The following is a 72,089-nucleotide window of genomic DNA, read 5'->3' on the forward strand; positions in this document are numbered from 1 at the left end:
AAAATAGCCATTTTACTCCCTGATGTTTTGGTTTTTTTTGCCAGTTTGCTCCCCGCCTCTAACTCCATCCAAATTGTTTGTTTTTCCATTTTGCTCCCCGTAGGGAGCAAACTGGCAACAAAACCAAAACATCAGGGAGTAAAATGACTATTTTTAAAGGTCTGGGGCAAAACCGTTAAAGTGACCAAATGTCACGGCCCCCGACCCGGTTTGACCCGTTTCAGGAGCCGCGGGACAGAAATCCCGTGATATTTATTTATGTGATTTTAGCAGCGGAATTTTATCATCAGAATCGTTTTAAAGCTAAAAACTCTTCCCGATTATTTTATTTCACAATTCGGGATAAAACCCCGATAATTTACAATAACAAGATTTTACTGAGAAATCTTTATTTTTAGAAAACATATTTCTCTATTTTATAATGAGCCACTTTCTTAAGCTTGAAATGCTCCCCAGCACTTTTCCTGAATTACAATAGATCACCTGAAACATGTTTGAAAAAGGTTTTGTCAGCGGGAAATACTGAGTGAATCATTCAGTTTACTGAAATGACTCGTTTATTATAATTTACAGTATTAAGAGTTTTTACATATGTTTCTGATATCTACCAACTACCCACAGTATTTGTCACTCGACCGGATCTGTGACTGTGGTCATATCACCATTGGCTGCCCCAATGAATGACGTATATCACTTAATTTTAGGTTCGCCCACCTAATGTGATTAAAACAGTAGTAATGTGCACAATACCCCACATACCGGCTGTAATTTGGTGATTACATAAACTTAATCACTGTAATTATAATTCTGAAAATAACTTGGAGTATTGTAAAACAGTTGATAAAAAGAGAATGACTCACATTGTAGATTTAACACGAACAGAATATGGTTTAGCCTTGTTAACCTAATTTAAATAACAATGCACACAAAACCGGGTTAGTGATCAATACAACATTTACGATAACTCACGAGATCAAATTCTCACAACGAACGACAAAGTGCGATACTTAAACATCCATCGAATTAACGACGAACAGCAAAGTATAACCCTAATGTGGGCGGCACTTAAACATCCATTGGATATATTTATCAGTCGGAAAATGAATCGTAATAGCGATCGAGTTATTACCCTGTTTTGTGGCAGCAATTCGGGATTCGTGTGTGTGTTTATAGTATTTCGACTATATCTCAGCGAACATTTAGAATTTTAACGTCGTTTCAGTGTCAGAATTCAAGTCCCAAGGCCCTCTATTTATACCCAAAATTTGCATCTCCCGCGTGTCGCGGAAGAATTCGTGGCACCTCCCGCGTATCGCCTGGGGTGTCAAAGTAGACTAGGCATGCTTCGTTACCTATCTAGCCCTGATGAGTCGACGTTGCATGCAATTTCATGTGTGACAACGGATAATAAGGATAATCGTCCATTAGGATTTAACCCCCCTCGGGTTTTAGGGGCCCTGATCCTGATTCTGGTTGTTATGAAAATTTTAGGGTTAGTGTAGAATTACTTGGGTGTCTCAATTAGGGTTTCCTTATTGAGTAATTATCATTCTAATTACGGATTTTAATGAGAGTTATTACATCCTCCCCACCTTAAGAAAAATCTCGTCCTCGAGATTCACTGAAATAGATGAGGGTATTTCCGCTTCATTTCTGACTCCAGTTCCCAAGTATATTCTGGTCCCCTCTTTGAATCCCATTTGACTTTGACTAGCACTAGTCGCTTGTGTTTGAGAAACTTGACCTTCCGGTCTTCTATTTGTAAAGGTTTCTCTATGAATTTTAGCTTTTCATTTACCTCCACATCTTGAAGAGGTACTACCAGGGATTCGTCTGATAGACATTTCTTGAGATTGGATACATGAAATACATCAGGTACTCCAGCTAGTTCTTATGGTAGTTGTAAGCGATAAGCTACTGGTCCTATTCGTTGGATCACTGGGAATGGTCCAACATATCTTGGACTCAGTTTTCCTTTCTTACTGAATCGTACTACTCCTTTCCAAGGAGAGACTTTCAATAGTACTTTGTCTCCTATCTGGAATTCTAATGGCTTGCGGCGATTGTCTGCATAGCTTTTCTGACGATCTCTAGCTGTCTTCAATCTTTCCTTGATTTGGGTTATCTTGTCTGTGGTTTCTTGTACGATTTCTGGACCTGATAATTGACTTTCTCCTATTTCTGCCCAACATACGGGAGTTCTGCACTTGCGTCCATACAGTGCTTCGAATGGAGCGGCTTCGATGCTTGAGTGATAACTATTGTTATAGGAGAATTCGATTAATGGTAAATGGTTATCCCAATTACCACCAAAGTCAATTACACATGCTCGGAGCATGTCTTCTAGAGTTTGGATCGTTCTTTCACTTTGCCCGTCTGTTTGTGGATGATATGCAGTACTTAAATTGAGTCGGGTTCCCATTGCTTCTTGGAAGCTTGTCCAGAAACGGGAAGTGAAACGACTATCTCTATCCGATACAATGGAGAGTGGGACTCCATGTAAGGATACTACTTCATCCACATACAACTTGGCTAACCTTTCCATGCTAAAGGTTTCCTTCATAGGTAGAAAATGAGCAGATTTGGTTAATCGGTCCACAATTACCCAAATCGCATCATTACCTTTTCTGGTTTTGGGTAACTTAGTAACAAAGTCCATTGTTATGAGTTCCCATTTCCATACAGGCATTTCTAACTATTGTAGTAGACCTGAAGGTTTCTGATGTTCTGCCTTAACTTGTGAACAAGTTAGACACTTAGATACGTATTCGGCTATATCCTTTTTCATTCCTATCCACCAGAAATTCTTTCTTAAATCTTGGTACATTTTATTGTTTCCTGGATGTACAGTATACCTAGATTTATGAGCTTCCTCTAAAATCTTCGATCGTAAATTTCCCTGTTTAGGTACCCAAATTCTGCTTTTGTGGAATTTCCAAATTCCATCATTTCCTTGTTCCAATTCTTTTAGGTAACCTTTCATTCCTTCGGCATCGTCCTTGATTGCCGTTTCCTGAATTTCCTTTAATTGTTCCATTAAATCTACTTGTAGATTTATTCTAAGAGCACGGACTCGCCTTTGCTTCTCATGATCCTTACGACTTAAGGCATCTACGACTACGTTTGCCTTTCCTTCGTGATATTGAATATCACAGTCGTAATCACTCAGGATTTCCATCCATCTTCTTTGCCTCATATTTAACTCTTTTTGCCCAAATATATACCTTAAACTTTTATGATCTGTATAAACAGTAAACTTCCTTCCATACAGATAATGTCTCCATATCTTAAGGGCAAAAACTATAGCTCCTAATTCTAAATCATGAGTCGTATAGTTTTCCTCGTTCTTCTTCAATTGTCTGGAAGCATACGCAATTACCTTCTTGCGTTGCATTAACACACATCCAAATCCTAATTTTGAAGGATCACAATATACTTCAAAATCTTCTGTTCCTTCTGGTAAGGCTAAAATTGGAGCATTGGTTAATTTCTGCTTCAAAATTCTAAAGGCTTCTTCTTGTTTAGGTCCCCATTCAAACTTAATGGCTTTACAGGTTAGCTTAGTTAATGGTACAGCTATCTTGGAAAAATCCTTAATAAACCGTCTATAATATCCGGCTAAACCTATAAAACTTCTAATTTCCATTGCGGTTTGTGGAACCTTCCAATTGGTAATTGCTTCTATCTTAGCAGGATCTACGTGAATACATTCATGATTCACCATGTGTCCTAAGAATTGCACTTCTTGTAGCCAAAATTCACACTTCGAAAATTTGGCATACAATTTTTCTTTTCTTAACAAAGTTAAGAGTGCATGCAAGTGTTGACAATGTTCGTCCTGACTTTTTAAATAAATAAGTATATCGTCTATGAAAACAATTACAAATTTATCCAAATATGGTTTACAGATTCTGTTCATCATGTCCATGAATGCTGCAGGTGCATTAGTTAACCCAAAGGGCATGACTGTAAACTCATAATGTCTATACCTAGTTCTAAAAGCAGTTTTAGGTATCTCTTCTCCTTGAACTTTTAATTGATGATATCCGGAGCGCAAGTCTATCTTAGAAAAGTACCTAGCGCCTTGTAATTGATCGAAAAGATCATCAATCCTAGGTAATGGGTATCGATTCTTAATTGTAACCTTATTTAGCTCTCTATAATCGATACACATTCTCATTGATCCATCTTTCTTTTTCACAAACAACACTGGTGCACCCCAAGGGGATGAACTAGGTTGTATAAATCCTTTGCTTAGTAATTCATCTAATTGCTTCTTCAATTCTAGCATTTCGGTAGGAGCTAATCGATAGGGTGCTTTGGCTATCGGTGTAGTTCTTGGAATTAGATGAATCCTAAATTCTACATCCCTATCTGGTGGTAATCCAGGTAAATCTTCCGGGAATATATCTGGGTATTCTGAGACTACAGGAATTTCCTTAAGTTCTTTACCTTTAGTATTAATGATTACTGAAATCATATATACTATTCTTTGTTTTCGTTCATAATTAGCAACTTTCATTACTGATATGAACTTCAGTGGCTTTCGAGGTTTATCTCCTGTAATCATGATTACTTCTCCAGTAGGTGATTAAATTTCTATAGAGTTTTTATCACAAATGATTTGAGCATGGTTGGCTATTAACCAATCCATTCCTAACACGACATCAAATTCAGCTAATTTCATAGGTAATAGGTTTGCAGCGAATTTATGACCTTAAAGTTCTATTTCTACTTTTTGCAAAAGCTGATTGATTTTTACTGAATTCCCATCTGCAGTTTCGACTGTAAAAATCTGCCTAATGGTAGTTAAGGGTAACTTAAGAGCTTGGCAGAATGAAGTATTTATAAAACTTTGGTTTGCACCAGAGTCAAACAATACTTTTGCATAAACGTCGTGAACTAAAAACGTACCGGCTATCACATCCGGGATGAGCTCTGCTTCTTGAGTGGTTAACTGGAATGCTCTGGCATTCTTCTTGGTAGCTCCTTCGGTCGCCTTGGGTTTGTTGTCTACTGGTTTGACTAACTTAGGACATTCTGTTTTAAAATGTCCGACTTCTCCACAATTGTAACAAATTATGGATTTCTTTCTGCAGTTTTCTTCACGATGTCCTATCGTTTTGCAAAAATTGCAAATTTTATTACATTTTCCAAAATGTTTCTTTTTGCAAATTTTGCAGAATGGCAAAGTTGAAGATTGCCCTGTTCCTCTTTTCTTGAAACTACTATTACCCACCCTAAATCCTTGGGTAATTTTCTGAGCTAGTTCCTTCTTCCTGTCTTCATCTCTTGTGCGTATCAGTTCATCAGTTAGGGTGTTAGCTAATTCTACTGCATCGTCAATAGTGCGAGGTCTCACAGCCTTAACGATATTTCGAATTTCGCTAATTAATCCCCAAATATAGCGAGAAATGAGTACCGGTTCTGGCGAAGCCAGTGTTGGTACCACTCTAGCATATTCAAAGAATGTCGAAGTATAACCACGACAATCCACACCTAACATCCGATGATTTAGGAACTTATTTACCATTTGCTCCTTTTCATACTCAGGACAGAATTTTCTTTCTACAAGATTCTTAAATTCTTCCCAAGTCATAGCATAAGCCCTATTTCTTCCTTTAGCTTGTAACACAGTGTTCCACCATTCGAGTGCTCCTTCTTTAAACAGATTTGATGCGTACATGACCTGATCATCTTTGGCACATTTACTGATTGCAATTACTGCTTCGGTTTTCTCTAACCAACGTAGTGATGCAGTTGCCCCTTCATTGCCTGCAAATTCAGTGGGTTTACAAGCAAGGAATTCTTTGAAAGTGCAACCAGGTGTTGCAGCTTTCAGTTTCTTAGGGAGTGGCGTGTGCTGGGATTCATTATCATGATTAACATGATTATTGCCCCCATTTATACTGTTACTGAAGTTATCTTCAGAAGTACGTTTACTAGGAATGATATGTTGCGGTTCGATTGGACTTTTTACAGCAACAACGAATGCTGGAATAGCATTGGCTATCCCTTGAGCAACAATATTTTCAATATCTTGTCTAGTCATATATTGATCTCCTGGATGTTGCTCCGACTGATTAACCTCATTTACCGGTTCATTACCAATATTTGCCATCTGATAATATATATAATTTTTTTATTAGTATCTGATAAATAGCAATTATACACAAACAATCAAACAATTTACAATACACGTATAGTCAAAACTATCCATTTCTCGATTCCATTTTATATCTGTTATAGTATGCATCAATACACACCAATATTTTACAAAGTTTTATTCGTAGTTATGTTACAGACTGATTTTACTATTTACTTTTACTATTACACAAATATAGTTTTACCACCCTCCTATCTCTCGCCACTTGTCGTTCTAAAAACGAAGTTCCCTTTCATCATACTTCCAGGCAATTTGTCCCCCTACCTCCCTGATTCTATTTCCTGCATCCATCAATTCTTCACCATAATGGCGAAGTTCAGCCATATTTTCGTTACTCATTGGTGGATTAGGTAGGGGTTCTGGATCGAATTGTGGAAGAAAAGAATAAGGGTCGTTGACAATATTTTGAAATTGCCAATCATTCGTCCACCATTCGTCCATTTCTACAGGTTGGGAGTGAACTATTGGTTCTGGGATTGCTGGTTCAAGATTCATAGGGAGTGGATTTTCACTAGGATAGGTAAAAACATTAGTATTGACAGGTTGAATAGTCTCACAACTTTCCAATAGAAAATCTATTTCCTCTTGAAAAGTTATTCCCTGGTTTTGGTTTTGGTTGGAGCTCTCTCCAATTTCTATCTGAGTTGGTCTAGAACCTTGTCCTACTTCCATTTCTATATCTTTAGAATATTCCTCAAACTGTTTTCCCATTTGCCTAGAGTCTTTCTTGACTTCAGTTTCCATCTCTTGCTGTTTAGTACTTTCTTTGATTACAATTTCTTTTCCCTTTCCTTTTCCTTTTTCTAAAGGGTTGTTTATTTTAGGAAGTTTTGTGGCTGGCTTTTTCCTACGGATACGACTACCCCATACATAATTCTTTCTTTTCTTTCGTTTTGGCTTTGTCAAAGGTGGAGCATTGAATTCTACAGGTTGTTCCACATCAGCAAAGTATCCAGTGAAATCTTTGGAGACTTCTACATTCACCGGGTAAAGATCAAGGTTCTGAAAGGCTTCAGATATCTCATTCATGCTGTGTAGCATATATGCAAAATGCACAAATTACTAAGTTAAAACTTTGGAACAAAGTTTAACAAATAAACATTGAAGTTTTATTGCACACTAGTTGTACAAAATAACAGGAAAGAACACACTCAGATTTATTTATTTATTTACTGGGAAGTACTATTACTAGACTTAGGGTTTTTAAAGATCTGCATGTTCTGCTACTGTGGCTAGCATATACAAATTTGCCCATTTCTCATCTAGCTTGTCTTCCCAAGGTGATTTATTGATTAATTCTTGGGTTTCCTTTTTAATCCTCTTTTCTCGGATTTGCTCTTTACTTTTCTTAATAATCATACTCCTTTTTCTAGGAGAAAGCGGTTTCTCATATTGTGCTTTTCGCACAAATATTCCTTCTTCAGGAATTGTAGGGAGTTTTGAAGATTTGTTTTGGGATGAACTTCCCTCTTCATAGACTGACCTATCTAATCTAAGATAGATATCTTGCAGCTTTTGCTTACCCATACTGTATCTAACAAATAATCAGTTTAATAAAACACATAATCACATAATAGTAATCAGGAAAAATTAAGTATCTCTAAATACTTAATTAGCTTAACTCAGTGGCTCTGATACCACCTCATTTCTGTCACGGCCCCCGACCCGGTTTGACCCGTTTCAGGAGCCGCGGGACAGAAATCCCGTGATATTTATTTATGTGATTTTAGCAGCGGAATTTTATCATCAGGATCGTTTTAAAGCTAAAAACTCTTCCCGATTATTTTATTTCACAATCCGGGATAAAACCCCGATAATTTACAATAACAAGATTTTACTGAGAAATCTTTATTTTTAGAAAACATATTTCTCTATTTTATAATGAGCCACTTTCTTAAGCTTGAAATGCTCCCCAGCACTTTTCCTGAATTACAATAGATCACCTGAAACATGTTTGAAAAAGGTTTTGTCAGCGGGAAATACTGAGTGAATCATTCAGTTTACTGAAATGACTCGTTTATTATAATTTACAGTATTAAGAGTTTTTACATATGTTTCTGATATCTACCAACTACCCACAGTATTTGTCACTCGACCGGATCTGTGACTGTGGTCATATCACCATTGGCTGCCCCAATGAATGACATATATCACTTAATTTTAGGTTCGCCCACCTAATGTGATTAAAACAGTAGTAATGTGCACAATACCCCACATACCGGCTGTAATTTGGTGATTACATAAACTTAATCACTGTAATTATAATTCTGAAAATAATTTGGAGTATTGTAAAACAGTTGATAAAAAGAGAATGCCTCACATTGCAGATTTAACACGGACAGAATATGGTTTAGCCTTGTTAACCTAATTTAAATAACAATGCACACAAAACCGGGTTAGTGATCAATACAGCATTTACGATAACTCACGAGATCAAATTCTCACAACGAACGACAAAGTGCGATACTTAAACATCCATCGAATTAACGACGAACGACAAAGTATAACCCTAATGTGGGCGGCACTTAAACATCCATTGGATATATTGATCAGTCGGAAAATGAATCGTAATAGCGATCGAGTTATTACCCTGTTTTGTGGCAGCAATTCGGGATTCGTGTGTGTGTTTATTGTATTTCGACTATATCTCAGCGAACATTTAGAATTTTAACGTCGTTTCAGTGTCAGAATTCAAGTCCCAAGGCCCTCTATTTATACCCAAAATTTGCATCTCCCGCGTGTCGCGGAAGAATTCGTGGCACCTCCCGCGTATCGCCTGGGGTGTCAAAGTAGACTAGGCATGCTTCGTTACCTATCTAGCCCTGATGAGTCGACGTTGCATGCAATTTCATTTGTGACAACGAATAATAAGGATAATTGTCCATTAGGGTTTAACCCCCCTCGGGTTTTAGGGGCCCTGATCCTGATTCTGGTTGTTATGAAAATTTTAGGGTTAGTGTAGAATTACTTGGGTGTCTCAATTAGGGTTTCCTTATTGAGTAATTATCATTCTAATTACGGATTTTAATGAGAGTTATTACACCAAACCACAGGGAGCAAAATGGAAGTTTACCCTATATAATAAAAATAAAATTTTGTTTGGGCTCGTTTAGGCTCGCGAGCCTAAACAAGCTTTGTATTTCAGGCTCGAGCTCGGGCTCGACAACAAAACGAGCTCTATTTCAGGCTCGAGCTCGTTAAAGCTCGGCTCGTTCGAGCTTTTAACCGAGCTGATAACGAGTAGCTCTCGAGCCTCTGGGCTTGTTTACATCCCTATCTGGAACCACTGGTCCATTAAGTTACTATCGAATTGCTTCCCATTCTAGTTAAAAATGCATTACGTGTCATATTTATCTACTATTATTTTGTAACATTTGTATGCATATATAGTTGTAAATTGTTCTTAAGTTGTTATATCTTAATCAAATAATGGTTTCATTATCTAATTTATTTATATACTATTATTTTGTAACATTTTTGTAAATTGTGCTTAAGTTGTTGTACCTTAATCAAATAATGGTTTCATTATCTAATCAAATTCAATCTATTTTTTATGCATGTATGATTGTAAATTGTGTTTAAGTGGTTGTACCCTAATCAAATAATGATTTCATTATCTTACCAAATTCAATCGGTTTGATCCATTCAAAGTTGTATTGTTTTATTTGTAAATTATTATTATTTATACTAATCTAATTAATTTAGTCAAAATATTTTATAAATATAATTTGCAACATATTGATGCACTGGTTGTTATAATATATACATTCTTGTTTGTATAGTGGTAATGATATATATTATATATAGATTACAATGAACCTATCAAACAGGAAAAAATAGACGCGGGTTCATCGTAACGTGCGAGTCCTAGATCAACTTAGTTATTTTATTCTATGTATTACGTTTCGGTTTAATTTCTTCGCATTAACACGCCGTAACTTCAGTGTTGATGGTTGCTGGCAGTAGTGTGGCATTAGTGTTCGCCCCCAGCGCAACGCGGGGGTGCTTAATACCAGCTGTAATCAAAGGATAATAGAGAGGAATAATAAACAAAAGGATGGAGTAACATTCATTTGATATTACGTTGTGCGACAATACCTAATGGTTTTAAACTTTTCTATTTGATTATGGGTGTGTTAATAAATGATCATATCATTTCTAACAAAATATAGGGAGGGTCTACCATGTGAAAGTAATATCTCTCTCATATTAAGGTCGGATGGTGTGGAGGGCGTCACCCCTGCCACCTCACCACCTATAGCGCCATAGGGGCGCCACCACCCATACCCATCATGTTAAACCGAGGCGCCATGGATGTGTCGCTAGCATGGTAACGAGCTAGAATTGGCATTTTCGAGGATTGTTTGGTCAAATGTTACCGCCATAGGGGCGCCACCACCCATACCCACCATGGTATCCCACACCCTGCAAGTTAAGGGAAGACGTAATAAAGCCCCCTGGCTGACGTGGATCTGACGTGGCGCTGACGTGGCGTGATAAAATCCCTAGAAGCTTTATCTCACACCCTCCAACCTAAGGGTATCATCAGTAGTAGAGGAAGGGGGGTATATTTAGTCATACTTTTAATAATTTGGTTTTCAATTTCTAATTGTTTTCATTTGTAACTAAAAGAAACTAGGTAATTGGCAACGCCTCCCCATCTCTAAGCTTATGTCACTTCTATCACGCACCTGTAACTTTTTTTCTCTCTCCAAGATTCGATTCTTTGATCTAGAACTACACACGTAATCCCTTTCCCTCTCCTACTTGTTTTTATTTAATTTAAACTGTTAAAATATATATTTTTTTAATTTTGAAACAAATAGTTTTTTCGTTTTAAATACAAAATAAGAAAAATGAAAAAAATCAACATTCATCAAATAATATATATTTATTTTATATTTAAAAATATATTTTTCTGAACGAACTCTGTTTTTAATAAAATTTATATCAGGATGTTCACAAAAATATAATAAACAAGATAGTTTATTTAGGTTTTTGAAAAAACTTAAAAATTATAAGTTATTAAAAAAAACTGATTATATTATATAATATTCTAATTTGTAACATTTTATTGCATTAAAGGTTGTACACCATGCTATGTTGATGTTTTGTGCATTCAATGGTTGTATAAAAGCATTATTTATAATAATAAGTAGTAATATATGTTTGCATTATTGTTTGTACCATTTGTATTGAAATATTTATGGTTGTTTTGAAGAAACCATGGGTCGGTTAATTTCTGTTATTTTACTAATTTCGTGAAAATAATGTTAAAAAGCGAGGGGCGGTTAATCATGCATCATGTGGTGGCGTTGATAGCCGAAAGACAGGGGGTACATGCACTAATTGGTTTTTGTCCCAATTGCTGAGTGTTTTGTGCCTCATGTCCAAGGCTTGATGCAAAACTACTATCGAACGGGGTCTCACTGGAAGCAGGCTCTTTATTTCTACGATGTAGAGGTAAGACTATCTACATCTTTCCATTCTCAGACCTTACCTTGGTTGATGTATTTTACTTTCTAAAACTGGGTTACTCAAACGTCTGATATGAAGTTGAACCCCGACCGCAACGCGGCGGGTGCTCCTTCCAGTTTAAAAATAATTATACCCTTATACATTTACCAACCAATATTCATACCGGCACTCAACCGTTGCGTCAATATAAACATGAACGACACCCCCTTTCAGTTTTCCCTACCATCATATACATCCGATGTTCAAAAGTTTTTGTGTTTCTATTTCAGTTTTCTCATATACTACAGAAGTTTCGTATATCCTCTCTGGCTGATTCTCTCTCGCTTTTATTACCGATCGTCATATGTTTGCACTGATGATGAATCGAATTCTGATAGTTCCAGATCCGAATCCGGCACCAGACCGCGTGAAGTTTATTTGCAGTCATGGCGGCAAGATCCTCCCCGCCCTCCCGATGGCCGCCTCAAGTACACCGGCGGTGATACTCGCGGTATCTCCGTTTATCATCACGTTACGTTTCACAGTATTTTTTTTCGATATTCTGTTCTTTTTCTTGGCTTGAACCCTAATGTTATGCAAAATCTTAATATCATTGTCAATTTGGGTTTTATTTTCGTTTGTTGTAGTTTTTGTGTAATAAGTTGTTTGGAGATGTGTAATTAATGATGAATTTAAGTCACTCAAATTGTGAGTTTATGAACACCTAGATTAAATTAGGGTTTCAGTTTCGTTGTTTCATTTTTTTGAGAATAGGCTGTTTGAAGATGTGATCTCGGTAGTTAATGATAAATTTCAGTCATTGGAATCCTGAGTTGATCAATAAGTAAATTAAGTTAGGGTTTCAGGTTTCCTCTGTTGCAAAGTTTGTGGAATAATTTGTTTGAAAATGTAATTTTCTTGGTTAATAAATGTATTATATTATTGGAATTATGATTTATGCACATGTAGATCATATAAAAGTATCAGATTTCCTCTGCCAATGTTTTAAGATTATATTTAGGGAATGATTTGTTTCGGTATGTGATCTCCCAAGTTCGTAACCGTCATTAACAATCTTCACCGCCACCGTTTCCCCATTAAATTGACCGCGTTTTCATTCTTCGTCTTCAACCGTTCTCTTCTTTTATTCATCTACGCACGAATTGTCGTCGCTCTTTTCGTCTCACGAATCGCCATTTTAATCTGCCGAGTCACATAAGGTAACGTGCTTCATTTTTTTTCTCAGTCAAATCCAACGTGTTTGAAGTTGTTGTTTGATTCTTCTGTTTATGGTTTTATACAAAATCTATAAATCTAACTTGAATAATCATGTATTTGTATGTCATCGTTCCATTTTTTATTTTCAAGAGCATTTTATTGGAACGGGGAACAAATCAACGGTGACAGAGAAGATGAACATGAGTTTTTACTTTTTCTCTTCAATAATTGTCCTTTTTTCGTGGGTTTTTTTTTTGTTCTAATTGTTTTCTGTTGATTGTCATATCCTTATGGTGAACTATGTTTCCAAAACGATGAAACACCGATGAAGCATCTATTGGAGGAATTTGAGGAGGTATATATATTATCAAAGTTTCATTCTTTGAAAAATATGTTGAGTTTGAGTGTATTTGCATAAGTTCATATGTTTGATTTTCTCTCCAATTCAATCTAGATGTTTTTTTTCCTACCAAATTTAAACTCAAAATTGGGGCACATGCATTGCACGTCATGGTTATCTCAAATTCGTGAAATATAGCTAATATGTAGTTTAAAATGTTATGTTAGTGAAATTTTATATTTTTGGTTTATCCCCCTAAATTTCTACATATTCAGTGATGTTATAATATACCATTAAAACAAACTGAGATTTAAATGTGTATAATATGAAAACAATTTCATTGTATATATATTTTTTATTGACATGTTTATCAAGTTCGTTTTTGAATTATTCAAAACATTTTATTCGAATTTGAAACTTTTGAAACTAAATATGAATTCGCACCGGATTTGAATTAACCGAAAAATATGTGGGTTAAGGTACACGCTTAATTTCCTGGGAGTTAATATTAAGCAATATTTGATAGTCATATTAAGATTAATACACACCCCTATTCAACAAAATAGTTTATTGGTAAACTCTCTAAGGGTATATAAGGTTGATGCGTTCATTGCTATGCAATTTATCTTTCTCAAACTTCTAGCAAAAAGTTGCCACATATGTGTGCACATTAATTGTAAATTTATGTGTTTATTTGCATATATCGGTGTGTATTTTACAAGTATAGATATGTGTATGGTGCTTTTTGTGAATTGTTATCCACTAATTGATGTTGATACTAAGAGTGTGTATTAACTGAATGTTTGTTGTTTTGTTTCTTTAAGAAAATATTTACCATCAGCATTTGTTTCAGATCTATTTTTGTGATCGTGAAGATGGTGGTAGTGCACCACATGCTATACAAAACGGTCACGCAGAGCAATGCGTGCTCCAGCAAAATCGGTGTCACTTTTGATCAAAGAAATTTCAAGGTTTGCTTTCATTATTCGTCGTGCGTTTGCTTTCATTGTTTGTGATTGATAATATACTATAATTGGAGACAAGAAAAGAAAAGACCTAATCAAAGTACTGGCGTCTCAAACTGTTCGTGGAATGTTATAAGCGATAAGTTCCAGTTACACAATAGTTGATACAATCATCTCAATCACACCGTCATAGTTGGTTTGTCCTCCTTACCCTAACCTTGCCTTCTCAACAATCCCAAATCCACCGCTATGTCCTCTTTTCTTGATGAAATTTTCAATCAGAACATCTCATCTCATCATCGGGACTGTTCGAACATCAAAGGGGTCATTTAACATATCCTATTTGAACTATAGGAACGAGTCGTCAGGCTTAACCCGGAGTACCTCTTGCTGTCGTAGGTTACAGGTTTTGGTGCATTGCTTATCAGATAGGAATTACACCTATAAGGAGTTTGAAACAAGCGAAGATATAGAAAAGTGGTGTAAGGATTATGGTTATGAGAAGATGCATTCACAATGAAGGAGCTAGGCTGGGAAGATTACCGTGAAAATCTGCAAAATGGGCTGAATAAGGGTTGGGGTTCTCATGTCTCCCATGATATATTCTATTGATTCCATTTTATCCTATGAATTATTCAAGTAACAATATGTTTCCTTGCCAGTTTAAGTTATTTAGTTTGTTTACAATTCATATTTGATTTATTTTTATCATTTAAGTTATTTAGTTTGTTTACAATTCGAAGTCATAGTTATGTGTGTTTCGACTATATAAACCCAATAGTGGCATAAGATTTCGTTGTTGTCATTGTTTTGGAGGCAAGGGATAAAATAAATTCAAACTAATGTTTAGAAACTTACGAATTTTAACCAATATAGTGATACTAAATCATTCATAATTAATATCCCGCCGCAACGCGCGGGTTGCGTTAACTCGTTGTTAACAAACAAAAAAAAAAGAAAATAATAGTGATGTCCACTCTTGTTGTGACACGTGGCATAGGAAATCATCAACCTTGGTTGCAACCCAGGTTGTTGGATCGACCAGGTTGTCCATTTTTCTTGTATTTTGCTTTTTCTTTAAGTGATTTCAACAACCCAACTCATGTTTGGGTCATCAATGGGAACAACCTTATAAGTTTTAATAGATTTTATATAATTTTAACTGTTTTGTAACCCCGGTATTACACGGGTTAAGTAAATAAAATATCAAATAGTTAATAATGAAAATTTAACAATTATAAAACAATATTTTAAGACACTTTTCTGATATCCGAACAAAATTTTGTTTTACGTATGATCAAAACTTGTGATGTTTGTCAAGTTTGTAAATATGAAAGCATTTGAACCATCGATTAGAAGACAAACTGTATAATCGACTTAAACCCAAGTTTTATTTAAATAACAGTGGTCTTAATTTATTAGTTCTAAAAATATTGTTGAAATGTTGAAAATGCTCGATATTTGTTTCAATTATTAAGATATAACTTGGTTAGAACCCCGTGTATTACACTGGTTGAATAAATGTACTTTTATATATTAAATAATAAAAAAAGTTATATCTTTGAGAACCCCGTGTATTGTACGGGTTGAGTAAATTTAATTTTATATAACTAAATTATGAAAAAAGTTACATTTTTAAGAATCTCATGTGTTATACGGGTTGAACACATCTATTATGTATATTAAAACAATACATTTTGGTGCCACTTGGCATAATTTTAATCCACTAATTGCCACCTGGCAAGTGAATACTCCTCTCAATATTGATTTGAGCGGCAATTGTTCTATTATCTTTTCCCTCACACGCTCCTATTCTTTCATCCGCTCACCTTCAAACCCTAATAATCTACTCTATGGCGACTTTTCAGAAAACCCTAAATCTCATCCTGTCGCTTTTTCTTCTCCTCAGGAACCATGTTGCTCACTCCCTCAACCTAAACCTAAATCGACTTCATTATCTCTGATTTGATCTTTTTAGAAGACAATATAGGAAAATCCAACAACCCAACTGTGTTTCTCCTCCGTCTGCCGACCGATTCTTCTCACCGACAACTTTGACACAGGTAATTTGATCTTTTCTCCTCACTTGAACCAGATCTCAGTTTTGGGGTATAAAGAATGCAAGCATTGATCATGAAATCGACCACTGATATCTCTCTCTTTCTCAAAATCAACCAGAAAACCACAGGAAAAGGGGCAGATAATGGCTGTTGCACAAGGGAGGTTTATTCAGCAGTCGATGGGAGAGGCGTCGGCGGCTAGGGTTGGGAATCATTTGCCGATAACTCATGGACATTTGAATTTGCTTGCGTCACTTTCCGATCCTCCGCCACAATCTTCGAACAACAAAGATGATGATAACCACTGAATTGTTCTTTAACCGGTATTGCTTGCTGTCGATATGTATATATATAAATATGCATGATGTTTGTGTAACTAACAGAGTATTATTATGATATCTTCAGAACCGCCCTGCTGAACTGATTGCAAAGTTTTTGGACGAGAAACTACGTGTTGTTAATAAGGGTACATCTGAGGAAGAATTGGAGGGCACTCTTGATAAAGTTTTGGTTTTGTTCAGATTCATACAGGTACCTGTAAAATTGCAGTATTTTTTAAAGATACTTGCTCCTTTTATATTCAGTTAAAAATTTAATCTATTTTTTATGTATAATTTTGTAATATAGGGTAAAGATGTGTTTGAAGCATTCTACAAAAAGGATCTTGCAAAAAGGCTTCTTTTGGGGAAGAGTGCATTTATTGATGCTGAAAAGTTGATGATCTCAAAGGTTTGAAGTCTTTACGTTTTTTTATTCGATGTTAAGTAAGTATACATACAGATCTCAATAGTTTTTGTGATTTTTTTTTCACTTTGTAATTGTTGGCAAGAGATAGTGATGAGACATTGATGATGATGATGATGGACACCAACCCAGCCTGTTTGTCAAACAAATTGGGGGTGAGTTCATGGCTAATAATCCTAGGCCTCCTGTACTAACTTCTGATGCTCAATTGAAGGTAATATTTTTTATTTGTCTACAAATGATGGGTTTACCATAAGCACATTGTTGAGAAGTTGCATATTTTATTTTTATATTGTGTCAAATAGGACTAAAAAGAATAATATGTATTAGTTAATTGGTTTTTGTTGTTTGGAAGGCAGTCCCAAAGATTACATTTGTTTATTTGTGGGCGATTGTGCATCGCAGACCCTTACCAGCGAAACAGGTTTGGTTTGCCACCTGTTTATGCCCTCGATCTGCAGCAAAGACACAAAAACCTTGGGGTTCTTATTAGATTTTGTGCAGATGGTGCTAAAAGGTATATGGCTTACATCATGGGCTGATTTTCATCTAAAGGGTGGCAAATAGAATTGGGTTAAACAAGTTGGGTAACATGCCAAATGCAAGCAAGTTGTTAGGCACAAGTTAAACCGGTTGGGTTGACTCGAAAACACCTTAATATTTTAAAATAACTAATGATTATATATGATTAAATCAATTTTTTCAAAAAATTAATTTAAGAGTGTTTATACATTAAAATACATTTCAGATGACTTCTGACCCGTTTGCTCTATTGTTAAATATTTTAGCTTTAACCCATTTGATTAGTTAAATATAAACAACTCAATCTACACGGTCTCATGCAAGTTGCTTGTGTATCAGTATCTTGACAATGAAATTTGGAACAATGGTTGCATGGGGAAGTTGACCGATCAGCCCGTTAACTTGCAGCCTTCTACTAAGATGAGAGGCAAAAGCCGGCCAAAGTGTACTTAATGCATACATGATGCAATCTTATAAATATGTGTCTTCGAAATATTAGATTGGTATTGTGTTAATTAAGCTTTTGTCCTCATATTTAACCAATCTAATTATTTTATGAGAACTGTCGGGTCAATCCGATCCTTCATTTGGCCAGACTCACGACATTTAATCCTTTCAATCTTTTTACTATTTTTATTGTCTTTCATGAAGTAAAATCTCGGTATGCAGGATTAGTTTGGGATGGGCTCAAGCACATCAGTCAAGGTATTGTTTTCAAGGTTTTAAACAAGAGTTCAAGGGTGATGTCCGTTAAGTTTCATATATATGTTTGATGACTCTGAATCTCTGATGATGTTGTTAAAAGAGACTAAAGTGCAGTATATATGGCTAGATCAAATGAACAAGAATATCTGAACAAGTAATTTAAAAGTTTAGATCAAGAAACAATTGTGAATCTTGATAAACAAAAGTTGCAGACCCACTTGGAAGGTTATTGTGCGATCTAATCAGGTAACCAATTTAGGACTTGGTCAATAGAGAGTTCATGCTTATGTAATGTAATATAAAATGTAATGTAACTTAATTTAACTTTTACTTATTTTATGTAATATTAATGTAATTTCATTTTTTTCTTATTATGTGTAATATGTAATTCATATACGAAATTATGAATTATAAAGTTTGTTGTTACTCAATTCGTATTTTGCTGAGATATCAAAGATTCTTTCATTTCAAAATATCATGTACGAACTTATAAATTATATTATTAGCATTGTGTAACCAGTGAAGAGAAACCGACGGGTTGGATAATGGGTCGGGGTCACTTTAAAACAGGTATGATTTGGTTCTGGTCTCAATGGGTTATGATGAAAATAGGTATGGGTTAGAACATATTGATTTTAGACAAGTCCAATATGACTTAGGTCAAAACCGGTAAACTCACTGGTTGATTTTAAACAATCCTAATTTGGTTCGGGTAAGTCAAAACGGGTTCTAAAAACCAAATCATGTCAATATGTGTTCTGCTCAATATATGTTAAGGTCAAAACTGGTTAAAATGCTTTATTTAATAAAATATATATCAAATAACCAAAGTTATAAAAAATAATTAAAAAAATGAAATCTATCCGGGTTCTAAAAATTGCTATAAAATCATTTGTACAATAACATCTCAATACCTATAAAAAATGAATCAAAACGTATTTACCTAAGTGAGAAAATCATATTTTTATACGTTTATATTGAAAAGTTCTTTCATTACAAAGTTTATCTCATTTCCGGTATATATTATATGTTTGTGTTGAGCCACCCGCGAAACTCGCGGGATCTTAGGCTAGTGTAATATTATATACCAAACAATAAAAAGTTATATCTTTATAAACCCTATGTATAATATGGATTGAATAAATCTAATTTTATATACTACATAATAAAAAAGTTATATTTTTTAAAAACTCCGTGTATTGAATAAATCTAATTTTATATACTACATAATAAAAAAGTTATATTTTTTTAAACCCCATGTATTACACGAGTTGCATAATGTAATTTTGTGTAGTAATATCTTAAAAAAAACTAACGGATATACTCGATATACGATGGATGGGGTGATTGCGATGATGGTTCTTATAAATGTCATGTAAAAATAGTAATTACCGTATTTGAGTTGAGAATTGAACACAGAAATAAAAGTATAGAACCAATAAACATTGAATAATATTTTTGTTTACTCCTTATAAACATTTTTGAAATAGGTTCTATCCTTAACTAATTTAGTTTAATAAAATAAATAAATCATTTACATTATATTAATTTATATCGAAGGGATTAGTCCAAGCGTTATGTGATGTGTTAATCATATGAAAACGCACGTTTTGACGTATCCGATTGAACTCAATATGTCCTATACTTGCATTGCGATTGGATCAAAACGTAACGTAAATCAAATATATATTATAGATTTCTAACATAGTAATTAATATAAATAAATAATAAGATAATTTATGGAACTTTATCCGTAATTTATTAAATGTTTGAAACAAATATTAAATTTAATAATTTAAATTAAATAATAAGTATCTACAATTAATTAAGAGTAGATGGTCTATAATAATAACCTAGTAATTAATATAAATAAATAATAAAATAATTTAGGGAACTTTATCCGTAATTTCTTAAATGTTTGAAGCATATATTAAATTTAATACTTTAAATTAAGTAATAATTATCTACAATTAAGTAATACTAGATGGTCTAGAATTATGACAAGTGTCATTTTATTGTTTTTTTTTACTATATAGTATATAGATAGATTATAAAATAATACAAAAGGTGTGTGATACATGTCGAAAAAAGCCACGTTTCCACGCCCCCGGTCACACTATCCGTTTTAAAACCACCCCCCATTATGACGCGTTGTTCACGTGTCACACAATACCCCATCTTCAAGCCCCTTCCACACTATTAGACTATGGGGTATGGGGCTTGGGTTGGGGCGTGGGTTGGCTGAAAACACCCAAGCCACCACCCCGGGGGCTGGGTTGGGGCGTGGGTTTAGGCGTGGCCCTTGGGGCTTGGATTTGAAGCCGGGCGTGAGGTGGGCTAGCAAGGTGACATGACGGGCTCTCAATGGCTAAACCAATCTCATGCCCCCTAACCCAAGCCCCACCATACCCTATAGACGTGAGTTTGAGTTAGTTTTCCACATGTCAACTCATGCCTCCAAACCCACGCACACCGTACCCCCATAGCCTTAGTTTTTACATTTTACAAACTCATAATAACCTTTTCACATTTTACAAACCCTTTCACACTCACAATAACCCTTTTCATCTCATCTTCTTACCTCACTCGGCCGCCGTCGCCACCGCTACCGTCAGCTGCACCGCCGTAGACCACCACAATCAACTGCACCTTCGTAGATCACTGCCACTGGCTGCACCGCCGGCGAATGCTGCAAGATCAAGCTTTTAAGTGAGTTTTTTCTTTATCATTTTATTTTTTACTTTGTATCCATCACAGATCTAGGTTTTTACCGCTGTATTTACTTTTCTTCCATAGTTATGTTTGCTGGTGATGGATAATGCTATATAATGAACTTAGATCACTTTATTTTAGTTTGATTTTAGATACATGCTTGCATCTGTTCCAACTTCATATTATTGTCAAATTTAATTACAGATCTGGATTTGTAACCAAGATTATGATTATTTATATGGGACTTGGATTATTGTTAGTGTCATCATCAATTTCACTAAAACAAAGTTTTTTTTTCTTGAAGAGATTAACATTGATGCCTATAGGAAGATTGCCATTGGAAGCTTTGAATGCAAGATGAGCTACTACTACAACTCTTTATGTTTCTCGTAGACTAGACTACTTTCATAAATGTGGAATATAAACATTATATATGCAAAAACGGGGCCGGTGATAAACCGGACAACACATTAGTACAAAAGACATGAAAACTTTCATGTTTGCTAAACGTGTTAGGAAAACAGCCACTCATCTGTACAGAAATCCTGCGATTCAAGCTGCAAACGACCCCCTTCACCTTCAAGCTGCAAACGACCTCCCTACTGTTACATGAATTTCTAATTTATCGAACCTGAAATTATATGATATTTTAATGATTATTACTTGCTGTTGTTTAAAACATGGAAAATTGCTAGTTGTTTCTGAATTTCTGACCTAATTGTGTGGATTTATACATATGCAGAAGTTATTGGTTTTATACGTTATAGGTATGCTGTTAAACACCATGGGATGGGAGGTCTTGGGTTCAAGTCCCACAGACGACAGGAATAAAAGAAATTTACCGTTTAAAAAGTTAGATATGCTGTTAACATACGGTGAAATTTATTATTTGTTGATGTGAAACAATGTTGTTCTTCAATGATCTTGATGTTAAGTTACTTGTTATTAAATAAAGGCAAAATTGCACTTTTCGTCCTTTATGTTTCGAAGTTTCTGCAGGCGCTGTCCTTTAAGTTTAAAAATTACACTCTATGTCCTTTATGTTTGCAACCTATAACGGGCGCTGTCCTTTCACCTAAACCCAGTTAACTTTTTTTATGTTAAAACCCCTCTTTGTAAAGCTCCTTAACAGCAGGGACCATATGTGCAATATTCATTCTCTTTGAGAGAGAAGAGGGAAGTCCGGTGACCGGACACACCTCCGCCTGGCGTTTTTCCGGCGCCACACCTCCGGCCACACCCACTCAACCTCCTCACCCTGTACCGCCTCACACGCACAACCCACTCTCACCCATCTCTCGTCCCTCATCTGAAACAGAAACGAACCACCACCACCACGATCGGTGGTGGGTGTCGGAGGCGACAACCGCAAGAGAGAGAGAGAGAAGCAGAGAGGGAGAGATCGGAGACACAGAAGCGAAGACGGCAGTGACACCGTCGTCTGCGGCGGCGGCGGGGAAGACGGCAGACCCTCCTTCTCTTTTCTCCTTTTTCCGGTTCGATTCAGGTCTGGTTCGTCGGGTTCAGGTGCAGGGTTGGTCAACACGGGTCAAGGGTTGGGTGTTTCAGTTGGTTCGGGTTTGAGTGGTGACGACAGAGGTGGTGCTACGTCGCCGGCGTTGCCTGAACCAGAAGAGAGAACGAGAGAGAGGGATGTTGTAGGATGAGCGTGGGGTGCGGCCGGAGAAGATGGAGATGATGTTTATCGCGAAAGACACGGAGTTGCCGGAGTTGCCGGAATCTGGAGAAATTGCCGACCGGAGTTGCAGAGAAGATGGCGGCTGTTTTTGTGTTTGAATGTTTCACTTTTCTACATAAAAGGTCCCTCATGTTTGAATTTAACGTTAAAAGTTAACTAGGTTTAGGTGAAAGGACACCGCCCGTTATAGGTCGCAAACATAAAGGACATAGAGTGTAATTTTTTAACTTAAAGGACAACGCCTGCAGAAACTTCAAAACATAAAGGACGAAAAGTGCAATTTTGCCTTAAATAAACATAAAAGATTACTAGTTTATACTATATTATAATGTAACTTTATTGTTCTGGACCAACTTGTTTTATTTTCTATTCAGGCCATAAAAAAACTAAACCCCAAATTACAAAATTAAATCCCGATTAACGGTTACATTATTAGATCTATTAGAAAACCCAAAAAACGAAGTCTCCATGACTGTGTCCGTCGTTCTCTCGAAATGAATGTGGTTGTTAATAAAGATATGCTTCATTTCTCGCCTTCCAAATCTCCCATGTCGCTACCAGAATAATCCCTCCACTTATCTTTTTCGAGTTATTCGAACCCTTATTATTTACCATAAGCTCACACATTTGTTGAATAGAATCATTACCATTCGGAAACGGTACTTTGATCCAAGTAAAAATACTCCACCAAATTGCTTTTCCAACCCAATAGTCCACCAACACATGATGAGTTGACTCCTCCCTTAATACACATCTTGCGCATGTTTGATCCGCAATAAAGACTCCTCGTCTGACCTAATGGTCCCAAAGCTTTATCCCACCTCCAAGATGCCACTAGACTATAATGTCATGGGCGTAATATCCCCAAATTGAAGCAGAAAGCAAACGACGAGACTTCCAACCTAAGACAAGCTTGTTACTCGCAGGTTCCTCCACCCTATAACCATCATTAAACAACCCCAACAACAACTTCGCCTGACAATGATTCGCGAAGCTTATGTTCATTGGCTGGAACCCGGTTTCAGACTTCAACCAATCACCCCACGAACCACATGATCCACCCTCTTCTCGATACACTCGCGCCACCGAACCCGCAATTCGTGGACCCAAGAACACCTGCTCCACTAACACTCGAGCCCGCCCTTGCATTGGAAACCCGGCTTCCAACGACTCGTATATAGCCGAGTAGTGGTGCAACATGTCCATGAACCGTCCCATGAACCCGCCTTCAACTTGTCCCTCTTCCTCCACAAGTGTCACCAGTCTCGGGTTTAAGCTCTTGGATCCGGTGAGAAAAGAAGCGACCGATGTTGGTGATCGGTGGTTGAAATGTGGAAGATGTAACATACAGTTGATGATGATAGCTTCTCCTCTTACTAGTTTTACGGATGGCGGTTTGAATGTTTCTTCGGTATCTAGTTTGCATTGGTGGAATGTAAAAGGTTGCCCGATTGAAGCCGCAAAAGCGGTTAACCGACGCCCAGTTTCTTGGACGTTGAATATGGATTTCCGGCCACTTCCGGGACGTGAGAGGGCGGTGATGCGGAGGTGGGGGGTGTGTGACAACTCGTATTTTGAACCTAACCTAGTATAACTCGCTTGAACCTTATGTGAATATTTGAACTGATTGTGTGAACTTGAATGTTATGTGATTATGATTTTTGTGACATTGTGCATCGGATATAAACGGACCAAACTCCAACCCACTTGCCTACACAACCCATTCGGTCCATGCGGTTGGACTCGAGACCTTGGGGACGGCCCAAGTAGGGGTCGGCCCACCTTTCTTAAACATGTAAACACTATGGGGGGTTTTGTTCTCTCATTGTTACAACAACACAAACACACACAAACCCTAAAGAACTCTCTCCCTCTCGTTTTCCCTTGGAACCCAACGGCAACACATCAACATCGAAGTTCTTAGGATCTCGGCTCATATCGCGATCTAGTTAATCACTTCACACTCTCGGTTAGTATATCACTATTGCTTGGTTCATGATTTTTAGTGTTCTCGGTTAGCATATCACACCTTCGGATGTTACATGATGATTATACTAGATGGTTATGTTCTTGTGAATAGAATTGAATATTGATCATATAACCTAATGGATTTGTTATATAACATGCTCACAGATTTGTTATACACATGACTAGGTTGCATGCTAGTGTAGAATCGGCTAGTTTGATGAACCGATAGTATGATTAGTTGATGATGAATTAACTGTTCTTGATAATGATATGAATACGAATGAAACTGTTTGAAATCGTGTTTGATCTGATTGTGAAACTGCCGAATATGTTAGCTGATATCACGGAAATCATGTGCATGAAATCAGGAAAGTGAGTACAAATTTGATAGACTTAACACGGTTGCGAGTCGAAACCGTGATTGCGAGTCCCGTTGCGACTCGAGACCACACAAACCGCACGAGCCGAGACCACGGTTGCGAGTCAGGATGCGACTCGAAACCGGACCATGACAAGCCGAAACCACAGTTGCGAGTCCCGTTGCGACTCGTAACCTCCTTTGGTTGCGACTCGAAATCTCAACACCAATATGACTCGAAACTTCCTTCGTTGCGACCCGAGACCTCCGGTCTCGACTCGAGGCCCTTATTACACGTACACTTTGTTATTGGGCCTGCACACTATTACGAGCCCAACTGATTGGGCTGAACACTTGGACTATGCTTGTTATGTAACTGTTTACGCTGATACCTATACGATGATGAATACTTGTACAACCTGTTATAATACGTGTGCAATACTTGAATACGAATCTGATTGGTACGATAACTGTGGTAGGACGCGGTTAATCGCTCTATAACTTAATTGAACTGTGTGAATCATACCGAGCAACCCCAGGTGAGTTCATTGCATTTTCTCAAGCATGCGTCCCGGTGGTTTGGGACAACTGGTAAACATTGGACGGGAAACATTGGGTAAACAACTTAATCGGTTTTGGTTATTGCCTGGAGGGCAATGGGGGTAATTAGTTGATAGCGCTATTAGGTACTAATTATCTGGGTTTCACTATGGTTGTTTAGAGGCACACTCCTCGGTTACGTAAGGGCGGTTTCCCTAGGGTAACTAACTGAACAACATAGTGGGTTGCTAAGAGGCACACTCCTCGGTTACGTAAGGGCGTCGTCCCTAGGGTAACTAACATGAGCAACAACGTAACACAACAGTGAATCGTATTAACATATATCTGGTAACATAACTCATGTACAAACCTTGAACTCACCAGCGTAGTCTGACACACTTGTTGCATGCTTGTAGGTCGTTAACTATGGGAACATGGACTTGCTATCTGGGCGTGCTGGAGTGGTCATGGATCGAAGCTACTGGATCGTATAATGGATACATTGGTTTTAAGTTTATTTTGAAATAATTTACTAAAAGACTTATCATATGCTTCCGCTACATAACACTTGTGAACTGATATTGTGTTTGACAATTAATCTTGACTTTTAATGGCATGTTTTATTTTAGTATTTACTATTGGTTCAATGTGATTGGTGGCTCAGACTCTGATGAGTAACACGCCTCGCGGGGTTTCAGCAGGTGGTATTTTGAGGGTGTTACAGTTTGGTATCAGAGCCACTGGTTATAGTGAACTAGGTTTTAAAACGTTTTGTAAAACTAGACTATAACCGAACAACTTCAAAAATCGATCATGACACTCAGCTCCAGATTGCAAGGTTCGTCTCTCTCACTTTATACATTACTTGCTTAGCAGTCACACACCCACCTCGTATATGAACTGAAACGTTTAACACCATAGTGACTTGATAGTGTGACACTACTCTTCGACTCATGTGAACCATAGACTTGTGATACTACCTGTTGTGTTGTTTGAACGGAAGAAACTTTGAACGCAAGCTAAGAGGCACTGAGATAAGCATGCAAATTGCCTTATTATTATGGGTGCACACTTAATAATAACGCGGGGTGCATGCAAGTTCCAGTGAGGCTTATCGAGCGTGAGAAGGGTTCTGCCTTACTATGTGCAAACTTGGTAGTATATAGATATCTGTATGACACCTGACTTCCATCTCGTTTCGATTTCTAAATCGGTTTATTCCCAACTATAGAAACATGAGTGGACGAGGACACGGACGTGGCAACATCAACATGACTCAGGCTGAGTTGAATGACCTAATCAATACCCGCGTGGCTGAGGCTTTGGCAGCCTATCAAGCTGGTACGGAATGTACCAAGTACTCTTTACTCTTATACCACGTACACGTCTTTTCATTCCTATAATGTGTTTCCTCCCGTTAATTAGGTCAACAAGCGCAACCTCAACCTAACCAGCCTGCGTGTACATTCAAAATGTTTATGGACTGCAAGCCACAGACCTTCACCGGGACTGAAGGGGCTGTGGGACTTCTAAGATGGTTCGAGAAAGCAGAGTCTGTGTTCGCTATCTGTAACTGTCCCGCTGGGGACAGGGTGAAATATGCTGCGGGTACCTTGGCTGATGGTGCCCTAACGTGGTGGAATGCCCAAGTACAGTTGTTGGGCATCGAGGCAGCGAATGCCACAACTTGGGAAGATTTTAAAGAACTGATCAGGGAGGAGTACTGTCCTCGGGACGAGGTCCAGAAGTTGGAAAACGAATACTACGACTTGAAGATGGTAGGATCTGAAGTCGAAGCGTATGTGAAGCGATCGTATGAACTGGCCGACATGTGCCCGAACTTGTCTCGGCCTATGTCCCGGAGGATTGAGTTATTCATCAAAGGATTGCCTCCGCGTGTGAAGAGCTTGGTCACTGCAGCCCATCTCAATGATTTGACACAGATTGTTCGTCTGACTCATAAGATTGTGGACCAAGAGGTGGAAAGCGATTCGTTACCTCCGCGCATTTCAGCCACTGCTGCTGCGACACCCACTGCTACTACATCTGCCAATGATAACAAACGAAAGTGGAGCGACTACGACAAAGCATCCAGTGCTGGTCAGACTCAGAAAAGGCCAGACAACAGCAACCGCAACGTCAGCCAGTCGTCTTCTGTCAATCAAGGCCAGGGAAGTGGCCACAGCCAGGGTTCATATGCAGGGAGGAAGCCACGGTGTAACAAATGTGGCTATCATCATTGGGGGCCGTGTGGTCGGACGTGTAACAAGTGTGGTAAGCCAGGCCATGAGGCCAGGGATTGTAGGACCTCACAACCCAAACACCAGCAGCAACAGAACCAGCAAAACCAGAGACAACAGGGGCAACCACCCCAGCAAAACCAGGGTTTCAGAAAGGGGTGCTATCAGTGCGGTGACGAGGGTCACTTTAAGCGGGATTGCCCTCAGTTAAACCAGAACGCTAACGACAACAACCGCCCGAATAACAACAATGCTGGGAACAACAACAATAACAACAACGGCAACAACGGGGGTAATGGTGCTCGGGGCAGAGTGTTTCAGCTTGGAGCAGGGGATGCCAGGAATGACGACAACGTTGTAACTGGTACGTTTCCTGTTAATGATCGTATTGCTTCTGTATTATTTGATTCGGGTGCCGATTGGAGTTACGTGTCCCTAGAGTTTAGTCAACGATTAGGGATAACCCCAACACCCTTAGAGGTTAAACAGGTAGTAGAACTAGCAGATGGTAAGACGATAGAAGCCTCAAATGTCCTTTTTGGATGCAAACTAGATCTCGTGGGTCAGGTGTTTGATATTGACCTCCTTCCCGTTACGCTCGGTAGTTTTGACATAGTGGTAGGCATGGACTGGTTGTCTAAGCACCAAGCAGAAATTCTATGTAAGGAGAAGATTGTGCGTATTCCTCTCCCTGATAGAGAGTCACTGTTAGTTCAAGGGCATCGTAGTGGGACGATGGCTGGGATTATCACGGCCATGCGTGCACAACAGTATCTACAAAAGGGGTATCCTGCACTGTTAGCGCTAGTTACCAATGCTCAGTCTGAAGAAAGTAAGATCGAGGATCTACCAGTGGTGCGAGAATTCGCGGATGTATTCCCAGAGGAGCTACCAGGGTTACCTCCTCACCGTCAAGTAGAATTTCAGATTGATCTTGCACCGGGAGCGGCTCCAATTGCTCGAGCTCCTTACCGGTTAGCACCTGGAGAATTACAGGAACTGTCCAATCAACTGCAGGAGTTATTGGATAGGGGTTTCATTCGACCCAGTTCGTCGCCTTGGGGAGCCCCAGTTCTGTTCGTAAAGAAGAAAGACGGGTCATTCCGTATGTGTATCGACTATCGAGAACTCAACAAGGTGACCATTAAGAACCGCTATCCGTTACCACGCATCGACGACTTGTTTGACCAGCTGCAAGGGTCAAGTTTCTATTCCAAGATCGACTTGAGATCGGGGTATCACCAGGTAAGGGTTAGGGAAGAGGATGTTCCCAAGACGGCTTTTCGAACGCGCTACGGACACTATGAGTTTTTGGTCATGCCGTTTGGATTGACCAATGCACCCGCGGTTTTCATGGATCTCATGAACCGCGTATGCAAGCCATATCTCGACGAGTTTGTTATAGTATTTATTGACGACATCTTAGTCTATTCCAAGAACAAGGAAGATCACGAGCGCCACCTACGTCTCATTTTGGAACTTTTGAGAAGGGAACAATTGTATGCGAAATTTTCTAAGTGTGACTTTTGGATTCGAGAAGTACACTTCCTTGGGCATGTTGTTAACGAGAAAGGGATACATGTGGATCCTGCGAAGGTGGATGCGGTAAAGAATTGGGCGGCACCAAAGACTCCGTCTGAGGTGCGACAATTTCTTGGTCTCGCAGGGTATTATCGAAGGTTCATTAAAGACTTCTCGAAAATCGCGCAACCTCTCACCTCACTAACACAGAAGAACACGGCGTACTCTTGGGGAACGAAGCAGGAAGAGGCCTTCCAGTTGTTAAAGCAGAAACTTTGCAGTGCACCGATCTTGTCATTACCAGAGGGTACCGAAGATTTTGTGGTTTATTGTGATGCTTCGATTCAGGGTCTCGGTTGTGTGTTGATGCAACGCGAGAAGGTGATAGCTTATGCTTCTCGTCAGCTAAAGGTGCACGAGAAGAACTACACGACACACGACTTGGAGTTAGGAGCGGTGGTGTTTGCGTTGAAGATTTGGAGGCACTATCTGTACGGTACCAAATGCACCATCTACACCGACCATAGAAGTCTCCAGCACATCTTCGACCAGAAAGAGTTGAATATGCGACAACGACGATGGGTGGAATTATTGAACGATTATGAATGTGCCATCAAGTACCATCCGGGCAAGGCGAACGTTGTAGCTGACGCCCTCAGCAGAAAGGATAATGCACCTAGGCGCGTGCGAGCATTGCAACTCACGATTCAGTCCAATCTCCCTTCCCAGATACGGGATGCTCAGTTAGAAGCATTGAAACCAGAGAATGTTCGAGCTGAAGCTTTACGTGGCTCGAGACAACGACTAGAACAAAAGGGAGACGACGCCTACTACGTAACTGGACGCATTTGGGTTCCACTCTTTGGCAACTTACGGGAACTTGTAATGGAAGAGGCACACAAATCACGCTACTCTGTACATCCTGGATCAGATAAGATGTACCACGACCTGAAAACTACCTACTGGTGGCCCAGCATGAAGGCTCATATAGCAACCTACGTAAGCAAATGTCTGACCTGTGCTAAAGTCAAAGCAGAACATCAAAAGCCCTCGGGTCTACTGCAGCAACCAGAGATACCCACATGGAAGTGGGAACAGATCGCTATGGATTTCGTGACAGGATTACCCAGAACTCAGGCTGGGAACGACACTATTTGGGTGATTGTTGATCGCCTCACGAAATCAGCACACTTCTTAGCAATCAAGGAAACAGACAAGTTTTCTCAATTGGCAGCAATCTACCTTAAGGAAGTGGTTTCTAGGCATGGAGTGCCAACTTCTATCATTTCAGACCGTGATCTGCGTTTCACTTCAGAGTTATGGCAGTCTATGCATAAATCGTTTGGTTCCCAACTCGACATGAGTACCGCTTATCACCCACAGACGGATGGTCAAAGCGAGCGCACCATCCAAACACTCGAAGATATGCTTCGGGCATGCGTACTCGACTTTGGAAAAGGATGGGAGAAGCACCTACCGTTGATAGAATTCTCCTACAACAACAGCTACCATTCAAGTATTAAGGCAGCTCCGTTCGAAGCACTGTACGGACGGAAATGTCGTTCACCTCTCTGTTGGCATGAGGTGGGTGATAGCCAGATCACAGGCCCTGAGTTTGTTCTTGAAGCATCGGAAAGCATTGTGCAGATCAGAAACCGTATGGCCGCAGCTCGTGACCGACAGAAGAGCTACGCTGACAAGCGTAGTAAACCGTTGGAATTTGAAGTTAATGACCGCGTTATGTTAAAGGTTTCACCGTTTTGGGAAACGCGGCAAACTAAACCCTCGTTATGTGGGACCGTTCAAAATTCTAGAACGAATTGGAAAGGTGGCTTACAGGTTGGAATTACCGGCTGAGTTGGGTAATGTCCATGATGTATTTCACGTATCGCAGCTAAAGAAGTGTTTGGTTGATGAAACACTGGTAGTACCATTTCAAGAGCTGAAGATAGACGACAAATTGCAGTTTGTCGAAGAACCAATTGAGATTATGGATCGGGAAGTTAAAGTTCGTAAACACAGCCGTATACCGATTGTGAGAGTTCGTTGGAACTCAAGACGTGGTCCAGAGTTCACGTGGGAACGCGAGGACCAGATGAAACTTAAGTATCCACATTTGTTCCCCGAAGACCAGTCAAAACCTAGCGAACCTAGTGTTGATGCAACTAGCGAATTTCGGGACGAAATTCCCATTCAAGTTGGGGAGGATGTGACACCCCAGGAAAACCAGCAAACGATGTAACCTACCTAGCTTTAACTTATATAGCTTACGTTAGTAAGTGCGTACCAAATTTCGGGACGAAATTTCCTTTTAGTTGGGGATACTGTGACAACTCGTATTTTGAACCTAACCTAGTATAACTCGCTTGAACCTTATGTGAATATTTGAACTGATTGTGTGAACTTGAATGTTATGTGATTATGATTTTTGTGACATTGTGCATCGGATATAAACGGACCAAACTCCAACCCACTTGCCTACACAACCCATTCGGTCCATGCGGTTGGACTCGAGACCTTGGGGACGGCCCAAGTAGGGGTCGGCCCACCTTTCTTAAACATGTAAACACTATGGGGGGGTTTTGTTCTCTCATTGTTACAACAACACAAACACACACAAACCCTAAAGAACTCTCTCCCTCTCGTTTTCCCTTGGAACCCAACGGCAACACATCAACATCGAAGTTCTTAGGATCTCGGCTCATATCGCGATCTAGTTAATCACTTCACACTCTCGGTTAGTATATCACTATTGCTTGGTTCATGATTTTTAGTGTTCTCGGTTAGCATATCACACCTTCGGATGTTACATGATGATTATACTAGATGGTTATGTTCTTGTGAATAGAATTGAATATTGATCATATAACCTAATGGATTTGTTATATAACATGCTCACAGATTTGTTATACACATGACTAGGTTGCATGCTAGTGTAGAATCGGCTAGTTTGATGAACCGATAGTATGATTAGTTGATGATGAATTAACTGTTCTTGATAATGATATGAATACGAATGAAACTGTTTGAAATCGTGTTTGATCTGATTGTGAAACTGCCGAATATGTTAGCTGATATCACGGAAATCATGTGCATGAAATCAGGAAAGTGAGTACAAATTTGATAGACTTAACACGGTTGCGAGTCGAAACCGTGATTGCGAGTCCCGTTGCGACTCGAGACCACACAAACCGCACGAGCCGAGACCACGGTTGCGAGTCAGGATGCGACTCGAAACCGGACCATGACAAGCCGAAACCACAGTTGCGAGTCCCGTTGCGACTCGTAACCTCCTTTGGTTGCGACTCGAAATCTCAACACCAATATGACTCGAAACTTCCTTCGTTGCGACCCGAGACCTCCGGTCTCGACTCGAGGCCCTTATTACACGTACACTTTGTTATTGGGCCTGCACACTATTACGAGCCCAACTGATTGGGCTGAACACTTGGACTATGCTTGTTATGTAACTGTTTACGCTGATACCTATACGATGATGAATACTTGTACAACCTGTTATAATACGTGTGCAATACTTGAATACGAATCTGATTGGTACGATAACTGTGGTAGGACGCGGTTAATCGCTCTATAACTTAATTGAACTGTGTGAATCATACCGAGCAACCCCAGGTGAGTTCATTGCATTTTCTCAAGCATGCGTCCCGGTGGTTTGGGACAACTGGTAAACATTGGACGGGAAACATTGGGTAAACAACTTAATCGGTTTTGGTTATTGCCTGGAGGGCAATGGGGGTAATTAGTTGATAGCGCTATTAGGTACTAATTATCTGGGTTTCACTATGGTTGTTTAGAGGCACACTCCTCGGTTACGTAAGGGCGGTTTCCCTAGGGTAACTAACTGAACAACATAGTGGGTTGCTAAGAGGCACACTCCTCGGTTACGTAAGGGCGTCGTCCCTAGGGTAACTAACATGAGCAACAACGTAACACAACAGTGAATCGTATTAACATATATCTGGTAACATAACTCATGTACAAACCTTGAACTCACCAGCGTAGTCTGACACACTTGTTGCATGCTTGTAGGTCGTTAACTATGGGAACATGGACTTGCTATCTGGGCGTGCTGGAGTGGTCATGGATCGAAGCTACTGGATCGTATAATGGATACATTGGTTTTAAGTTTATTTTGAAATAATTTACTAAAAGACTTATCATATGCTTCCGCTACATAACACTTGTGAACTGATATTGTGTTTGACAATTAATCTTGACTTTTAATGGCATGTTTTATTTTAGTATTTACTATTGGTTCAATGTGATTGGTGGCTCAGACTCTGATGAGTAACACGCCTCGCGGGGTTTCCGCAGGTGGTATTTTGAGGGTGTTACAGGGTGGGTGATCCTTGTCCGTCTTTACGGGAGATCAATGCTTGCATTAGTGGCGCCCATTGTATCCCTTCCATAATATCGTAATCGATTATGTGAACTCGTTGTTCGTGAGTCACTGCTTCGATGATTGCTTGGTTAGCGGTGAAATGCCCGAACTTTACGTAGGTGACATGTCTTGTAAGAGTTGGAATGCAGACAGAATGTCTGTCGGTAGGTGGGGTTGGTGGCGAAGGTGCTTGCTTTGTTTATATTGCACCATTTCACCACCATCACCCTCACTGACGCCTAATTTAAGCAAGTTAAATAAGGCGTCAGTGAAATGGGCCCCGAGTCTTTCCATATTAGTGCCTTCATTTGGAGACACTAAATCTTTGAGACGAACCAGTATCACTTGAACCAAATCATGGTTTTTATTATCTAACGCCTCCACTGCTGCCATCAACGGATGGACCAGTCTCAGCCCTTTCGAGTCGTCCGAAAGAGCTGAGACTGATGGTTCTGTCAACATTGCATGGGCCCATGCAAGATTTTGATCTTCGTCGACATTGTCAATTTCTTCGTCGATTTCGGATTCGAATAGGTCGCCGAAGTCTTCTTCATGATCAACCAAAAGAGCGTCCAAGTCGACCAGCGGAGACCAGCTATCCCAGTTACTGCAGTGATCGTCCTTAGGGGTTGTTGCGCTATTGGTGGTGCTAATGGTGGTGGTAGTAGTGGTGGTGAAGTCGGAAATATCGACTTCCGGCAGCTCATCAACAGCCATGGCCATTTTCAGCCAACTGATATAAAATTGGTTTAGAGTTCTAGTATGAGTGAAGGGTGCAAATCACTAACTTATACTATTGTCTTAGCATGTGCTTTGGAATAATATCAAATATATTGTCTTAGCATATATGCTTCGGAATAATATCAAATTTATAGAGGGTGACAATCTGTACATGATTTAATAAATGTGAATTAAATATTTCACAAGAAACAAAATTTATCTTTTAGCTATGATGTTAAGTGAAGTGGCACATATAATAGTCAAATTCTATTTATATAATGTATTTTGAAATTCATAAATAACTATTTATATTATTATAACTTTAAAAGCACTCAGGGAACCAACAACCAAGTATTAATATTAATATTAATACTAATACTATAATAACATGTGATTACTATTAATAGTATATTGTCTAACACGTTATTGAAAACCATACTTTATTATTATACTTTATTATATTATATTATATCTAAATAGTTTAGAATCTCGTGTATTACACGGATTGAATAATGCTTTGTTGTGTATGAGTGAGTCTGGTTGTCATGATGAAAGGGCGGGGCAGCATTGGGTGCGGGTGCTGGTGACCGTTGTGGTGTTTGGTGTCGAGTGGTTGTGGGTTTTGATGGTGAGAGTGTTTCTCGTGGTGTTTGTGGTAGGGATGTTTGCGGTGGGGCGGAGGTTGGCCGAAGGTGGTGGATATTGGGGTTGATATGGGTATAGATGTTGGTGGTGGTGATGTGGTGGTAGCTTGTTTTGATGGCGGTGCGGCTTTTTAGACTTTTGTAATTCATTTATATCACATGCTTACTAAATGCAGCACATATCATGATTCATGAAAGTTCTCACACACTCAAGATAATTTTGAGTAGTACTACTAGGCTTGACAAACTCCACTTAGGCTAGTCGCGCTAGCACGACTGGGAGTCGAACGGGTGTAATATTGACCAGTGACGAAGCTTGAGTTTCCGACCCGGGGGTCGAAGACGTATATACAAAAAATTTCTATAAAACTGAGGGCCAAAAACGTATATACCAAAAAATTTCTATACGAAAACTACATGCTCTCCACCACTGAGTGAAAAGTTCAGGGGGTCGGTCGCCCCCTCCCGCCCCCACAAACCTACGGCAATGATATTGACCTAAGATTTGTATCATTGTTTGATATGACATGGTGGAAGGCTCAAACTCATTCAGTCAGCTTTGGTTCAAAACTGTAACGCCCCAAAATCTGAATGTTAATATTTGTCGGATGTTCCTTTATGACACGTCATGAAATAAATAACTAGGCTATTTAACATAGTTAAGGGTATGGTCAAAAGTATTAAGTAATGAAAGGTAGTGTCATTTATGTTTTAAAGGAAAACCCGAGGGGCTAAAGTGGAAACAAATGAAAGTTGTTTACTAATTAAAAGATCAACACACACACACAAACACACATACGTGTGTGTTCGTGAAGCTTCAGGAGCTCTCAAGAACTCCAAACCCTAAACATGAAAGATCATCCAAATTGAAAGGCTAAATGATGCTTAAATCTATAACCGAGCATGGATTAATGATCACCAACATGAGGAGATCATAAGGTATGTTTTAAATTTAAGATTGGTGATCATGGGTGAAGTGGGTTATGCTCTAATCCGTGAGATAATATGAAACTGATTATGTATAAGGGTTAGAAACATCATATAGAACATGGGTTATGTAAGATTTGTGTTAATTTGAAGTTTAGATGCGAAACCCGTTTGTTATGGTGAGGATGATGACTTGAATCACCATTTATGTTTAATTCTTGTTGAAAGAATGATGTATTATGTGGGTATGATGAATTATTGTTAGATAATGGCATAAAAGTTATATGATTCTAGTTGAAATTGATGATCTATGTTATGAACTAGGAAGAGTATGCATAAAATACTTGTACTATAGGCTTAAGTGATGGCATGCACACCAAGTGTTTGATGAAATGCCCAAGTGATATTAGGATATGAGAATTTTATCAAAGGGCTTGACATTTATGAATGAATTGGGGAATGACGAGGTCGGTAGTAAACTAACTTGAATAATGTGCCTTAGAGGAAATTCATAAAGAGAATTCGGGTTGAATGTATGTGATGATCAAGATTATGCATTAGAAGCTTGTACGTTGTGCTTGAACGGGCGATGCTCCCCATGTGTTTTTATTAATCACTTAATTTCAATCAAGAAGTGAATGTGTACTAAATATATAATATATGACCATGCTAGTAAAGGATGATGTTATGAATTACGTTAGGTTGTCTAACTGAACAATGTGGTTGACAATTTATGTCGTATGCGTGTTAGTGAAAGCCAATGTAGATAAGAGCTGGAAAATGTGTATTAATATGAATAAGCATGAGTACTAACATTATTATGGCATGACGACATGAAAGGATAGGAACCACACTAGCATGGACCAAGCATGAAAGGCTAACGGGTCGAAATGAGGCAAGGAAGCGGTTACGAACATGGATGCACGAGGTAAGTGATTTCCGTAATCACTTCTTATTTTGTTTAAGTAATGTAGTGTTAGTTAATTGAGCATGATGATGATTGAAATTTGATATGGTTTTGGTTGTATGAAATCGGTGAAGACATTACCATTTGGCAATATTGACTAATGAATTGTTTGTCAAGTATTATGCATTCACAGGATGATTAGCGAAAGGGATTATGTTGCTATTACTTAGTCAATTAGTGCACGAAGTATTAAAACGGGTCATAGCTTTGATCCGAGCCAGGTATGTGCGATTAGAGTTGTAGTTAAGTCATGGGAGTAGTCAAATGTTTAAGGAAGCCCTTTATAGTAAAGGATGGAACAAAGTTGACAAAGACGCCCTTGAAGGGTAAATTGGGCTAACAATATTAAAAGTAGTTTAGAAACAAGCTAATCGATTGGTGTAATGTTTTGGTCAAGTATGAAAGTGAGAAGTATAGGGTTTTGTATGTCGTAGACCTTTTTATGCACGAATACCCATGACGTGTAACACCCCAAAGATAAAAGACACAATAAATAATAATAAACTAAATGTGGGATCCTAAAGAATATGTAGTAATATGGTACCTAAATGTGGGATCCTAAAGACTATGCAGCAATAAGGTACCTAAATGTGGGATCCTAAAGAATATGTAGTAATATGGTACCTAAAGGTGGGATCCTAAAGAATATGTAGTAATATGGTACCTAAAGGTGGGATCCTAAAGAATATGTAGTAATATGGTACCTAAATGTGGGATCCTAAGGAATATATAGTAATATGGTACCTAAATGTGGGATCCTAAAGAATATGTAGTAATATGGTACCTAAATGTGGGATCCTAAAGAATATGTAGTAATATGGTACCTAAATGTGGGATCCTAAAGAATATGTAGTAATATAGTACCTAAAGGTGGGATCCTAAGGAATATATAGTAATATGGTACCTAAAGGTGGGATCCTAAAGAATATGTAGTAATATGGTACCTAAAGGTGGGATCCTAAAGAATATGTAGTAATATGGTACCTAAATGTGGGATCCTAAGGAATATATAGTAATATGGTACCTAAATGTGGGATCCTAAAGAATATGTAGTAATATGGTACCTAAATGTGGGATCCTAAAGAATATGTAGTAATATGGTACCTAAATGTGGGATCCTAAAGAATATGTAGTAATATAGTACCTAAATGTGAGATCCTAAGGAATATATAGTAATATGGTACCTAAATGTGGGATCCTAAAGAATATGTAGTAATATGGTACCTAAATGTGGGATCCTAAAGAATATGTAGTAATATGGTACCTAAATGTGGGATCCTAAAGAATATGTAGTAATATGGTACCTAAATGTGGGATCTTAAAGAATATGTAGTAATATGGTACCTAAACGTGGGATTCTAAGTTAAGAATTTCCTTAAGTAGATACGTATGAAGGTATGTATGTATGTATGTATGTGTGAATATAAGTGGTATGTATGAATGAAGGTATGTATGTATGTATGTATGTGTGAATATAAGTGGTATGTATGAATGAATGTATGTATGTATGTATGTATGTATGTATGTATGTAGGTGTGTATGTAGGTAGTATATATATATCCAAGTGAGTATGTACGAATGTGTGCATGTATGTAGGGTTGTGAGAAGGCATGTAATAGGTATGTATGTAGACATGTATGCATGTATGTATGTAGGTATGCACGTATGTAGGAACGTACGTAAGAATGTAGGTACGTAGGTTTGTAAGTAGTTATGTGTGAACGGATGCATATATGTAAGTATGTATGAAAGTATATACGCATGTATTCAATGAAATTGAGTATTGACGATAATAATAGTGTGCCTTGTGAACGAAGTGTAACGCAGGTACAATGAGAAAGTCTCACCACGGATTGTATGATCAGATGGGAAGCTGGGATGTAAAGAGTTAACGGAACAGAAAGTAAACGTGAATAAATCTTGTATGTTTATAATGCGTACTAATGTTACGAATTTTATGTGGTGAGCGCAGGTAGTACGAGTCATGAGGATCATCAAGGAATAGAGATCGAGGATCGAGTCACTAGTGAGATTGTACGGGAACGTTGATGTATATAATGTAGTAAACATAAGCTATGTTTTTACTTAGTAAATAAGTCGATTGATGGATTTATGTGAAAGAGTTATGTTAAAGTTAATTTTTAAATAAGTTAAGGTGTTTATAATGAAAGAAAGTTTATGGCTTGAACTTCCGCTGCGACTTTTAGTCAAATACGTATTAGGGTCTTACAAGTTGGTATCAGAGCCCTGGTTTGAGCGAATCAAGTACGAGAAGATAAATACTTGAACTCAAACCTGTGTGCTCTTGTGATAAAGAACCCGTACAATCCACGACTCGATCAAGATCTAAAGGTAGAAATGGAATGAAAGCATGTATGAATACATTCATATAAAGAAACTAACGGTTTTATATGTGCAAGGTAAACATAAGTGTCTGAAGAGGATGGTCCGTGGATGCAGGATAGGATGAATACTAAGGCTGGCAAAGGTGTAAATAAGCTAATGAACCCCAGGTACACACTATTAATATGTATGGGTATCAATGTTGAAAGAAAAAGGAAGAAATCTCCTTGGGAAGGTAATTATTAAACGAAAGGCAATGATGTGGTCTTGGGGAAATTTTAGAAATGTGCATGAAACTGAAACCCATTTCTCGGACATAAGGCGATGATTACACGAAGGCACGAAACTAGTATGTGGATTGCGCACCTGGCCAGTATGCAAGAAGCATATGACGTTCGTGAGACCGTGGTAATTATCGCAGGTGTGTCCGGTAGAACTGGGTAACAGGTGGGCGTGCGGTGAAATGGGTAGTAAGACTCTCGGGAAATTGAGAGTACTATGTAAGAGTGAAAAGTATGAGTGATAAGAATGAAGAATGTTGAATCCGTAAGACAGTACGGATCAGCAATGTATGAATGAAATGTTTGAATCCGCGAGACGGATTCAAAGAATGAAAGATGCGAATGCAATGTTTGAATCCGCAAGACGGATTCAAAACATAGAAGGTACGAAAGGTATGAATAATGCATTCGAATCCGCGAAACATATTTAAGGTATAAAAGACGAAACTAGTCTACATAAGAAGTGTCGATAGTCTGACCGTGATTGTGTTAAATGAGTCATATGGGCAAATGTAAAGTAAAGAAACAAAAGAATGATCGTAATGAGCATGCAGACTTAAGTTATAAAATGAAAGAAGGAAGTTTTGAACAAGGTATGTGTTAAATGTGTTAGAAATCGACTCTTAGAAGTCAGAATGAATGACGGGCTATGACCCAGACAATGGTTTAAGTATGAACAAAAAGGGTAAGTTTGTTAAGAATACTAAAACGATGTAATGAATGTCTTTGTAAGTAAGCATGAATGGAAGGAAGCACGAATGTGTACTTCAATGCAACTATGATAAGTAAGAAAATTCAGTTTAACCTTAAAAGGTCAAACTGCAAAGGTTGACGAAATAAGTAACTAAAATGAAAGAATTGCGTGTAAGAAATGGAATGTAAGATATGTTATAGCATGTACGCAGGAAATATGTAACAGAAATATAGGTGTGTAATCACCTAGTGTTATGAATGTTTGAATGACATATGCTAACCGCCAATGTTGTTGATGATAATGTTAGAACTATTGATGCGATGAAACCAATCGTATTGGTGAAAGGATGTGCACGAGCGGAAGCTCATAACACGAAGGAATGAAACCTGGCCTGTACGGCTAGTGCACGAGGAGAAGATGATCGATCAGGGTTGCGGATCGTGGTTGGGAAATGAAAAAGAGGTTAGTAAAATATCTAACTCATGATTGGAGAGATATGAACTGTCTATACACGTGAATTAAGTAATGCATGAAGTGAAAGCGATAGTAATGTGAAATGAACGGAATGATTTAAAGATACTATAAAGGTATGCAAGGTATACGTAAATGTAGAAAAGGTAGAATAAGGTTAACGTTAAAGTTAAGCATATATGAGTATGTATAGATTTCGGGTAATGGTTAAATTCTCGTAAGATGAACTACATGATACACATACGTATGTAAACTAAATAATGCACGAAGTGAGAATAATTGTAAAGTGAAATGAAAAAGATGGTTAGAAAGTAACGTAAAGGTATGCATGGTACAAGTAATTGTAGAAAACGTAGAAGGATGATCACGTTAGAGTTAAGTACATAGGTGTGTGTGATTACAAGTCAAAGAAGTATGTATATTGAACCGTGGTTGTCAGACCAAGGAAATGAAAATGATATGCGAAATTATGATAAGGAAGGTATGGAATTGTTAGGGAGAAGTCAATGATATGAATAATGAAATAAACATGAAAGAAACATTAATAGGAATGTTTTTGAAATTGAATGATAGTCATTGTGATGAGCTCGTGGTTGTGTCGAGTGTATGTAGAGAAGGAATAATTAGTGTTAAATAAAGGTAAGAAAGGTTTCGGGGACGAAACCTCAATTAAGGGTGGTAGACTTGTAACGCCCCAAAATCTGAATGTTAATATTTGTCGGATGTTCCTTTATGACACGTCATGAAATAAATAACTAGGCTATTTAACATAGTTAAGGGTATGGTCAAAAGTATTAAGTAATGAAAGGTAGTGTCATTTATGTTTTAAAGGAAAACCCGAGGGGCTAAAGTGGAAACAAATGAAAGTTGTTTACTAATTAAAAGATCAACACACACACACAAACACACATACGTGTGTGTTCGTGAAGCTTCAGGAGCTCTCAAGAACTCCAAACCCTAAACATGAAAGATCATCCAAATTGAAAGGCTAAATGATGCTTAAATCTATAACCGAGCATGGATTAATGATCACCAACATGAGGAGATCATAAGGTATGTTTTAAATTTAAGATTGGTGATCATGGGTGAAGTGGGTTATGCTCTAATCCGTGAGATAATATGAAACTGATTATGTATAAGGGTTAGAAACATCATATAGAACATGGGTTATGTAAGATTTGTGTTAATTTGAAGTTTAGATGCGAAACCCGTTTGTTATGGTGAGGATGATGACTTGAATCACCATTTATGTTTAATTCTTGTTGAAAGAATGATGTATTATGTGGGTATGATGAATTATTGTTAGATAATGGCATAAAAGTTATATGATTCTAGTTGAAATTGATGATCTATGTTATGAACTAGGAAGAGTATGCATAAAATACTTGTACTATAGGCTTAAGTGATGGCATGCACACCAAGTGTTTGATGAAATGCCCAAGTGATATTAGGATATGAGAATTTTATCAAAGGGCTTGACATTTATGAATGAATTGGGGAATGACGAGGTCGGTAGTAAACTAACTTGAATAATCTGCCTTAGAGGAAATTCATAAAGAGAATTCGGGTTGAATGTATGTGATGATCAAGATTATGCATTAGAAGCTTGTACGTTGTGCTTGAACGGGCGATGCTCCCCATGTGTTTTTATTAATCACTTAATTTCAATCAAGAAGTGAATGTGTACTAAATATATAATATATGACCATGCTAGTAAAGGATGATGTTATGAATTACGTTAGGTTGTCTAACTGAACAATGTGGTTGACAATTTATGTCGTATGCGTGTTAGTGAAAGCCAATGTAGATAAGAGCTGGAAAATGTGTATTAATATGAATAAGCATGAGTACTAACATTATTATGGCATGACGACATGAAAGGATAGGAACCACACTAGCATGGACCAAGCATGAAAGGCTAACGGGTCGAAATGAGGCAAGGAAGCGGTTACGAACATGGATGCACGAGGTAAGTGATTTCCGTAATCACTTCTTATTTTGTTTAAGTAATGTAGTGTTAGTTAATTGAGCATGATGATGATTGAAATTTGATGTGGTTTTGGTTGTATGAAATCGGTGAAGACATTACCATTTGGCAATATTGACTAATGAATTGTTTGTCAAGTATTATGCATTCACAGGATGATTAGCGAAAGGGATTATGTTGCAATTACTTAGTCAATTAATGCACGAAGTATTAAAACGGGTCATAGCTTTGATCCGAGCCAGGTATGTGCGATTAGAGTTGTAGTTAAGTCATGGGAGTAGTCAAATGTTTAAGGAAGCCCTTTATAGTAAAGGATGGAACAAAGTTGACAAAGACGCCCTTGAAGGGTAAATTGGGCTAACGATATTAAAAGTAGTTTAGAAACAAGCTAATCGATTGGTGTAATGTTTTGGTCAAGTATGAAAGTGAGAAGTATAGGGTTTTGTATGTCGTAGACCTTTTTATGCACGAATACCCATGACGTGTAACACCCCAAAGATAAAAGACACAATAAATAATAATAAACTAAATGTGGGATCCTAAAGAATATGTAGTAATATGGTACCTAAATGTGGGATCCTAAAGAATATGCAGCAATAAGGTACCTAAATGTGGGATCCTAAAGAATATGTAGTAATATGGTACCTAAAGGTGGGATCCTAAAGAATATGTAGTAATATAGTACCTAAATGTGGGATCCTAAGGAATATATAGTAATATGGTACCTAAAGGTGGGATCCTAAAGAATATGTAGTAATATGGTACCTAAAGGTGGGATCCTAAAGAATATGTAGTAATATGGTACCTAAATGTGGGATCCTAAGGAATATATAGTAATATGGTACCTAAATGTGGGATCCTAAAGAATATGTAGTAATATGGTACCTAAATGTGGGATCCTAAAGAATATGTAGTAATATGGTACCTAAATGTGGGATCCTAAAGAATATGTAGTAATATAGTACCTAAATGTGGGATCCTAAGGAATATATAGTAATATGGTACCTAAAGGTGGGATCCTAAAGAATATGTAGTAATATGGTACCTAAATGTGGGATCCTAAAGAATATGTAGTAATATGGTACCTAAATGTGGGATCCTAAAGAATATGTAGTAATATAGTACCTAAATGTGGGATCCTAAGGAATATATAGTAATATGGTACCTAAAGGTGGGATCCTAAAGAATATGTAGTAATATGGTACCTAAAGGTGGGATCCTAAAGAATATGTAGTAACATGGTACCTAAATGTGGGATCCTAAGGAATATATAGTAATATGGTACCTAAATGTGGGATCCTAAAGAATATGTAGTAATATGGTACCTAAATGTGGGATCCTAAAGAATATGTAGTAATATGGTACCTAAATGTGGGATCCTAAAGAATATGTAGTAATATAGTACCTAAATGTGGGATCCTAAGGAATATATAGTAATATGGTACCTAAACGTGGGATTCTAAGTTAAGAATTTCCTTAAGTAGATACGTATGAAGGTATGTATGTATGTATGTGTGAATATAAGTGGTATGTATGAATGAAGGTATGTATGTATGTATGTGTGAATATAAGTGGTATGTATGAATGAATGTATGTATGTATGTATGTAGGTGTGTATGTAGGTAGTATGTGTATGTGTATATATATATCCAAGTGAGTATGTACGAATGTGTGCACGTATGTAGGGTTGTGAGAAGGCATGTAATAGGTATGTATGTAGACATGTATGCATGTATGTATGTAGGTATGCACGTATGTAGGAACGTACGTAAGAATGTAGGTACGTAGGTTTGTAAGTAGTTATGTGTGAACGGATGCATATATGTAAGTATGTATGAAAGTATATACGCATGTATTCAATGAAATTGAGTATTGACGATAATAATAGTGTGCCTTGTGAACGAAGTGTAACGCAGGTACAATGAGAAAGTCTCACCACGGATTGTATGATCAGATGGGAAGCTGGGATGTAAAGAGTTAACGGAACAGAAAGTAAACGTGAATAAATCTTGTATGTTTATAATGCGTACTAATGTTATGAATTTTATGTGGTGAGCGCAGGTAGTACGAGTCATGAGGATCATCAAGGAATAGAGATCGAGGATCGAGTCACTAGTGAGATTGTACGGGAACGTTGATGTATATAATGTAGTAAACATAAGCTATGTTTTTACTTAGTAAATAAGTCGATTGATGGATTTATGTGAAAGAGTTATGTTAAAGTTAATTTTTAAATAAGTTAAGGTGTTTATAATGAAAGAAAGTTTATGGCTTGAACTTCCGCTGCGACTTTTAGTCAAATACGTATTAGGGTCTTACAAAAACGTTTAGTAACTTGTAACAGGCTAGCTACCTAAGATATAACTGAAACTTACACTATCTTACATCTCTATTTATTTACAACTAATTTTGTGAACTCACCAACCATGTATTGACACTTGTTAGCATACTTTCGCAGCTCGCTAGGTGATGCACGTGATTAGGGCATTTCCATGGAGTCGCATCATTTAAAACATTTGAATTTATTTTCCTACATTACTGCATGATTTCTTGGGCGTATTTGTTTTGCGCTTTTTTTTAAACCTTTACTTTTTTGTGCTTCCGTATTTTACTTAAACTTTCAAAACATGTGTTTTCTCATTAAATTGAGTAATGACGTTTTCTAAATATCATTTAGAGGTCGTTCAATGTAAATAATGTCAATGATTCTGGTTTGTCACGCGTCTTACGATAAAAGCCCGCATATGAAAATTGAGGGTGTGACAATCACATTAGCACTTGCAAATGTAAAAAAAAAGTAAATACTTCCTGTGGAGTTAAGCTCATCTTCATAATTATTGGAATCAAAATTTGTAATGGGAATCTACCTATAAATACACATAATAAAGAACCCAAATTTGTCACTTAAGTAGCAAAATCATTAAATCAATAGTTCCAAAGTGTCATGTCTACTCGGCAATCAAACTAAAACGTAAAGTTCCTTCTAAAAAACATAAATACAATTAAAACGATTGGAGTCATAAAATGATATAAAGTAAAAACACAAAGAACCCTAATTACAATATGTTTAGATCTATTGAAATCCACATAATCTAAAGAAAAAAAAATATATAATATCAACAACAAAGATCTATACTATATAATAAAAGAAACCAACTTTGGGACACATGTCATTCATTGGAGCCATCTATTTTTTAGTTTTCTCACCTTTATCTCCTATTTAATTATTGATAATTAATATTAATTAAAAGATAATTATAAAATTAAATTTAAACAATTCATATGGGAGATAATATAATATTTTAAAATATTTATTAGATTTCAAAATTATTTATCTTAACATTAACAAAAGACGTACATTAAATATAAATTAATATAAGAGTAAACTGCCATTTTGGTCCCTGTGGTTTAGGCACGTTTGCCATTTTAATCCAAATCTCGAACTTTTTTAAATCTGGGTCCCTGTGGTTTCACTTTTATTATCATTTTAGTCCAAAATTCAAAAACCCCATTTTTCCACTGTTGCAACCTGCCTATTTTGTCTTTTTGTTAAGCGGTAAATTGGTCATTTCATAAATAAAAAAAATGTTTAAATGAAAACATACTCTGCACACACTCCCCCTCTCTCTCTCAAAGCAGATCATCTTCCACAGACCCAGATCAAGAACTCATAAGAAAAACCCTAATCGAAGTGTGAATCATAACAATCAGTCGGATCAACAAGTTCAGAACACAAGGAATCAAGAGGAGGCAATCCAACAAACAACTAAACCAAATAAATCAACCCTCAAAGAGACCAAGAGTGTCAATAAATTCTGACTATCGCTAAATCCCTTCTTCATTTGCTGATTTCCAAGGTTCTCTGAACCAATTACGATGAGGGTTCCGATTGCTTCGCGGAGAAGGAAGAAGATGGTGTCAAGTTCCGCCATCGGGTGCACCAACATGCTTCTGCTAAAGAAACTGACGAAGAGTCATCAATGGACCTTGAGTTGGATTTCAGTCTTCAGTCATCATCATCGGAAATATAAAAGAAAACGGGGAAGCCAGTTCTTACTGAAAATTCGTCGAAGCAGAAGCACCACCGCCGCCGCAGCGGCGGCTACCTTCTTTCTCTCTCTCATCTCTTCGATCTGTTTGACGGCGGTGGGGGAGGTGTTACAGGGAAGAAGAATGAGAGGAGGGCGTCGGGGTGTGCTTGTCGGAGAAACAGGATGCCGGAGCGCCGGACTACGGTGTTTGGGTTAGGGTTTGGTGTGGGGTGGAGTGAAGATGATGAAGATGAAGTGATGAACTGCTTTTAAATTGACAATTTTGCCCCTGAACAAAAAGAAAAAATAATCAGCTTTTAATAGTCAAATAAGGGGTGATTTGATTTTTGGACCAAAATGTCAATAAAAATGAAACCACAGGGACCTAGATATAAAAAGTTTAAGATTTGGACTAAAATAGCAAAAGTGTCCAAACCACGAGGACCAAAATGGCAGTTTACTCTTAATATAATGTAAAGAGTTAAATGTCATTTTAGTCCCTGTGGTTTGGGCCATTTTTTCAGTTTAGTCCAAAAGTTTTATAATACACAAGGTTTATAAAGATATAATTTTTATTGATTGGTATATAAAATTACATGTGCTCAACCCATATAATACATGAGTTTCTTAAAAATGTAACTTTTTGTATTATTAATATATAAAATAAAATTTACTCAACCCGTACAATACACAGAGTTCTTAAATATAAAATTACATTTATTTAACCCATGTAATAAATAAGATTTTTAAAGATATATTTTTTATTATTTGGTATATAAAATTACATTCCAACTTTGGGACACATGTCATTCATTGGAGTCATCTATTTTTTAGTTTTCTCACCTTTATCTCCTATTTAATTATTGATAATTAATATTAATTAAAAGATAATTATAAAATTAAATTTAAACAATTCATATGGGAGATAATATAATATTTTAAAATATTTATTAGATTTCAAAATTATTTATCTTAACATTAACAAAAGACGTACATTAAATATAAATTAATATAAGAGTAAACTGCCATTTTGGTCCCTGTGGTTTAGGCACGTTTGCCATTTTAATCCAAATCTCGAACTTTTTTAAATCTGGGTCCCTGTGGTTTCACTTTTATTATCATTTTAGTCCAAAATTCAAAAACCCCATTTTTCCACTGTTGCAACCTGCCTATTTTGTCTTTTTGTTAAGGGGTAAATTGGTCATTTCATAAATAAAAAAAATGTTTAAATGAAAACATACTCTGCACACACTCCCTCTCTCTCTCTCAAAGCAGATCATCTTCCACAGACCCAGATCAAGAACTCATAAGAAAAACCCTAATCGAAGTGTGAATCATAACAATCAGTCGGATCAACAAGTTCAGAACACAAGGAATCAAGAGGAGGCAATCCAACAAACAACTAAACCAAATAAATCAACCCTCAAAGAGACCAAGAGTGTCAATAAATTCCGACTATCGCTAAATCCCTTCTTCATTTGCTGATTTCCAAGGTTCTCTGAACCAATTACGATGAGGGTTCCGATTGCTTCGCGGAGAAGGAAGAAGATGGTGTCAAGTTCCGCCATCGGGTGCACCAACATGCTTCTGCTAAAGAAACTGACGAAGAGTCATCAATGGACCTTGAGTTGGATTTCAGTCTTCAGTCATCATCATCGGAAATATAAAAGAAAACGGGGAAGCCAGTTCTTACTGAAAATTCGTCGAAGCAGAAGCACCACCGCCGCCGCAGCGGCGGCTACCTTCTTTCTCTCTCTCATCTCTTCGATCTGTTTGACGGCGGTGGGGGAGGTGTTACAGGGAAGAAGAATGAGAGGAGGGCGTCGGGGTGTGCTTGTCGGAGAAACAGGATGCCGGAGCGCCGGACTACGGTGTTTGGGTTAGGGTTTGGTGTGGGGTGGAGTGAAGATGATGAAGATGAAGTGATGAACTGCTTTTAAATTGACAATTTTGCCCCTGAACAAAAAGAAAAAATAATCAGCTTTTAATAGTCAAATAAGGGGTGATTTGATTTTTGGACCAAAATGTCAATAAAAATGAAACCACAGGGACCTAGATATAAAAAGTTTAAGATTTGGACTAAAATAGCAAAAGTGTCCAAACCACGAGGACCAAAATGGCAGTTTACTCTTAATATAATGTAAAGAGTTAAATGTCATTTTAGTCCCTGTGGTTTGGGCCATTTTTTCAGTTTAGTCCAAAAGTTTTATAATACACAAGGTTTATAAAGATATAATTTTTATTGATTGGTATATAAAATTACATGTGCTCAACCCATATAATACATGAGTTTCTTAAAAATGTAACTTTTTGTATTATTAATATATAAAATAAAATTTACTCAACCCGTACAATACACAGAGTTCTTAAATATAAAATTACATTTATTTAACCCATGTAATAAATAAGATTTTTAAAGATATATTTTTTATTATTTGGTATATAAAATTACATTTATTCAACCCGTGTAATAAACGAGGTTTCAAAAATATTTTTTTTATTATTTAATATATAAAATTACATTTATTCAACCTGTGTATTACACGGGGTTCTAACCTAGTTAATACATAAAGAAAAGATTGGTACCTTGGAAGAGGCGGCATTTGATTATCAGAATCAAACTAGTGAATCGATCGAAGATGAAGAAACCTTAGATACGAACGAATGCAAATCCAAAAAATAAATAATAAATATCAACACTGAAAGTTAAAGAATCAGAGAATCAACATGATTAAAAGAAAGAAATCATGATATAACCTTGATGTTGAAGATTTTCAGGAGGCGATTAGGAAAACGGGTCCGCGTCACCTGAAGATGGTAAACATTTTAGTTTTGAGCGGGAAAACACTAATGAGAGGCTGTAGAAAGGTGTCATGTGTTCCTAGGTAGTTTTATTAGACATTATAGATATAAATATAGATCTAAACCTAGATATCATTTTCTAAGTGTGAAAACAATCAAAATATCCAATTCATCCCCAAAAATGAGTCAATATCAATAGTCATCCAAGGACCAACATGACCTCCACACCATTATTATCCATCCTTTAAATAAGTTTGTTATTATCCAGTCTTTAAATAAGTTTGTTATTAGACCATGTGTAGTGAGAGGGGAAGATCCTTGTCGATTTTGCGTCATGTGACGGTCCAGTCAGCATGTGGACCTTGTGGGGCATTATGTAAAAGGGGTGTAGTGGGGCTTGAAATCTTGCAATGATTAGATATTCTAATAGAACTAAATAAAAAATAAAAAAAAACCATAAAAAAATGCTATTGGCCAAAGATAAAGTTCAAGACGTTTAAAAAAACACGCTCCACCAATTTTTTTTTCAAAAAAAAAACCCAAGGAGCGGTTACCAGGTGTTGTTGGGCAACGTTAAAAAAACCCGGGTGGTCTTAGTTGCATCCAGTGTTTGACCAATACAGAAGACTCAATCAATGGCGTTTTTTTTAACAGTGACTTTTTTTAGAGTAAACTGCCATTTTGGTCCCTGTGGTTTGGGCACTTTTGCCATTTTAGTCCAAATCTCAAACTTTTTACATCTGGGCCCCTGTGGTTTGCATTTTGTTGTCATTTTAGTCCAAAATCCAAAAACCCTCTATTTTGACTGTTGAAAACTGATTATTTTGTCCTTTAGTGCAGGGGCATTTTGATCATTTTTTAAATTTCATTTGTTGTAGGGGCAGACTACTCTTTTTTTTAACAATAAAACCCAAAAAATCATCAACATCCCCAAAATCAGCTCTCTCTCTCTCTCTCTCTCTCTGTAGCACCACCACCGCTAGGGGTGCAGACGAGCCGAGCAGCTCGCGAGCTACTCGAGATCGGCTCGAGAAAAAGCTCGAAACGAGCCGAGCCTTATCGAGCCCGAGCCGAGCTTGAGCCTAAAATAAAGCTCGTTTGTTTATCGAGCCCGAGCTCGAGCCTCGCATGTGAAGCTCGTTAGGCTCGTCGAGCCTTATCTAGCCTTAGTGTAAACGAGCCGAGTCGAGCCGAGCTTATTCAAACTTGTTTACAAGCCGACCTCGAACCTAAAAATAAGCTTATTTAGTAAACGAGCTCGAGCCCGAGCTTCACTTATCGAGCTCACGAGCCTAAAAAGTCTATTATTTATATTATTTTTATTTAATATATTAATTAATAGATAATAAACGAGCCGAGCCCGAGCCGAGCTCGAGAAAATACAAACGAGCCGAGCTCGAGCCTTGAAAACAAAGCTCGAATCGAGCCGAGCTCGAGCCCGAGCTCACATAAGTTAATCGAGCTCGAGCCTGGTCAAGCTCGGGCTCAGCTCGGCTCGTTTGCACCCCTAACCACCGCCACCTCCTCCCTCTCTCGTTCTTCTCTCTCTCTATAGCACCACCACCACCGCCACCATCGTCATCGTCATCGAAACCCTACCGAAACTCAGATCCACCATCGTCATCGTCATCTCTGCGTTCATCTCTCTCTCACTCTCTCATGTTTCTCTCTTGTTCGGCTCTCTCTCTCTCTCTCCTGTCTCTCTCTCTCTCTCACTCTCTCTCTCTCTCTCTCTCTCTTTCTAGTGCAGAATGGTGGTGGGGGGATGGTGCTTGTTTCAGATATGTTGGCGTGGTGGTGCGCCGTGTCTGCCGGTGTGGTGGTGGTGCGGGGTTGTTGGTGCGGGATGGTGGTTGGGGGTGATGGTAATGGTGGAAGTGTGTGGTGGTTGCGGTGTTCTTGATTTCTGGGTTTTAGATGTTCTTGAAGATGAACGATCTCTGGGTTTTGATGATGTTCATCTTCGAATTCTTCACAAATACAATGGATGTAAGTAGTTCTAATGATCAATTTACTCTCAGCTGCTTTCATTCTAGTTAAACGAAGTGAGATTTGTACTGAACTAGTTGGTTTGTTGATTTTGTTCAGAAATCGAATCGGATTTTGTTCAGAAATCGAATCGGATTTTGTTCAGAAATCGGATGTGAGCTCTGGAGAAATTAATGAGAAGGAGAATTGTAACACCTCGAAAAATTTCGTCCAATAATGTCTTGACACGTGTCATAAGGTTCCGTTATGTGAAAACATACTTTAGAGGGACTAAAAGTGACAAACAGTGAAAACTATGGAACGTAAGGGTCCAAAGTGTCAACAATGGATAAATAGGCTCTATGATAACCCTACATAATGTTTATAACCTTAAACGGATGGTTCATGGATCATACGACGCGGAAATTGCACAAAAGTGAAGTATTGCAAACTATAGGGGCCAAAAGTGTCAACATGTTTAATTTATACCTCTGAGTGAACTTTTGGCAGACCCGAAGCTTTGTATAGCTAAAATATACTCACTAGAATATGTGGTAAAAATTTCATGAAGTTTCGTCAACGTATGAGAAAGTTATGGCCAAAACCGTACTTAAGGGACTAAAAGCGTCAACGTCGAATTTCATGGCTTTTCGGTTGAGCGCAAAGTTATCCGAGGACATTACCATGTTGGTAAAAGTCCTAAGGTTCTTAAAAACCAAGTTTGGGGGTTTACGGGTCGAGAAAAGTGGCCGAAACATCGCGTACAAGTTCAGGGGCCAAAGCTGTCAAGTTTGAAACTTGTTTTGGCTGAACCAGGGTCAGGCGACCCGCCTGGTAAAGCCCAAGCGGGCCGCGTGGGGCTGCCAGCGAACAGAAATTCGATTTGGGTCGATTTGGGTCCGATTTTAAGTGCTTAACAGCTGGTTTCTGCCTCCAATTGCTCCAATCAAATGCCATGCATGGCTACTACAACAGTAACCTCGAATTTGTGGCTTTAAATCAGAGTTTGATCAATGTTCTTGGCACTTGAAGTTGTAAACAAGAAGCTCTCTATCAAGAATTTTCAAGGCAAGCTTTCTGGAGATAATCTGATCAACAAGGCCGACTTCTAGTGTTCCCTAATCACCTATAGGACCTTTGTAAGCTTTCAATTCGTTCTTTAATCCGTTCTTGTTGTGATTATTGCTAAAAGTCAAACTGGGTGTTCATAAGCTTTGACTTTCTGATTAAACGGATTTCTTTCAGTCATTTCTCGAATTGAAACCTGTTATAGATTGGTATTTATGTGGGAAACAAACCCTCTAAAGGGCACTATCTGAATCCCACTATATGCATGCTAATTGTCGAGTCAAACATGGTTCTAAAAAGTCAACAGAAGCGATTTTTGTGAAAAATGACATGAATAATGATATAGATGACATGCAATCTGATTGATCATTATAAATAACTTGTAACACATATAAGAATGTGTTTTAATCATCATCAACTCGACAATCTATAGTATAGCCACGAATCGGAACCGAAAGTCTTGTAAAACGATTATTTCGTAGACTATCGATTCGGATTCGTACATGCATGTTCGAGATCTGTATTGGAAAGTATTTTTGACTATTTTTATTTTAGTTAAACTTTCTGGAATTTTCTTTGATTGAGTCTATGTTTAGCCTATTCGAATGCATGTTTCCGGTTTATGCATAAAGTTGACTATCTTGCCCTTTTTGATTTAAAACGGGATTTTTGGAAAAATGAAAGGATAGAAATCTTTATTTCTAATATATGAACTTGCACCGAAAGTTTCGGATCAGTTGGTGGTCCAGATTGTGAGTTATGGCCATTAGCGTAAAACTATATTATAAATTTACATAAACGGTCCTTTTCGCATAGAACCCGTTTCTGGCCACGTTTTGGTACAAAACTTTTTACCAACAGAAGTAATATAATATTCTGGGAATTTTGATGATTTTTAATTAATTTTTGGCTGAACGGATCCTAGATCGCCTAGTCATTTCGGCTTATGTCGGTTTTGACCGTTTAAGCCATAAAATGAGTTTTACACATCCTTTTGACCCGAAACCTTTTTCTACTGATTTTATATGATTATTTTAAGTATTCTGGAAATATAAAAATCTCAGATTTAATTTGAAAACCCGAAAACGCCCTTAAATCGCATATTTAGCGTTTTTAAGCGCATAGTGAACGTTATACTCGTTTTAAACATATAAGACCTATACCTACTGATGTGTTTAGCATATTTTCATATAAAAACAGTAAGTATAAGTATATGAACTCAGACTTCCAGTTTTGGCACATTTAGCCCTTGTGAAATTACTAAAATACCCCTACGGTGCATAGTTTGATTTTAAATGATAAATTTGATATATGGGTCATACCCTACTGATATAATATGTTATATTAAGTATATTTACTGTATGAACCAGACCCGAAACTCAGATTTCTAATTTGACTCTTTTATAATCTTTTAAAAAGACCAAAATGCCCTTCTAAGGCATAAATTGAGTTTAAAATTATTCCGGGCAATATAGAACATAACTTACTGATATTATATTATAATTAAAGCATATTATATCAGGGAACTTGCATTTGAATCATTTGTCTACCCGTATCGCCCTTTTCGCGTTCGGTTCGGTTTACTTAACTAGTTTGCGTAAATTGACCGAAACGGGTCAAACGATATCATTTTTATTTCAAAATCCAGAATGTATTTAGTATACCCATATTATACAAGTATTCAAACTTGTCGGGTCTAAATCACATTCTATCCGGTCTTTCGCTTAAGCGTGCGTAAACCGTATTATTCTTAAAACTAACCGGTCAAAGCTTAGGCTTAAATAAAAGACCCGTTAGGAATCTAATAGGTTAATTATAAACCTTTGTTCCAGATTAGGAGGCCCAGTAAAAGCTACCACACTTACCGTTTGTGTTACATACTTGCTCAGGTAAATACATTTTGACTTATTTTCCCTATACGGGCTTGGGGTACGGTATTTAAAATACCGCTTGATCGGGCGCACAAGTCCTGCGCCTTATAGGTGTACAGTCTTGAATAGCTTGTGCGACTTCGTTTAAACAGTTTTGTCTTACTTAAAGGCTTTGGGGGGTTGTTGACCGTGTCCCGGATATCCTTGGCATTATCTTACGAGATGGCCACGACCAGAGCACGGGGTGTAGGCGTACACCCGACGTGTATAACTCTTTAATGTGGTGTGTCATTTAATCTCTAGCCCGGACAGCAGATCCCGGGCCACCAGAGATATAAGTGCATGTAATTCGTTCACAAGTTTATATTATATAATTATCCCAAGTTAATAAAAATATTTATGCCTTGTGCATTTAAATCAATTTTCAATCATTTTCAAAATGAGATGGTTGATTTGTATTTACCAGTGTAAACTGACGTATTTTTCCCAAAAGGTTAAGTGCAGGTACTATACGGAAATAGGCTGGTTGTTTCCTAAGAGCGTCCACCATAGTCTCGCAAGCTCGGACGACAATATATCTGTTGAACTATTTTATCTTATTTTATTTGATCCGCCTGTGGATCCATTTCAACTACTGTGATATTTATTATTACACTTTATTTAAAAGTTGAAATGTTTCTATTCTGCTTCCGCTGTGCATTATTATATTGTGTTGATTGTCTATGACGATGCCAACTACGTCACTGTACCCCACACCGGGCCCACCGGTGACACGTGGAAATCGGGGTGTGACAGGTTGGTATCAGAGCCAACGCTGAGTGAATTAAACACTATCCTAATGTGTTTAATCTCAGTTACACAATTGCACATTCCTCGATTTTCGAGTCTAGACAAGGAACTTAGGAAATGTTCAACATTTCGTTTAATTTATTTTTATTTATTATTGCATTGTCTTATATATTTTGTTGTGCAACTTGTTTGACTTTTGACAGGATCACTATGCCGCCACGAATGAGAGGTCGAGGAGGATTTGCTACGTCTCACGACCATGAGGCAGGGCCCTCACATAGGCGAGCTCCATCCGCCACGCACAACACAGCCGCCAACGACCTTTGGAGGTCTTTCGCCGAGCCTGCTAGACACTCGGTATCCGCCAGCACTTCACCGTCTTTACCCCACTCGTTTGGGCCCCACTCGGAGAATGGGCCCCATGGTTCGCATGGATCCTACATACCTTTGCAGCAGTCACCGCACCAGTATCCAGCACCAATCTACCAGGGTTTGTATAACCCTGATGCTTTTGGGGATGAGCCAGTGGGCCATAACCCACTTGGACAGGAGGACCACTTTTCTGGTGGTCACGAGATGGACGTCGACGAGGATACGGACCCCTCGCTACCACCATCAGGTACGCCTAACCATCCGATTGAGATATCGGATGGGTCGCCATTTAGGGGATCACCCTACAATGGTGGGGACAGCTTTCAGGAGAGATTTAAGCAGCATGATTGGTATTTCACCCCCAGCCACAACTCTCCGATGATCCAGTCTCACCAGGTTTCACCGGTGCACTCGCAGCACCACTCGCAGCAGCAGCAGCTCCAGCAGCAGCCGCCTCTACCGCAGGACCTATCTGAGGCCCTATGGCGTGACGTGATCACTCCGTCACCACCGCCGCCACCAGTTTTACCTCCTCCGCCTCAGAGGCCTAGGAGGAATGCGCGCATGTCTACGCGCGGAGGGATTCGCATAGGCACCCCTCCACATGTTGGTAGCAGCCGCTACACGTCTCTTCCCGGGGAGTCCGAGACAGGGGAGTCTCAGCATCCCGTATCGGAGGTTACTTCTGTACCGATCCCGCCTCTGCCGCCGCAGAACTATGGAGAGCCGATTCCGGCTTATGCTAGTGCAGCTCAGTTTAACCCGTTCGAGCACGTTTTCCCTCAGGGTTATGATTACACAGGAGACCCTTATTGGCAAGGTGTGAACTACAGCTCACTCCCTCCTAGTGGTCCATTGGGAGACACTTGGGCTGCTGGGCAGTCTACTTTTGGTTACCCTCCGGGTTACCAGCAGCCACCGCAGCCGCAGCAGTACCAGCCACCGCAGCCGCAGCAGTACCAGCCACCGCCACCGGCGCCTATGATGTCGCCGCCGCAGGTTCAGGAGATCCTGCATGGGATTGATAGCATGCGACGTGAGTTTCAACACGAGATGCGAGCTGATCGCCGTCGCACCAGTGGCATGTTCAAGAAGGTGTTTGACCTGCTCAAGGGTAAGGGCAAGAGGGATCATTGAATCCTTTGATTATTGCCTCATTTACTTATGTCCCTGCGTGGACATCTATCCTTGTACTCTACCCCTGTGTGGGTATATCTATCTTATTCTACCCCTGCGAGGGTATGCTGTTCTGTTGGCCCCTGCGTGGGTTTGCTTTATTTTATTTTGTTATTGTTATTATTTGTTTAGCCCCTGCGCGGGCATGTTATTCATGTTATCCATGTTATTTCAAAGTCCCGTTTAGGGCAAATATGTACTGGTATTTTATTTGAAATTTGAAATGGTTAATTTGAATTTCTCCTTTTATTTATATGCATGAATATAATATTAAAATAATGGAAAATATCAATTTTTATTTGATTTGCCATTTTATAAGAATCTTAGTAAGGTATAACCTAGCTTGAATGCCTTATTAACAGGCCTGGCCATGATGGTAAAACCTGGTTGAAAGGATTCAACTCCCTGTTAACATCTGAGAACATGTTAACATTCCTGGCCAAGCGTGATCTGTAGAATCACACAAGCCACCCTTTTTAATAAATTATCTACAGATTATATCTGTATACAAGTCTATTAATGGCTTGATACCTACGGGTTATGACTATGTCATATAGTGGCAGTTGTGGTTTATAACTCCCTGCCAAGAAATGAATTATCTACAGATTATATCTGTATACAAGTCTATTAATGGCTTGATACCTACGGGTCATGACTATGTTATATAGTGGCAGTTGTAGTTTATGACTCTCTGTCTAGTAAAGGATTATTTGTTTAATTATACAATTTATAATCCTATAAAAATCTAAATTTATAATTTAGTAATTGTCCATGTGACTAGGCCTATGGTGCCAATATATATATTTTCATTCCTTGATTGCTAATAAGAGCCTGAATGAAATTTATTAAATTAACTGCTAAGGTTTTTGATACCATGGTTAATAAATCGTCTAGAACGATAATACTGTTAGGTTCTAAATTAGACCTTGTCCTTTATTGTAGCTTAAAGCTACAATGGCCAAATCGGAGGAGACCAACAGTCATTCTGGGGAACACTCAGATAATGCAAAGATTCACGTTACCGGTGCAGAGTTACAAGCACTGATAGATAACGCTGTTGCCAAAGCTATGGATAGGCAATTCAGGGAATCTAGTGGTACTCGGAGTAGGACCCGAACAGAAACGCACGCAAAGCCCAAGACTCATTCTGAGGCTCATAGTAAGCCGCCATCTAAAAAGAGTGAGCCGAAGAAAGCTGAGGATGATAATCATTCCTCCAACCACAGCAGCGTCCCAAAGCAGGAGATTAAGCTGAAACATGACACGTACAGCAGGTCCTGTACGTACAAGTATTTTGTATCTTGCAAGCCCAGAGATTTCACTGGGGAAAAGGGAGCCGTCGATTGTATGACGTGGATTGACGAGATGGATACTGTGGTTGATATCAGCGGGTGTGCTGATAGGGACGTCGTGAAGTACGTGTCCCAGTCGTTTAAGGGAGATGCGTTAGCATGGTGGAAGTCACTCCTACAAGCTGCCGGTAAGGCCACACTGTACGGGTTGTCATGGGAACAGTTTGTGGCCCTGATTAAAGAGAACTTCTGTCCGCAGCACGAGGTCGAGCGAATCGAATCGGATTTTGTATCCTTAGTTATGAAGAACCTCGATTGTCAAGCGTATCTTACTACGTTCAACACGTTGTCTCGTTTAGTGCCTTACTTGGTGACCCCGGAGCCGCGTAGGATTGCTCGATTTATTGGGGGTCTGGCACCAGAGATAAAGGCTAGTGTCAAGGCTTCAAGGCCTACAACATTTAGATCCGTAGCTGATCTATCCCTCTCCCTCACCCAAGACGTGGTAAGATTGAGAGCCATGAAGAGCTCTGAGGAAAACAAACGGAAACGTGAGGATGACACCTCACGAAGATCTGAAAAGCGACATAGAGGGAACAACGACCACAGGAAAGGGTCGGGGTCTAGGAAAAGTGATCATCAGTCGGGTGAGAGACCCAAATGCAAGGTTTGTAGGAGACACCACTTTGGGAGGTGTCGGTTAGAAACGAAATCCCAGTCTTCAGAAAAACGTTGTGGGATCTGCAAGTCCACAGATCATAAAGCTGTGGATTGCAAGAAAATGAAGGATGCAACCTGTTTTGGTTGCAACGAGAAAGGGCATATTCGGCCCAACTGCCCAAAGAATGCGAAGAAAGCAGATGATGGGAAGAAGACTAATGCGAGAGTCTTCAGAATGGACGCAAAGGAAGCAGTTCTTGACGACAACGTCATTACCGGTACGTTTCTTGTAAATGATGTTTTTGCTAGAGTCTTGTTTGATTCAGGAGCCGATAAGTCGTTTGTAGATGATAAGTTTTGTAAACTGTTGAATCTTCCTGTTAAAACCTTAAGCGTGAAATATGAGGTGGAATTAGCCAATGGAACCTTAGAAACCGCCTCGACTGTTCTAGATGGATGTGTTATATCCATTAGGAATCATTCTTTCCCGTTATCCTTGCTTCCCTTTAAGTTAGCTGGATTCGACATAGTAATAGGCATGGATTGGTTGGCGAGTAACCAAGCCCAGATTCTGTGCAATAGAAAGCAAGTAATAGTTAAGACTCCGTCCGGTGAGTCACTTACTATTCAAGGAGATACCCAGCATGGATTGCCGGAGCAAGTGTCCATGCTCAAAGCATCCAGATGCATGCAGAAGGGATGTGTCATTTATATGGCACAAGTTACCATTGATGAGCCGAAGCCGAAGATTGAGGATATCCCTGTTATCTCGGAATATCCTGAAGTGTTTCCTGAAGAACTACCCGGTTTGCCACCGGATAGGCAAGTAGAGTTTCGGATAGATATCATACCAGGTGCAGCACCTGTAGCAAGAGCACCATACAGATTGGCACCAACGGAGATGAAGGAGTTGAGGACGCAGTTGGATGAGCTTTTAGCCAAAGGTTTTATTAGACCTAGCTCGTCTCCTTGGGGAGCGCCAATCTTGTTCGTTAAAAAGAAGGATGGTTCGATGCGTCTGTGCATCGATTATCGTGAGCTTAACAAGGTCACTATCAAGAATAGATATCCGTTACCCAGGATCGACGATCTGTTCGATCAGTTGCAAGGAGCAAGCTATTTCTCCAAGATTGACCTCAGGTCAGGTTATCATCAGTTGAAAGTCAAGGATGAAGACGTACACAAGACCGCGTTTAGGACTCGTTATGGACATTACGAGTTCCTAGTGATGCCGTTTGGGCTCACTAACGCACCAGCCGCGTTCATGGATCTCATGAATCGCGTCTGCAAACCTTATTTAGATAAGTTCATCATCGTCTTCATTGATGACATTCTTATCTACTCGAAGAGCCAAGCTGACCATGAGAAACACCTTCGTTGTATTCTCAAACTTCTGTATCAAGAGAAGCTTTATGCCAAACTCTCGAAGTGTGAATTTTGGCTTCGAGAAGTCCAGTTTCTTGGACATGTTGTAAGCGAGCGTGGTATCCAAGTAGATCCCGCTAAAGTAGAAGCAGTCATGAACTGGCAGGAGCCGAAGACTCCTACCGAGATTCGCAGTTTCCTTGGATTGGCAGGATATTATAGGCGATTTATCGAGAACTTTTCAAGGATTGCTGCGCCCCTAACCTCATTGACCCGTAAGAAGATTAAGTTTGATTGGGGCCCTAAGCAGCAGGAATCCTTTGACATTCTGAAGCAGAAGTTAAGCAATGCTCCAGTGTTGACATTGCCCGATGGTATAGATGAATTTGTGGTGTATTGTGATGCATCACATACTGGCATGGGCTGCGTACTCATGCAGAAAGGCAAAGTCATTGCCTACGCTTCTCGACAGCTCAAAGTGCACGAGAAGAACTACACCACCCACGATTTGGAATTGGGTGCGGTTGTATTTGCATTGAAGCTATGGAGACACTACTTGTATGGAACCAAGTGTATAATATATTCAGACCACAAGAGTCTTCAGCATCTGTTCAATCAGAAGGAATTGAACATGCGTCAAAGGCGATGGATGGAAACCTTGAACGATTATGACTGTGAGATAAGATACCATCCAGGCAAGGCAAATGTGGTTGCCGACGCCTTAAGCAGAAAAGAAAGGGTTAAACCAATCAGAATCAATGCCAAGCGCATTGAAATAAGAAATAATTTGAATGAAAGGGTGTTAGCTGCACAGAAGGAAGCGGTGCTGGAAGCTAACTATCCTGCAGAAAAGTTGGGAGTAACTGAGGAGCAGTTATCCCACGACAAAGATGGAATGCTACGACTAAACGGACGAATATGGGTTCCAGTTTATGGAGGACTTCGGGATGTTATCCTCCAGGAAGCCCACAGCTCTAAATACTCCGTTCATCCTGGAGCTGATAAGATGTACCAGGATTTGAAATCAAACTACTGGTGGATTGGTTTGAAAAAGTCCGTGGCCGAGTATGTGGCCAAATGTTTGACTTGTGCGCAAGTCAAGGCTGAGCATCAGAAGCCGTCAGGTTTGCTTCAGCAACCTGAAATTCCCAAATGGAAGTGGGAAATGGTGACAATGGATTTTATCACCAAGTTGCCAAAGACGAAAAAGGGAAATGATACCATATGGGTCATAGTAGACAGACTGACTAAGTCAGCTCATTTTCTACCCATCAAAGAAACGTATAGCTCAGATATGTTAGCTCAATTATACGTCGATAAGATAGTAGCGCTACATGGTATACCTATATCTATTATCTCTGATAGAGATACTAGATATACGTCGCATTTTTGGAAGAGTTTCCAACAGTCGTTGGGCACTCGTTTGAATTTTAGTACGGCTTACCATCCTCAGACTGATGGTCAGAGTGAGCGCACTATTCAGACTTTGGAAGACATGCTTCGTGCATGTGCGATCGACTTAGGTGGTAGTTGGGATAAGAACTTACCACTGATTGAATTCTCCTACAACAATAGCTACCATTCCAGCATAAAGGCTGCGCCGTTTGAGGCCCTATACGGTAGAAAGTGTAGATCGCCCATTTGTTGGGCAGAAGTTGGAGATGTCCAGTTGTCTGGACCAGATATCGTCTTTGAGACGACAGACAAGATCGTTCAGATCCGTGATCGTTTGAAAGCTGCCAGGGATAGGCAGAAAAGTTATGCGGATCCTAAGCGCAAAGATTTTCACTTCGATGTGGGTGAAAAAGTGTTGCTTAAGGTATCACCTTGGAAAGGTGTAATGCGATTTGGAAAGAAAGGCAAGCTAAGCCCGAGATATATAGGACCCTTCGAGATTATCGAACGTGTCGGGTCGGTCGCTTACAAGTTAAACTTGCCTGAAGAGCTTAGTGCCATTCATAATGTGTTTCACATCTGTCATTTGAAGAAGTGTTTCACTGACGATTCACTGGTTATACCGCATACAGATATACACATAGACGAAAGTCTAAAATTTGTGGAAAAACCTTTGTCGATTGAGGATCGACAGGTAAAGAAGCTTCGAAGGAAGCACGTGCCTATTGTTAAGGTCAAGTGGGATGCCCGTAGAGGTCCCGAATACACGTGGGAAGTGGAATCCACGATGAAAGAAAAATATCCCCATTTGTTTGAATAAATCTCGGGGTCGAGATTTCTTTTAAGGGGGTGAGGATGTAACACCTCGAAAAATTTCGTCCAATAATGTCTTGACACGTGTCATAAGGTTCCGTTATGTGAAAACATACTTTAGAGGGACTAAAAGTGACAAACAGTGAAAACTATGGAACGTAAGGGTCCAAAGTGTCAACAATGGATAAATAGGCTCTATGATAACCCTACATAATGTTTATAACCTTAAACGGATGGTTCATGGATCATACGACGCGGAAATTGCACAAAAGTGAAGTATTGCAAACTATAGGGGCCAAAAGTGTCAACATGTTTAATTTATACCTCTGAGTGAACTTTTGGCAGACCCGAAGCTTTGTATAGCTAAAATATACTCACTAGAATATGTGGTAAAAATTTCATGAAGTTTCGTCAACGTATGAGAAAGTTATGGCCAAAACCGTACTTAAGGGACTAAAAGCGTCAACATCGAATTTCATGGCTTTTCGGTTGAGCGCAAAGTTATCCGAGGACATTACCATGTTGGTAAAAGTCCTAAGGTTCTTAAAAACCAAGTTTGGGGGTTTACGGGTCGAGAAAAGTGGCCGAAACATCGCGTACAAGTTCAGGGGCCAAAGCTGTCAAGTTTGAAACTTGTTTTGGCTGAACCAGGGTCAGGCGACCCGCCTGGTAAAGCCCAAGCGGGCCGCGTGGGGCTGCCAGCGAACAGAAATTCGATTTGGGTCGATTTGGGTCCGATTTTAAGTGCTTAACAGCTGGTTTCTGCCTCCAATTACTCCAATCAAATGCCATGCATGGCTACTACAACAGTAACCTCGAATTTGTGGCTTTAAATCAGAGTTTGATCAATGTTCTTGGCACTTGAAGTTGTAAACAAGAAGCTCTCTATCAAGAATTTTCAAGGCAAGCTTTCTGGAGATAATCTGATCAACAAGGCCGACTTCTAGTGTTCCCTAATCACCTATAGGACCTTTGTAAGCTTTCAATTCGTTCTTTAATCCGTTCTTATTGTGATTATTGCTAAAAGTCAAACTGGGTGTTCATAAGCTTTGACTTTCTGATTAAACGGATTTCTTTCAGTCATTTCTCGAATTGAAACCTGTTATAGATTGGTATTTATGTGGGAAACAAACCCTCTAAAGGGCACTATCTGAATCCCACTATATGCATGCTAATTGTCGAGTCAAACATGGTTCTAAAAAGTCAACAGAAGCGATTTTTGTGAAAAATGACATGAATAATGATATAGATGACATGCAATCTGATTGATCATTATAAATAACTTGTAACACATATAAGAATGTGTTTTAATCATCATCAACTCGACAATCTATAGTATAGCCACGAATCGGAACCGAAAGTCTTGTAAAACGATTATTTCGTAGACTATCGATTCGGATTCGTACATGCATGTTCGAGATCTGTATTGGAAAGTATTTTTGACTATTTTTATTTTAGTTAAACTTTCTGGAATTTTCTTTGATTGAGTCTATGTTTAGCCTATTCGAATGCATGTTTCCGGTTTATGCATAAAGTTGACTATCTTGCCCTTTTTGATTTAAAACGGGATTTTTGGAAAAATGAAAGGATAGAAATCTTTATTTCTAATATATGAACTTGCACCGAAAGTTTCGGATCAGTTGGTGGTCCAGATTGTGAGTTATGGCCATTAGCGTAAAACTATATTATAAATTTACATAAACGGTCCTTTTCGCATAGAACCCGTTTCTGGCCACGTTTTGGTACAAAACTTTTTACCAACAGAAGTAATATAATATTCTGGGAATTTTGATGATTTTTAATTAATTTTTGGCTGAACGGATCCTAGATCGCCTAGTCATTTCGGCTTATGTCGGTTTTGACCGTTTAAGCCATAAAATGAGTTTTACACATCCTTTTGACCCGAAACCTTTTTCTACTGATTTTATATGATTATTTTAAGTATTCTGGAAATATAAAAATCTCAGATTTAATTTGAAAACCCGAAAACGCCCTTAAATCGCATATTTAGCGTTTTTAAGCGCATAGTGAACGTTATACTCGTTTTAAACATATAAGACCTATACCTACTGATGTGTTTAGCATATTTTCATATAAAAACAGTAAGTATAAGTATATGAACTCAGACTTCCAGTTTTGGCACATTTAGCCCTTGTGAAATTACTAAAATACCCCTACGGTGCATAGTTTGATTTTAAATGATAAATTTGATATATGGGTCATACCCTACTGATATAATATGTTATATTAAGTATATTTACTGTATGAACCAGACCCGAAACTCAGATTTCTAATTTGACTCTTTTATAATCTTTTAAAAAGACCAAAATGCCCTTCTAAGGCATAAATTGAGTTTAAAATTATTCCGGGCAATATAGAACATAACTTACTGATATTATATTATAATTAAAGCATATTATATCAGGGAACTTGCATTTGAATCATTTGTCTACCCGTATCGCCCTTTTCGCGTTCGGTTCGGTTTACTTAACTAGTTTGCGTAAATTGACCGAAACGGGTCAAACGATATCATTTTTATTTCAAAATCCAGAATGTATTTAGTATACCCATATTATACAAGTATTCAAACTTGTCGGGTCTAAATCACATTCTATCCGGTCTTTCGCTTAAGCGTGCGTAAACCGTATTATTCTTAAAACTAACCGGTCAAAGCTTAGGCTTAAATAAAAGACCCGTTAGGAATCTAATAGGTTAATTATAAACCTTTGTTCCAGATTAGGAGGCCCAGTAAAAGCTACCACACTTACCGTTTGTGTTACATACTTGCTCAGGTAAATACATTTTGACTTATTTTCCCTATACGGGCTTGGGGTACGGTATTTAAAATACCGCTTGATCGGGCGCACAAGTCCTGCGCCTTATAGGTGTACAGTCTTGAATAGCTTGTGCGACTTCGTTTAAACAGTTTTGTCTTACTTAAAGGCTTTGGGGGGTTGTTGACCGTGTCCCGGATATCCTTGGCATTATCTTACGAGATGGCCACGACCAGAGCACGGGGTGTAGGCGTACACCCGACGTGTATAACTCTTTAATGTGGTGTGTCATTTAATCTCTAGCCCGGACAGCAGATCCCGGGCCACCAGAGATATAAGTGCATGTAATTCGTTCACAAGTTTATATTATATAATTATCCCAAGTTAATAAAAATATTTATGCCTTGTGCATTTAAATCAATTTTCAATCATTTTCAAAATGAGATGGTTGATTTGTATTTACCAGTGTAAACTGACGTATTTTTCCCAAAAGGTTAAGTGCAGGTACTATACGGAAATAGGCTGGTTGTTTCCTAAGAGCGTCCACCATAGTCTCGCAAGCTCGGACGACAATATATCTGTTGAACTATTTTATCTTATTTTATTTGATCCGCCTGTGGATCCATTTCAACTACTGTGATATTTATTATTACACTTTATTTAAAAGTTGAAATGTTTCTATTCTGCTTCCGCTGTGCATTATTATATTGTGTTGATTGTCTATGACGATGCCAACTACGTCACTGTACCCCACACCGGGCCCACCGGTGACACGTGGAAATCGGGGTGTGACAAGAATGGTAATTCATCTTGTGTTTTTTGTCTATTTGTTTTTGTTCAGAAATCGTTTGTTGATTTTTGTCTATTTTCTGGGTTTTGATGATGATGTTTGAAGATGAACGATGTCTGGGTTTTGATGATGTTCTTGATTTTCTGGATTTTCTGGGTTTTGATGATGATGTTTGATGATGTTCTTGAAGATGATGTTATTAATGATTGAAATGTTATAATAAATTAACATGGACCAAAATGCCCCTGCATTAAAGGACAAAATAATCAGTTTTCAATAGTCAAAATAGAAGGTTTTTGGATTTTGGACTAAAATGGCAACAAAATGCAAACTACAGGGACCCAGATGTAAAAAGTTTGAGATTTGGACTAAAATGGCAAAAGTGCCCAAACCACAGGGACCAAAATGGCAGTTTACTCCTTTTTTTAAGTGACCCAATGTCACACCGCTTAAACGGCAGCCCTAGCCAAGATCTGACCAGACTATGTTGCCTTAACTGAGCTCGCGTTGGATTAGTCAGACTTGGTTACGGCGTTTCCCGGAAATTGTACTGCGTCAGACTTGGTTACGGCGTTCCCCAGAAATTGAACTGCCTTCACACGATATTTCTCGCTGAAGTAACAGCCCAGATAATTCTAACACTCCTTCATACGTAACCTCACAAATTCAAATTCACATCAACAAATTATCACAACATGCTTCAATATCCATATTCAGTCCACTCAAATCAATCTCCAATCCAATTTGCAGGTTAACTTGTTCCGCCTGCTTTAATTCCGTAAGTTCTCGTTAAATTTTCGTCGAATTCGTCATCGATTTAGTTTGCCTGAACTATTAGGTGTTATGATCGCTGCTTACGGTTCCAATTGTTACACTGTGAAACGAATTTGTTGAAGAATGAGTGAGGTGTTTGATGAATTTACTATTTTAGGGTTTCTGTTTGAGTTTGACAGGAAGTCAACGTTTAGAGGGTGTTAAACCGTTAATTAAGTGAGAAGATGGGTGGAAGTAATTCTAGATCCGCTGAGGATATTGATAATGGAAGAATGGATGATGATGATAACCATACTTTGAGAGAACCGTTTCCTTTTCCGGAGATGAATGCTGGTTCGTATGTATTGGATGATGATGATGGGATTCCGAGATTGGCTAGGGTTTCATTAAATATATCAAGGTCAACGAAGTCAACAAAGGTGAACTTTTTGGATACTTGGTCTGGTAATGTGATTTTGTTGACATTTGAATCACATGTTTTTGACAATTGTGTAACTCTTTAAATAAGGCCCAACACCCTAAAAAGGTGGTTTTTGTCCTCATATGCACACACTGTAGTGTCGTACTGTGGCCAAAATGTGGCGTTTTGGTCCGGTTAACCAGATAAAAACTGACGTATGTCTGACGGGCCTGTTGACCGGATCAAAACGCCGAGCTTTGGCCGCGTTTTGGTCTTGCAACCAGACCGGGTGTCAGTCTTTTGTCTGGTTGACAGGACCAAAACGCGGCCAAAGCTCGACGTTTTGGTCCGGTCAACAGACTCGTCAGAAACCCGTCAATCTTTTTCTGGTTAACCGGACCAAAACGCCGCGTTTTGGCCACAGTTTGATACCGCAGGGTGTGCATATAAGGACGAAAAACACCTTTTAAGGTGTGTAGATAGGCAAATGGGTGTGCCAATAGGTACACCCTTAAATAATTTTAGGAAGCTACACCTGCTTTAGAGAAAAAAATATATAAAAAAAATATGTTATGCTTTGAAAATAAATAAGATTCCACTAATAAAATAAAAAAACTATTATATATGTCATTTAAGATCATGTAACTAATAGTTAGTAGCAAAAGTTTAGAACTTATATGTTGGAAGTTTTGGGTGTCTAAATAAAAGTCTCAAAAGGTGGTAAATACTTTGTCCCACATTGGTGTGGGAACACATTGAGTGGTTGTTTATAAGTTAAAGTCTTTACTACTCAATTGTAGCTTTATGGCATGTTTTACCACAAGTCCTACCCGCGTGCAAGGGGGTGCAAAAAATGAGTTTTTGAACTGGAATTTGGTTGGAACTCGTGCGTGCCTGCGGACACGAATGCAACTCTGAAAACCCGGGCCCGCGTGAGGGAGTTTTTGCACGCACTCGGATTCTTTTTAATGGTCATGGTCATTGGTGCTGTGTTTTTGAACTTTTAAACTGCGCCTGAGCACCGTTTTTACGCCTAGGCGCGCGCCTTTTTGCGCCCGAGCACCGTTTTTACGCCTAGGCGCGCGCCTTTTTGCGCCTGACCACCGTTTTTAAAAAAAAGACCCATTTTTGCGCATAGGCTACCACCAGGCGCTATAGGCTCGCCTCGCTGCGCCTAGGCGCGCGCCTTTTGCGCTTTTGACAACTATGTTTTGATCATTAATACACAGTTTGTGAAATTCTCACAATATTAGCCTTTAGGAATTTCCAGATTTTAGTTGATAAGGTGATGGATTCTTTCAATTTTTTTGCTTTCTATTAAGCCAAGTAACTATGGGAAACCTAAGAAGGCCAAAGTCCCAATGAAGAAAATAACCAATAACTTGATATGTCTTCGTGTCTTAACTTGAGCGTGAAGATCGTATGCATCTAGTTTGGTATAGAAACCCTATTCTGCTGCATTGTGTGCGGCTTAAACGCATCTAAGCTAAAACACAATACCTGTATGAGTTCTTAGATACGTATTCATTCAAAGGAGGAATTAATTTCAACGCTTTTACTCATGATTGTGTCAATTTGTGCTGTTTTTTGCTATAATTTCAATGGGTCAAATAGGTAGAAATTTAGAACTTAACTAAAAAGGAAACACTCAAAGTTTCACAAACGCTGAATTCACACTACAAGAACGGGCCACTTTTAGCGGCGACTGGTGTCGCCGGTATTGGTCCAATTTGTCGCCGGTATTGACCTTTAGCGGCGACATATCGCCGGTAAAGCGTCGCCGGTATTGATTGGCCGGTATTGGCCACCTGTCGTCGCTAAAGGTTGCCGTCGCCGGTATTGATTGGCCGGTATTGGCCACCTAAATTGTTTCATCAAAAGACTAAGTTATTACTTCATAGTTTTATAATTTATTCAGATTCATTAAATAGTTATTATCTTAGAGAAAATTGTGTGATGCCAATCTGAACTGGTCTGTATTAAAAACTCAACTGTATCAAACCATTTCCTAACCTGCCCGACTACCCGTTTTTTACAACCTTTTTTTTTTTTTTAAATCGAGTAATGCAGACCGCTGGTTTTGGAAAGGCAGTAGATATGCTGGGCAATCTTGTTTTTGCGCCTGGGGTGGTAACAAAAGGAAATAAATTATCAATATTATCAATTGAAGTTGCAAACACAATCGTTAAGGGTGCCTCTTTGATGCAATCTCTTTCAAAGGATAACGTAAAACACTTAAAAGAGGTAGTGTTGCCTTCAGAAGGTGTGCAACTTCTAATATCAGAAGACATGGATGAGCTCCTCAGAATTGCTGCATTTGATAAAAGGTGGGCAGCATGAATGTATCTAATGATAAAAGGCAAATTGGAAATAAATAACTCCACCTAACTCAATTTGGCCGATAATAATCCCAAGCCACTTATTGGCCAATAATAATCCGAACTGGTCAATTTTTTTTGGAAAATAGTCCACCGTTAAAATAGCTTAACGGAGTTAAGTTTTTTCCGAATTACAGACAGATGTTTTAGGGCTTTTGATCAGAACGAGGATACGAGTCGATTGATGTAAAACTTACCTTGAAATTGTGCTCGAAATGGCTTGATTTTTGTTAATTGGAAGTTTAAACACCCGAATTGAAGCACCATTTTCGTTGGTTGGGGCAGTATTTCGAGGTAAGTTTTACATCAATCGACTCGTATCCTCGTTCTGATCAAACGCCCTAAAACATCGATTTGTAATTCGGAAAAAAACTTAATTCCGTTAAGCTATTTTAACGGCGGACTATTTTCTAAAAAAATTGATCAGTTCGAATTATTATGGGCCAATAACTGACCTGGGATTATTATCGGCCAAATAGAGTTAGGTGTGATTATTTATTTCCAATTTGCCATGATAAAATCATTGCTTTTTATTTAAAATGGCGGATTTTTAGAATGTTGCTTTTATGATGTTTATAGGGAAGAATTAAAAATCTTTTCTGGAGAAGTGGTTCGATTTGGAAATCGAAGCAAAGATCCTCAATGGCACAACCTGGACCGTTATTTTGCGAGGTAATTTTTGTGGATATAAATTGGAGGTGGCAATTTCGACCCGTTTGCTTATGAATGCGTCACTTGGTTAACATGCCAAAAGGGTAAAAGAAAATTTCTTAAAACGGAACCAGTCAACCTCTTGAACTATTTTGTTATAAAGAATTATATTTTCATCCAAATAACGTTAATCATTGAAATCTTATTTGACACTAGTTAATTAAAAAATAATTTTCTTTTTGGACAAAACTGTTTCTGCCTTTCGATCTGACTTGTACCGGAAAATACCTGTATTGAGTCTTTTGACCCGTTCTGCCACCTCGAAGTCATAAATCTGTTTTGTCGAATTCGATTTGCACATGATGCTAATGTGTTTGTTATATTGTTTAGTTTGGATTTGGAACTAATTCCCCAGAAACAACTAAAAGAAGAAGCAGAAACCACCATGCGGCATTTGAAGAATTTGGTTCAGTATACTGCAGTGAGTATTTGCTACTCTATATAATATCTCTGTTCTAATTTCTTTGCATATTTAGAAGGGGAAAAATACAGAAAAAGGAATAGTAGTTCATACTATGATGTGCATATTGGACTTCTTTAAATTGATAACGATTGTCCGGTACCTCAATTTGAAGCAACAACTTCAAAGCTTATAAAAAAAGATAAAAAAAAAAAGATGAATGAGATGTGAGGAATGCATAAACACATGTACATATTGCTTTGCTTTAAATGTGATACATATCATGTAACCGCACACATACACACATATAGGTATGTAGGGGCATATTCAATAAATAATCACTTTTAAGTGGAGAATTGTGAGAAATGCATACGTGTATCCATTGCTTTGCTTTAGTAATGTAACCACATAACCGTGTATCTTTCTCTCACCTACTACTATCAGCACCACGTACAACTGTACAAGTGCTTATTGCATTTCTTTACTTAAATTGAGTATGTATCGAATGCACCCCTATATATGTGTGTAACTGTATACATACACACACATATATATATGTGTGTGTATATATATATGTATATATATGTATGTATATGTGTGTGTTTATATACATGTGTAGCGTTAGAAATCAAAGTAAAGTGATTTTGCATGCAGGAATTATGGCATGAGTTACAAGAGCTGGACCGGCTTGAACAAATTTTTCGACGAGAACAAATATTAGAGAACCCCAATCTTTCTCCACCAGGTAACCATTATCCTCAGAAAAATGTGGAGATGATATTCAGTTACCTTTGCTATGACCATAATCCTTATTTAGATGTTATTATTATTATAATTATTAGAGTTAACTTCCATTTTGCTCCCTGTGATTTGGTCATTTTAACGGTTTTGCCCCAATAGTTTAAAAATAGCCATTTTCCTCCCTGATCTTTCTAACTTATCGTCATTTTGCTCCCCGCCTCTAACTCCATCCAAAAAATCCATTAACTAGAAGGGTATTTTGGTAATTTTATAGATAAAAGCAAGGGCATGTAAGTCTTTTTACCTAAATAAACCTATAGCTTGTTTATTTACATGTATATAAGTAATTCTTTTCTGATCCCCCATCTTTCCAACCACTCTTTCTATCGGACACCACCATCCACAACCATCCACCACCTGCAACTACCACCTGCCGGCCACAACTACCGCGACTTTTAACCAAACGTTTTAGTTGAGTTATAGCGAGGGAGTAAATTACCGAAATACCCCTACTATTAATTGAACGTTTTAACTGATTTAGAGCTAGGGAGCAAACTAGCGACAAACTCGAAAGATCAGGGAGGAAAATGGCTATTTTTAAACTATTGGAGCAAAACCGTTAAAATGACCAAACCACAGGAAGCAAAACGAAAGTTAACTCTAATTATTATTTATTTTCGATTTTATTTTTCATACGGTGAGATGGGTCGTGTGCATGAATATTTGGTAAGTTTTTGGCTTGAAGTACCTAGTGCACATGTATGATGTAACTTAATATTCGTTAAATATTATATTATTATATAAAGGGGTCAGATTAGCTATCTTTAGGGGCGGATATAGCTTGATACAAGGGGTAGTCCCTGCAACC

At 38.4% G+C, this 72,089-nt stretch overlaps 2 protein-coding genes, 2 long non-coding RNA genes and 1 pseudogene across 20 annotated transcripts in view; 4 read left to right on the plus strand and 1 right to left on the minus strand.

Annotated features, from left to right (window-relative positions):
• Window positions 1–11,823: 11,823 nt before the first annotated feature.
• Window positions 11,824–14,848, plus strand: LOC110889373. Of its 3 annotated transcripts, none has more exons than XM_035979515.1 (4): window positions 11,824–12,134; window positions 13,173–13,196; window positions 14,006–14,152; window positions 14,546–14,848. In XM_035979515.1, the coding sequence occupies exons 1-4, from the start codon at window positions 11,988–11,990 to the stop codon at window positions 14,576–14,578; spliced, it is 351 nt and encodes a 116-aa protein (XP_035835408.1). In that variant the 5' UTR covers window positions 11,824–11,987; the 3' UTR covers window positions 14,579–14,848. The 3 variants fall into 3 exon arrangements, 1 of the variants encoding a protein (XP_035835408.1); XR_004871933.1 differs by having other exon boundaries at window positions 11,825–12,134; window positions 14,035–14,152; XR_004871932.1 differs by lacking the exon at window positions 13,173–13,196 and having other exon boundaries at window positions 11,828–12,134; window positions 14,035–14,152.
• Window positions 14,849–15,922: 1,074 nt separating this feature from the next.
• Window positions 15,923–18,608, plus strand: LOC118483859. Of its 11 annotated transcripts, none has more exons than XR_004871944.1 (6): window positions 15,926–16,209; window positions 16,325–16,529; window positions 16,612–16,737; window positions 16,834–17,164; window positions 17,356–17,467; window positions 17,812–18,608. It is a non-coding gene; the product is annotated as an uncharacterized LOC118483859 (long non-coding RNA). The 11 variants fall into 11 exon arrangements; XR_004871939.1 differs by having other exon boundaries at window positions 16,834–16,935; window positions 17,038–17,164; window positions 17,356–18,608; XR_004871941.1 differs by having other exon boundaries at window positions 16,834–16,935; window positions 17,042–17,164; window positions 17,356–18,608.
• A 2,079-nt stretch (window positions 18,609–20,687) lies between these two features.
• LOC110889375 lies at window positions 20,688–21,653 on the plus strand. The gene is made up of 2 exons (XR_002563555.2): window positions 20,688–20,886; window positions 21,194–21,653. It is a non-coding gene; the product is annotated as an uncharacterized LOC110889375 (long non-coding RNA).
• Window positions 21,654–23,139: 1,486 nt separating this feature from the next.
• On the minus strand, window positions 23,140–34,340 carry LOC110889374 (annotated as a pseudogene).
• Window positions 34,341–66,358: 32,018 nt separating this feature from the next.
• LOC110889355 (protein PSK SIMULATOR 1) overlaps window positions 66,359–72,089 on the plus strand; it is an 11,736-nt gene continuing 6,005 nt past the window's right edge. The window contains exons 1-6 of one of the 5 annotated variants that reach the window (XM_035979517.1): window positions 66,359–66,567; window positions 66,771–67,010; window positions 69,062–69,318; window positions 69,949–70,041; window positions 70,411–70,501; window positions 71,135–71,225. In XM_035979517.1, coding sequence (XP_035835410.1) covers window positions 66,816–67,010; window positions 69,062–69,318; window positions 69,949–70,041; window positions 70,411–70,501; window positions 71,135–71,225 — 727 coding nt within the window. In that variant the 5' untranslated portion in view covers window positions 66,359–66,567; window positions 66,771–66,815. Of the gene's footprint in view, window positions 67,011–69,061; window positions 69,319–69,948; window positions 70,042–70,410; window positions 70,502–71,134; window positions 71,226–72,089 lie in introns of all 5 variants that reach the window. The other 4 variants (XM_022136871.2, XM_022136870.2, XM_022136869.2 and 1 more) reach the window with 4 other exon arrangements.

Source organism: Helianthus annuus, chromosome 11, assembly GCF_002127325.2.
Source record: "Helianthus annuus cultivar XRQ/B chromosome 11, HanXRQr2.0-SUNRISE, whole genome shotgun sequence".
NCBI classification, from domain to species: Eukaryota; Viridiplantae; Streptophyta; class Magnoliopsida; order Asterales; family Asteraceae; genus Helianthus; species Helianthus annuus.

What these genes read in the sequence shown, in the direction of transcription:
- LOC110889373 (XM_035979515.1), top strand. Translation starts at nt 11,988, where the DNA reads ATGTTTGCACTGATGATGAATCGAATTCTGATAGTTCCAGATCCGAAT. An exon ending in TATTGGAGGAATTTGAGGAG is followed by an intron (nt 13,197 to 14,005) that starts GTATATATATTA and finishes TGTTTCTTTAAG; the next exon opens with AAAATATTTACCATCAGCAT. An exon ending in TTGATCAAAGAAATTTCAAG is followed by an intron (nt 14,153 to 14,545) that starts GTTTGCTTTCAT and finishes TTGCTGTCGTAG; the next exon opens with GTTACAGGTTTTGGTGCATT.